Source organism: Gossypium raimondii, chromosome 3, assembly GCF_025698545.1.
Source record: "Gossypium raimondii isolate GPD5lz chromosome 3, ASM2569854v1, whole genome shotgun sequence".
In the NCBI taxonomy this organism is placed as follows: Eukaryota; Viridiplantae; Streptophyta; class Magnoliopsida; order Malvales; family Malvaceae; genus Gossypium; species Gossypium raimondii.
This window is the reverse complement of record NC_068567.1, coordinates 44,913,389-44,985,477: the sequence shown is the minus strand read 5'-3', so window position 1 is coordinate 44,985,477 and position 72,089 is coordinate 44,913,389. Positions and strand designations below refer to the sequence as shown.

The 72,089-nt window shown below is 34.6% G+C and overlaps 3 protein-coding genes across 3 annotated transcripts; all 3 read right to left on the bottom strand.

Moving 5' to 3' along the window:
- Positions 1 to 28,136: 28,136 nt before the first annotated feature.
- Positions 28,137 to 30,144, bottom strand: LOC105795909 (uncharacterized). The gene is made up of 3 exons (XM_052628909.1): positions 29,269 to 30,144; positions 28,537 to 29,219; positions 28,137 to 28,293 (listed from the first exon to the last, which is right to left on the bottom strand). Exons 1-3 carry the CDS (start codon positions 30,142 to 30,144, stop codon positions 28,137 to 28,139), a joined length of 1,716 nt encoding a protein of 571 aa, XP_052484869.1.
- Positions 30,145 to 32,453: 2,309 nt separating this feature from the next.
- Positions 32,454 to 34,082, bottom strand: LOC128039964 (uncharacterized). The gene has a single exon (XM_052628908.1). The coding sequence runs from the start codon at positions 34,080 to 34,082 to the stop codon at positions 32,454 to 32,456; it is 1,629 nt and encodes a 542-aa protein (XP_052484868.1).
- Positions 34,083 to 38,168: 4,086 nt separating this feature from the next.
- LOC105795908 (protein RGF1 INDUCIBLE TRANSCRIPTION FACTOR 1) lies at positions 38,169 to 40,249 on the bottom strand. The gene is made up of 5 exons (XM_012625556.2): positions 40,128 to 40,249; positions 39,868 to 40,047; positions 39,671 to 39,745; positions 38,516 to 38,665; positions 38,169 to 38,433 (listed from the first exon to the last, which is right to left on the bottom strand). The coding sequence occupies exons 1-5, from the start codon at positions 40,176 to 40,178 to the stop codon at positions 38,323 to 38,325; spliced, it is 567 nt and encodes a 188-aa protein (XP_012481010.2). The 5' UTR covers positions 40,179 to 40,249; the 3' UTR covers positions 38,169 to 38,322.
- Between the last annotated feature and the right edge of the window lie 31,840 nt (positions 40,250 to 72,089).

Below are 72,089 nucleotides of genomic sequence, written 5' to 3'. Positions count from 1 at the left end.
AAGTTAGAGCTCTGAGCATTAGGGCAAATCGATATCTGTAATCCATTTTATGTAAAGAATTTTGTTTATCAATAAAGTTTTCTAAAAAGAAATTGAATCAGAATTGACGCTCCTTTTTGCATTCATTTCATGCATCTGCATTACATCATATGCATTTAAGATTATTAAAAGGGGTTTTAATTGGTTAAAATTGTGCTTCAGTTAATCTGGAAACCGGTAAAAACTCATCAACCAAACACCACTACGGTACCCGTGCAAAATCAAAGATTATGGATCAACGATTGGAAAAGTTGGAGTGACTTCAAAAGGAAATGCAAGATCAATTACAGATAGAAATGAAGGAACAATTTGAAAAAATTCAACAGGACGTGACAGAAAAGATGCTGGAGTCTCAAAAGGACATGATGACTGAGCTGACGCAATTATTAAAAGGATTAAATTAGGGGAAAGGCCCTATGATCAATAATGAAGAAGAAGACAAGACTGGACCCACCTATCCTCCAAGCTTCATGCCTCCGCATGCGCAGGTTCAGACTGAGGTGCTGCCGCGTAGATCCTCTGTTTCAATAAAGCCTCAACGGTTTCAGGCCGATACTCCAATACCGATGAACTCTCAAGCTGGATCAGGTTTTAACCCTGGTGAAAACCTAGTTAATCTTGCTGTCCCAGACTTCGATGAAGTAGCTGAGAAGGATAAAGAAAAAGAAGAATTACCAAAACAGTTTGAGGAGAAATGAAAATGGATTGAAGAGAAGTTTAAGGCGATAGAAAACACTGAAAGTTATCATGGAATAGATGCAAAAGATCTAAATCTGGTCTCGGACTTGGTGCTTCCTTACAAATTTAAGATGCCGGAATTCGAAAAATATAGTGGGACCAGTTGCCCCGAAGCCCACATCACAATGTTCTGTAGAAGAATGACGGGGTATATTAATAATGATCAATTATTAATACATTGCTTTCAAGAAAGTCTTACAGGAGCGACGTCTAAATGGTATAACCAGTTGAGCCGAGCCAAAATCAACACTTGGAGAGATTTGGTGCAGGCTTTTATGAGACAATACAGTCATGTATCTGAAATAATGCCTGACAGAATTACTTTGCAGAACTTGGAAAATAAATCAAATGACAGTATGCACAGAGGTGGAGAGAGATTGCAGTTCAAGTTCAGCCACCACTTTTGGAAAAAGAAATAACGATACTTTTCATCAACATGTTAAAGGCGCCGTTTATCAAGCACATGTTAGGAAGTGCCTCAAAGAGTTTCGCGGATATAATCATGAATGGTGAAATGATTGAACGTGCTATTAAAAGTGGAAAAATAGATTGTGGGGAGAATAATCGAAGGTCAGCTTCAAAGAAAAGAGAAGGTGAAGTAAACAATATGAACGCATACAACAAATCAATTACGGTGAATCAATCAGGGAAGATGGTTGCTCATCAACAAGGCTCATTGAAACAAGAATCAGGAATGAGGCAAAATACTGAGGAGCCCCAGTTCACTCCCATTCCAATGACATATAAAGAGCTGTATCAGAAGTAATTTAATGCACATGTTGTTGCCCCTCATTACCTTAGTCCTCTACAACCCCCGTATCCAAAATGGTATGACACGAACACTCAAAGTGACTACCATGCGGGGATTTCAGGACACTCAATAGAAAATTGTACCGCTTTCAAAAAGGTTGTAGAAGGAGTTATAAAATTGGGTGTTGTCAAATTTGTTGACTCACCCAGCACAGAAGGTCCATTGCCCAATCATGATGATAAGAGAGTGAATATGTTGAGCGAAGGTACGGGGGAAGGAGTCAAGACAGACATCGCTGAAGTAAGAACTCCATTGAAACGGGTATGGAAAGATATGGCAAAAAAGGGGTTAGTTATTTCAGATTTGGAGGAAGGGTATGAGATGGGAAATTACTGTCAATTCCACCATAAAATAGGGCACAAAATCCAAGAATGCGAAGGATTCAGGGCTTTGGTTCAAAGCATGATGGATAACAAAGAGATGAGGTTTTATGAAGATGCGGAAGAAAGAAGGAGCATATGCGCGATAGGGTCGGGAATGGAGACCCCGAAAATAAATCATCCTGTAGTTATTATCTCACGCCCTTAGAGTAATGAGGCTAGGGCTCAGGTAATACCAAAAATTGTAATCATAAAACCGTCAAGTTTCACATATAAGGATGATAAAATAGTCCTGTGGAATTACGGATGCAATGTGGCAATCTCAGGAAAAGAAGTTGAGGGCAATATGGTAAAAGAATACCAGGAAAGGGGTTCCTATACACATAATGGGAAACGTTATGACACTCGAGTAGAACTGCCAAGAGAAAGGACTCCGATGGTAGAATAGAGGAAAGGAAAGGCGGTGGAGTTTGAGCCATTGGTAAATGAACCAATAAAAGAAGAGGAAGCAAATGAGTTTTTAAAGTTTTTAAAACACAGTGAATACAGTGTTATGGAGCAACTGCACACACAACTGGCCCATATTTCGGAAGTACCTGAGCACACACTTCTAAGTTCGGAAGTACATCGAAATGCACTGATGAAGGTACTAAACGAAACATACGTGGCAGAGGACATCTTAGTCAATAAATTGGATTGTTTGATCAACAATAAAAGTGCTGACAATTTTATCTTCTTCAACAATGATGAAATACCGTCTGGAGGTAGGGGTTCTACTAAGGCTCTACACATTACCACCCGATGTCAGGGGGACACATTACCGAGGGTTTTGATTGATAATGGATTCGCATTAAACGTATTGCCTTTGTCCGCTCTTAATCGATTACCTGTGGACAGTTCACATATAAAACCCTGCCAGAATATAGTAAGGGCATTTGATGGAACATAAAGAAGAGTTGTAGGAAGAATTGAAATACCGTTAAGAATTGACCTAATTACTTATGAAGTGGACTTTTTAGTAATGGATATTAAGCCTTCCTACAAGTGTTTATTGGGGAGACCGTGGATACACTCGGCAGGGGCAGTGCCTTCATCGTTACATCAGAAGGTGAAGCTAATATCAGATGATCGATTGGTGACAATAAGTGCGGAGGAGGATATTATCGCAATGGTAACGGGTGATGCACCTTATGTAGAGACCAATGATGAGGCAGTCGAATGTTCTTTCTGGTCCTTGGAATTTGTGAACGCAACGTTTATCACTCAAGGAAATAGGATCCCAGTACCAAAGATATCCAAGACTACTGAGATGGGTCTGCAGTTGATGGTTGGAAGAGGAGTTTCGCCAGGAAAAGGGTTAGGTAAGTACCTTCAGGGAAGGGTTGAGGCACCCATGCTGAAGGGAAAGTTTGATCGTTTTGGCTTAGGCTACAAGCCAAATATGAAACAAAGGAGAAAAGAAGTGGAGAAAAGGCAGGAGAGAAGAAGGGCACGTCTAAGCGGAGAGGAAGTCAAGTGGGAGCCTTTGACCTTCCCTCACATATCTAAATCCTTTGTGTCAGGTGGGTTTATTTACCCTGAGCGAGGGGTGTCCAGAAGGGAAGGCATTGAAGAGATGTTGGAGAAAGTTCATATCAATGCTATAGAGACAGCTGAAAGAAGGTCCTTGCTGGAGATCAGCCCATACGAACCTGGGAGTGAGCTAAACAATTAGACTGCGGAAGAAATACCTGTAGTCTTTAGAGCTTATGCAGAGTAATGTTCAAAACATTATTGTTGTTTTTAGCCTAAGAATGACAAGAAATCCTTTGTGAAGTAGGCTTAAGTCTGAATATCTTTATCCTAATAAAATACATCTTGGCATTCATTTCGAGCAATTATTCTTTTATTCTTTCCAAGCAAGTAAATATTTTCCGTTTGATTAATTGTTTTCTAAATATTTTTTCATTTATAACCTAATCGTGCAAATAATTATTAATAAATTTATACTTTGTATATTCTTTGGTGTATCCCCATAGGTCCTCAGATAACAATGACATGAGTGATGTTGTTTCAAACACGGAGTCTCTTTTTGAGCAAGATATGTGTTTGGAAGGATCTCATGACTTTGAAAATGACAAAGACTGTGGTGTATCTCCAGACTTGTTGAGAATGGTGGAGCAAGAGGATAAACAGATCCTACCTCTCAAGGAATTATTAGAAATTGTGAGCTTGGTAAAGATTAGAATTGACCTGACCTCAAAGATGAGGCAAGACCTTGTTCAAAGATGTCTTTGTAAGATTATACCAGGATATGCCTAGGATAAACGCTGATGAAGAAATTTGCACAATAGCACGATGTTAGAAATTTGTAGTAAGAACGATACAATTTTTTACCGGGGCAATGCCTTTCTCGTTGAGTCAGCATAGCTTTGCCCATTTGAAGTCGAGTTTCCATCCCTTCAAGATATTTTCTGTCGTAGTTGCGCCCCAAAAGGCTCTATGAAAGAAAAGAGGGTTTTTCGCATACAAGATGAAAGTGAAAAATCTTATCTATAAAAACATTGATTCTGATAAAAAATCAAAAATCAAAAATCAAAATCAAAATCAAAATCAAAAACAAAAAAGAAAAGAAAAATCAAAGTCAAAAGCAAAAAAGGGAAATCAATCAAAGTCAAAATAAAATATGAAAAGAGAAAAAGAAAAGAAAAGGAGAGGCCAAGGCGAAAACCCAACAAGGACGCTTTGTGACCAAAGGTGGTTTTGAGTTGAAAACCCGAAAAGGGCGACTCAAATTTCGAGCAAAATGGGGCATGGACATCACCATTATCGAAGACTTCTAATGGGCATTACTTAACTATTGAGATCATTAATTACTTCATCAAATGGATAGAGGCTACTGCATGCGTCAATGTCATCATATGCCGATATAGAATTCCAGAGAGGATGGTATTGGAGATTGCATTGAACTCGAATGACAGTAAGATAGCTGAGGGTTGTAATCAGTTCAAAATCAGACACCACGGTTTGTCACTGTATTACAAGACATTGGATTTAAAAAAATGAAAATAAAAAATGACGAAAAAGTAAAAATAGAGAGGCTAAGGGGGAAAACCCGCAAAGGGCGCCTTAGGCCAAAGGGGATTTGAGTTGAAAACCCGAAAAGGGCGGCTCAAATATTGATCAGAATGGGGCATGAGGTAATCAAAGCAACTCGAATCTTGACGAAATTGGGCATGTGGTGATCTTGCTATGCCTGAATCAACAGGAAAGGATAGGCGACATATTGGCGCATCGACAGAACACTGTAGATCTCCTAAACGCATGTCCAACACAAAATGGTCTTCAGAAAGTTTGTACAGAGAAGTTCAAGCTGCGATATCTGGGGCACCCAATTCTCATATTATTTGTTGTTCTTGGAATACTTTTTTTCCTTTCCAAGATATGCATTCCCAATTAATTTCTTTGTCATCCTTCTTTACTATTTTCGATAATTTGTTCTTTCGAGCTATGCTCAAAACCAACTTTATTCTTATCCATTGTTATGACTCTTTTTTGCAAGTATGTTGCATTGGAATAATGATTAATGGACTAATAAAACTTTCACAAAGGAAGTTTTGCATATTACTTTGAAAAGTTTATAAATAATATAGGAGCCTGAAACAAGACTATTGTTTAGAACACACCAAATTTAAAGGTTGGAAATTTGAGAAGGAATAGTCTAAATTTAGACTTTCTCTTTGGATTTTTGTTGTCAAATGCATTGATTGAACAAGATGATAAGATGACGAGTTAATGACATGATCACCAAGCAATAGGAAGAGGTTACCTCGGAGAAGAGAGCCTCCATTTGCGCATGAGTCTTTGGTACGACACCTTGGGAATGGTGTAAGGAACCAGAATGATGTAGATCCTATATCCTTGAATTGGATAAGAGAGGATTGAGGAAAAGCCGTATTTTCTACCCTTAGATTACAGTGGGAGAATGATGGTACAAATTTTACGTCCCAATGGATTAAACTTTGAGGTCTACAGTGGGGGCAACCTGGCTAAATGTTTTTTCAGAAGCCGGTCAAGCGAGAAGGCGTTGTAGCACGCCGGTGTTAAAGCCTTTATAAACTTCGAGTAATGACCTAAGCGGGATCATTCTTGGAAAAATAAAATTCTGCATTCATGCAAACACCATTCACACATGTCTAGTTAGGAGCATTTGGTTCATTTTGATCATGCCGTCCTAATCATTAGGCATAATTAGGTTCATTATACAGGTCATGTTCCCCAGAGAACAGATCAGTAAAGATAGCAGATCTTCCCTTCCTGCATTGACAGTGAAGCAGATCGAAAACAAAGCCTTGCCTCCATCAGTTACAGTGGAGCTAGTTAAAGATAGAAGATCTTGCCCTCCTGCGTCGACAGTAAAGCATATCGAAGATTACAAGTCCTATGTCCCTGACCAGCAGTGGAATAGGTTGGAAATTACAAGTCTTATCTCCCTAAGCAGTAGTGGAGCAGACAGAAGAAATCAATTATATCTGTCTGAAGTTGCAGCGGAGTAGACTGAGAAAACAAGTCTTATCCCCCTGAAGTCACAGTGGGACAGACTGAAGAAGAAATCTCATCTCCCTGAGATTATAGCGGAGAAGATTGAAGCTAGTAATCCTATCTCCCTGAGATTACAGTGGAGCGGATTAAAATAAAGGATCTTATCTCTCTGAAGTTACAGTAGAGTAGATCACATCAGATTGAAGCCAGAAATCTTATCTCCCTGAGATTACAGCGGAGCAGATTGAAGCCAAAAATCTTATCTCACTGAGATTACAGTGGAGCAGATTGAAGCTAGTAATCCTATCTCCCTTAGATTACAGTGGAGCGGATTAAAACAAAGGATCTTATCTCTCTGAAGTTACAGTAGAGTAGATCGCATCAGATTGAAGCCAGAAATCTTATCTCCCAGTGATTACAACGGAGCAGATTGAAGCTAGTAATCCTATCTCCCTGAGATTACAGTGGAGCGAATTAAAACAAAGGATCTTATCTCTTTGAAGTTACAGTAGAGTAGATCGCATCAGATTGAAGCCAGGAATCTTACTCCCTCAAGCGGTGCAGTGGAACAGATTGAAGCTACAACAGTAAATCTCACTGCCCCGACATCACAATTAAGCAGATTAAGGTTACGAGTCACGAATCCTATCTCCTTGATGTTACATTGGAGTGGATCAAAGCACCAATTCCCATACCTCTGAAGATGCAGTAGGTTGGAATAAGGCAACTTGAAGAAAAAGAGCACCAAGGGCCAGCACAACCGGGCAAATTTGGCCATTTTTAGTCTTTGCTTCATTTCTGTTACACGAAAATGAGTAAAGAGGGGCAGCTGTAATAACCCAAATTTGCCCGGCCCAAATTAGAAATAAATAAACAAAAATAAACCAAAATAAAATAAACCCAAAACCTTAAAATGTCCACAGTCCATTACAGCAGGCCTAATAGGGCCCAAATCAGAAATTAAACCCAAAACCCATTAGCCTAAATTACATCAAACCCGAGCCTAAAATACTCTAACCTAGTTTACATGGCCCAAACCACATAAGCCCTAAAGACCAAAATCAGAAAACCCTAACAGCTTGTAGCAAGCTTCAGTGCCGCAGCCACCAGGGTCTTCCCTCGCACGTGCGCCACTGCTACGTGCCATGCCGCTACGTGCCATGCCTCCATGCGCTGCGCCGAGCCACGCACACCTCCATACGACCACCTCCGTACTTCCAGGCTGGCCGAGTACCTGTAAAAAAGACACACGAAAACAACAGCAAATAGGAAAATAACAGATATAGGAAGATTTTGATTCATTTTTATTCTCTATTTTTTCTATTTTCTGTAAATCGGGCTATAAGAAGACCGATTCGAGCCCTGTAATTTTTTTACGCATTCAGAATCAAAGATCGAAATACTAAAGTGGTGATTTTCTGGGTTCTTCTTCTTTTTTTCTCTTATTCACAGTTTGTTTCGTTCTTCTTTTTTTTGTTTCAGTTTCACTGAGTGTTTGTTAAAAAGGGAAATAACAAAAAAGGGGTTAGAAGTTACCTGGTGGCGATTTGGGCCTTCTCTGTCGTCATCGGAGACCAGGCTTAAATCGGAGGACGCTTGAGCGCCCTTAGTGCGCAGAGCGGCGCATTTTTTTTCTTTTTCCATTTTAGCCTAAGTTTATTTTAGCGAAACTGATAGGCAATTTAGGGTTTATTCTGTTTAAAAGGGGGGCCATTAAAACGCCGTCGTTTAGAGTCGATCCAATGACTCCTAAACGGCACTGATCTGAATACCTGACCCAGCGGTGACCCGGTCCGGGAAGGATCCGCGTTTCATAGGTCGTTTAGTTTATTTATTCTAAGGGTCCCTCTACGTTTACTGTAATTGTGATTGAATTTCTTTAATTATTTGTAATCGGTATTGTGTATTTGTTTCTGTATTCATTTAGACCCAAGTGTAAACGGCGTTGTTTACTGACCCGATCCGAGCGGTGACCCGGTCCGGGAAGGATCCGCGCGTTTTGAAGCTTTTGGTTTACTTATTCGACGGGTCCCTCTATGTTTACTGCATTTGTAAATTGATTTCTTTATTTGTTTGTAATTTGCACCATACATTTAGTTCTGTGTTCATTTAGGTTTAGGTCCAGTTTTAAACGATACCGTTTTGTGGATAATTGAGATTATTTTGATACTTGTATTTAATTGTTGGATCGGTCCCTCAATTTTGGAATAAATTTCGATTTAATACAAATTCACTTTTATTTATTTCAACAATTTTTCTTTATATATATGACTAATCCTATTTTCATATATCATAGATTTTAACATTACTTAAAATATTTAGTTTTAATAATGTCTAAAATTTATTATTATGATAGTTTAAAATGTAGTAAATTATTATTTTAGTCCGTATTATATATTTTGGTTTAAGTCATGCATTAATGTTAAGCTATCGTATTTTATTTAATTTTGTTTCCCTCGTCGTTTTAATTTTATTTAAGCCTCGTTTTAAAATTGGTTGATTATTGTTTTCAAAAAATAAAAATAAAATACATTTTATATTCAATCTTGATTTAAAAGATTTCTTTAACAAATCAATTTTGTATATATATTTAATCATTTTATTTTTAATTTTGATTTTTTACAATAATATAATCTGATTACTAAATGCATAATTCATACGAAATTATTTTAATATATATCCATATTTATAAAATATGTTATAATTTGAAATTTTCTTTTATGTTTTAAAATTTACTCTTTTTGATTATTTCAATTGGTTTACTTGCTATTAAACTATTTTTATATTTATTTTGGTCATTTGTAAGATGGATTATTGGTTATTTGATTATTAATGTTGATGCATCATACGTTTAATTGCTCCAAATTGTAGAATTAATTTGTTGTTCATCATTTGATTTGTATATTGTTAATCAATCATGTCGTTTGTAAGAATTCCATTTCATTAAAATATTATAATCGTTTCATTTCGAAATTCAAAAAGGGGGTTTGGTGTTAAATAATTCTCGAGAGAATTGTGCCCTAACTTACTGGGCCTCAATTCTTCTCGATGAATTTATATCATCAATTATCCATTTCTTTTTAAGACTTATTTTTTAAAATAAAATTCTCTAGATTTCAAAATGTTGGGTCCTAACTTACTGGATGTGACATTTTGTTATCTCATTCTTAATAAAGGAAATATTTGGTGTTTAGGAATTTTAAGAAAATTGAACCCTAACTTACTGGGTTTCGATTTTCTCGATTGATCTAAACAACCAAATATCCTTCTCAAAATGTATGAATTTTTAAATTTTAAAAAAGGGGTCGAATCTAACTTCGAAGATTGAATCGTTGCGCTCTAACTCACTGAGTGTGACGATTTATTTCTTTAAAGTGGGTAAGTCATATTTTCCAATCCGATTATTAAAATTTTCCTTTCAAAGGATTGTTTTCTAAAATCTTTTTAAGTTTCGACACTAAGATATTAAATAATCGATTCGGTACCAATGCTGGGCGTTACGAGGGTGCTAACCCTTCCTCGTGCGTAACCGACTCCCAGACCTATTTTCTCAAATCTCGCAGACCTAAAATTTATTTTTAATGATGAACCGATCACACCTTAATAAAAGATCTGTGGCGACTCCTCATTCCCATTTTCAAAGTCGATTCCCATTTTTGTTTTTTTAAACTTAAAAATAGTTTCGACAATTAACATTTATAAATTATTTTCATCATTTAAATATAGTGCTAATAAAAAGTTCATATTTATTACTAAAGCATTTGCACAAATTATATAAAACAAAATTGATATGTTTTAAATTAAACTCTTCACTATTCAACTTTTGTAGTAGTCAATAAATTTATCATAATAATTCGTATATAATATATAATTATAATATATTAAATTATATAAAATTATTATTTATAAATTTTATATATAAAATACAAAATTACTCATTATATAAATAATTAAAATTTGTTATTTTAAAAATAGTATATTATTTTTACTTTTTTGGTTAATGATTTAAATATATAAAGTTTAAATTTTAAATTTTATTTATTATTTATTATTATTTAAATTCATTTAATAAAATTAAAATTATTATTTATATGTATGATGAAAAATTTTAACAAATAAATTTATTCAGCCAAATATTATAGTAAAACTAGTTCTTAATATCACATATGTATAATTAGTTTGGTTAAATAAATTTACTTGTTAATTTTTGTACTTATTTAACAATTCAAATATTATAATATGAATAATGTATTTAGGGTAAAATAATATCTGCTATTTCAATTATTGAACATAATTAAAATATATCAATTTATTTAACAAATTAAATATTAAATAATGAATATTTTTTAAAATCATAATTAAATCATTTTATCATGTTCCATGTAAAGCATAGTTTACTTCATATAATTAATATAAATAACATTAATCAAAATAATAACTACTAACCATAATTAATCTATATAAATTAATTTCATCGATTAAATATAGTGTTAATAAAACCTTTTCTAATTATTATTAAATCCTTTGTACATATTATAAAAATTGAGATATCTATACTATTATTTAACTCCTAATTGAGTTGGTGCCACGAGTCAATTGGGCACCAACTCTGTTATGAAATTATAGGAATGTGTTTCTATAACTAAAATAAATATTAACTTTGTTTACGATTTTCAAGTTTAGTTACTAATTAAATCTAAAAAAAATTTAGATATAAAGTAAGTACGAATAAATACCCCTCTATATATTAACCTTTGAAAAATGAATTGAAGAGTTCAGAAATCACATTGGTCGAATCTAACCATGATGGGCTTTGAGTTTTTGTTTTTCTACTTGTCCTCTTTTCTTGTTGTTTCATGATGGTTATTGTTTAGGTTATCATTTTACTTAATTTTGTGATTGTTTCTATCTTTGTATTTGATTATTTTAACAATATTCATATAATTAGGATTTTAAATAATAAAGTTTGAGTATTTGCTTTTGAGAATGTGTAAATCGTGGCTTAATTAGCATAATATACAGGGTTAAAATTTCGGTTAAAATTGAATTAACTGATTGAACCGATTTAATTCAGTTAACCAGTCGATTAATCGATCTAATACAGTCGGACACCGATTAATAATTTTTTAGAAGTTCGGTTAATGGTTAATTCAGTTCGAAATCGAATAATTAACCGAATTAATCGAACTTAATAATTAATATCATATATTAGCCCACTATCCATCCAAACCTAGACCACAAACACCGACCCACTCCTAAAATAAACTCTATCCAATATATATCTATAAACCCAACCCAACCCAATCCTAAAAATTAAAAATAATTTAATAATTTAATAAAAAATAAAATCCTAAAAACTAAAGTCTAAAAATATTGTACACTCGTTAAAAAATCCCTAACCCTAAATTGAAAATACCTAATCTAAAATCTTCAAAAATCCCTATTGCTAGTCACCATCGTCCAGTGTCCACCAGTCACACCGTCCGACGTCCACTAGGTCACCATCATCGTTCTACGTTTGTTCGCCATTGATTTCGACTTCACCTAAAATCCGAAAACTCCTAATTTGAAATCTCCCAAAATCCCTACCCCAACACAGTGACGCACCTTTGATTTCGACTTCACTCACCACCGTCTGACACTCATCTTGGATTTTTCAAGTGTTTTTTTGTCAAAGGTATCTTCTTCTTGTTTTCACTAAAAGGGACTTTTCTGCTATTAATCTTTAAGATTCAAGATATCTTCTTTTTTTATGACAAAATTTTCATTCTTCCCTTCCTCTTTCTTTATTTGAAATTATGAAATTGGGTATAACATGTGTGGTACCTGTTGAGAAATGTGCCCATATTGTAGTAAATATGTAACCATTTTCTATTTATTTGAACGATAAATAAAAAAATAAAGTTAATTTCACATTTCACTTGTAACACCCCAAACCCGACCTGGACGTTATGGCCGAATATGGCGATGCCGCATGATAGCGTGTTTGAAAACCGATGCTCGTGTTGAAAAACCATAACTTTGCTTAAAACATTTCCCGTTTAGATCTCGTCATTATCTTTTATTAATCCTAAAATAGTAATTTTTTATTCAATCTTTAGTTTGCAAAATATTATACGTTGCGGAAGCTTTTTAAAACAGTTTGTGTCCTTGTAGGTATTTTGCTAAAATACATGCATTTCTTTTAAAAACCCGTGTTTTATTCACCTCTAGCAGATATAAAATCCAAATTTTAATCAAAAACCCATAGCGGCCATTATTACAGAAAATACCCTAAATAAAGCTTTTAAAAAAATAAACCTAATTAAATACGAAACAGTAAAAAGGAATCGTGTGGCCACAGCTGAGTCATCCGCCGCTCCGATCCGCCTAAGTCTGGGGATTACCTGAACAGATGAATCAGAAGGGTGAGTTTACGAAAACTCAGTGTGTAATCGCCACATAAACAAACAGACAGTATGCAATCATAGTCTGAGCCTAAGCCCATTTTGGTAACAGTTTCAGTTAGGGCCTTAGCCCATTACAATACAGAAACAGTCATGTATTTGGGCCTTGGCCATTACAGTATCAATACTCAGTACAGTAACAAATATGTAGTATCAAATCCTACCCAGCCAGCCTCTACACTCTAACTCTGTCCAACCCTACACTTCAAAAAGTACCGATTGCAGCACTAGACAGTAGTTTACAGTTGAGCTGCCAGTAATTTAGGCTCGAGGCCTTTTAGTACACTTCCTCCGAAAATATAACCCCATCCCAATGCAATGCAATATACAAATATAACATGCTAAAACATAATATCATGCATAAAATCAGGGCATACAGTATCAAACGAGTGAGACATCATTATGCTTAATAACATGCATAATCGTATTAATCATATAGTCATTTCAGTCAATTAGGGGTCTAGGTAAGCTTATCGACCCTACAGTAGGTCCACAGTTGACTCGGGCGACTCGTGCAACCTTAGCAGTCAAACAGTGAAAATGGGCCCACGACCCATGTTGCATGCCCATGTGGGCCCACACGCTCGTGTGGCCCACACGGCCCAAAGTGGCCTTGGCCATGTGGATCTCACGGCTTGGCCCAATATTCTCACACGCCCGTGTGGTTCACTCATGTGGGGTTCACGCGTCCGTGTAGCCCACACGGCCTAATTCGGCCCGACCCATAAATCGCACATGGCCAGCCTCGTCGATCACACGCCCATGTATGATCACACGGCCTACCACATGGGCGGCCGCACACCCGTGTTGCTTCAACAATTACATTTTTTGGCTTTTCGCCAGTTTTCGTTTTCAGAGTTGTGTTTATACATCTGATTTTGTTTGAAGTTAACCCGCACTCCGAGTACTTCAAAACCTAGATTCAACCAAAACATCATTCAATCAACTACTTAACTTGTTATTCAATCAAAGCCTAACGAAGTTAAAAATTGATAAACAATCGAAACCCCCTTACCAAAGTCAACTGAAATTGCACCCTCAATTCCTTGAAAACGCACCAACTAACCCTTGGTCTCCACCTAAAACGAGAGTCACAAACCTTTTCGTTAAACTTTTAATTGAATTACACTGCAAACTTTAACTAAATCATACTTACCGATCAAACACAACCCTTCATTCAATATATTATAAAACGAGACAGCAAAACACCTAAATCACGTACCCAATTGACGAAAGAACGTAGTGCAATTTGGCAACGCAAGAGAGAATGAATCGAAGAGGAGGATCAAAGATTGAAAAAAGGTAAAATAGAGGGGGTGACGGTAAGAAGAGAAAAAGAAAATGATGAGAAAGGAAGTGCAAAGCCGAAAGAGAACAAAAGGCAAAGCAGAACTCACCTAGCAATATTCGGCCAGGAAGAGGAGCAAGTTGATGCATGGTCGGCTTGAGGGGAAGGGAAACTAGCCTAAAAAATTTAGGAACAGAAAAGGAGAACTGAATTTCTTTAAAAAAAGGCAGCAAGTGGGGATATTTTGGCTAAAAACAAAAAGGAGGAAGAAAAGATGGATAGTAGAAAATCGACAGAACACAAAAAGAAAAGAGGAAGAAAAACTTTTCAGCCAAAAATTCTAGTCTGGCCGAAATTCCTTAAGATAATGCCCATATCCCCCAAAACACTCATTTCAATCCACAATCCCTAAAATCTCTCCTTCTAAACCGTCCACTACTTCCTTACTACACCTCAAATTCTCAGCATTTGACTGCAATCCAAACTTCTTCACGGCACAAATAACAAAAATAATACTCCTACCTAGACTCGAACACAAGACCTTTAGCATACCAACTCACCACTTAACCACCAGACCAGTAGACCCATTCTGTCATATTTTACCAACATTTATTTATAAGCCTACTGATTAGAGATAGAGATTTATTCATTTAAAAACAAAAATTTGCTCAAGCTAAAGCTTGAACTTAACACATAATTAAAATGTAAGTCTTTAATATTCTCCATCTGCATCCATTTCTTCTCTCTAAATGATCTCCATTTGCATTATAACTACAAAAAATATGTGCAAAAAATGAGCATATAATAGAAAATGATCTCAATTTTCTCTACAAACTCTTTTTTTTAATTCTCTCAAAGTTCTTCCTGAAAATTTAGTTCTTGAATATTAACTTTGCAATCCAGTCCCAATTGAATCGTTTATCATCAATCGTTGAGTTTCACGCCATCAATTTCAAAATTTCTATCAAGATCAATAAGCTTTTCTCGTTTCCTAATAGCTAGATCTTATCAATTTTGGAAAATAATTATTTTCGTTAGATCTTTCATCTGTCATGAATCTTTTATGATATTATCGAAAAACCCCCTAAATCTTGAAATTCGTCATTAATTCTTGCGTTTTGTTAATAGAAAGACCCGTGTAGGTAATCCGAATCATACTTGGACGTGAGGACCATTGTACGAGACCCCAGAAGTCAGGTGTGTATTCTTTTACGAAAAATTGAGTCAAAATTTGAAACTGCCCAGTCGCACACGGCCTACCACAAGGGTGTGTGGCCAGCCCGTGTGGATAACACGTCCATGTCCCTTTGTAATCCCTCACATCTTCGCATCGTACACTGCCTTGGGCTTTGCACTCATTCGGGTCACACGGCCGTGTGGCCCCTGCACCTCACCTATTCGAATCATACACAGCTTGGGGCTTCGCACACGGTCTGGTTGCACGATCGTGTGGCCTTTGAAACTCCAAAATTACAATTTTGTCTTAATTTTTATTACTTTGTTCAAATCAATCCCTGATTAGGTTTTTAATGGCATTTAGAGAACTAGATTATGCAATTAGGTCCTGGATTAGGAATAGAACAACGAGATATATGGATGATTGAATTTATTGATTGAAATACTCTTGATTGATTGCCTAAATAGTGAATAATGTTACATGCATTTTATGAATATCTGATTGAACGATCCAAATGCCTAAATTGTTGACAAAATTGGATGCCTAATTTATTCATGATTTTCATTGATTGGTAACGAGATAAAAAGTAAGCGATATTTTGATTGAATGTCTCAGATTGTATTTGTATTGCATTTTCATGGGTTGGGTTGATATGATCGGAGGAAGGATCGGCAGTATAATTGCATTTAATTATTCATTGTGTACTCACAATTATAGCATATTCCAATTGCAACGGTCTTGTTCTGTACCCACAGTTACAGTAGATCCTAACTACAACATTTTCAATGTGCTCTCACGGTCCCTCTGATAGCTCTTATCTACAAGATGGTCGTGTTTCCGCAATTTCCAGTATCTTTTATGTACAATTACCCAAATCTGATTATGGTATTAAGTCCACAAATTGGAGTAATGGTGGAGGGAGTTTAGGGGAACTCCCAATTTTGGAGTGCTAGTGGTTGGGGGCAGGAAACCAAATTTTTAAACTAATTTTTGTATGGCATATTTGACAATTATGCATGACTGAATTTACTTGATGAAATGATTGATATAATTTATTTGCATATATCTTTCGTGAATAGAATGACTCTGAAATTGATTTAGCTGATTGACTATGTTTGAGAATATTATCATTGTTTGACTAAAGTAGCAACACCGAATTACCGTATTTGAAATTGACAAATAATTATAACTGATTGTTATTCCTGATAATGATGTATGATGTTATTTAGTGTTTAAAAATAACTGTATGATTTGGTTTATTGTAAAAGGACTCACATTGAGCTTCCATAGCTCACTCCCCCTAATTTCTATATTTACAGATAATCCTTTAGGCTAGGATGTAGACACGACACTCGGAGGGTCTCGGCTTTTGTTTCATCCTTATTTCCGTTAGTGTTATTATTTTTAATTCCTTAAAAGGTAGAGTTATTTTCCGTTTTCTTTTATTATGAACTGTGGTTTGGGATTTAGTTTTAATTTAATTATTAGATGCATCTCATTCAGTATAGATTATGAAATTTAGGTTATTATTTGTTAACATGTGATTAAACCGAATTGTTTTATTAAAAAGACTTATGTTTTAATTCCGTTGCTAATTCCAATAAGTTTAACTAGAATATAAATTGCAAATCACCTGAACAAACATGAGTTTTAAAAGGAAAATTGATTTGTATAAAGACCGAACTAGTTCGGTGGTTAATGTAATCTCCCGAATTCGGGTCTACCATCTAGACCTAGTTGGGGAGGTTAAAGAGAGATATGGAGGTTTTAAGGTATAAAGAAAATTTGTATTGGATTTCTTTGTCGAGAAATTGGTTATGCATTTGACCGTGTCTTTGAATTAATAAATTAGTTTGTTATGTCTATTTTTTTTATCTATAATAAGACTACTATGATTATGTTTCGAGTGAAAATTTGTAATATTTTGTTATTTTTTCATGTTGAATTCCAATTGTTAAGGTGCTTTTTTTGGGAGCTTAGAGAAGTTTTAACATGTTTATAGTTGAACAAGATTGAAATAACCAAGAGAGAATTGGAGATGGGCTGTCGACTCCCTGAATGAATTTTTTAAATAATTTTTAATATTATTTGAAAATTTAAAATTTCTTTATGAAATATATATTTAAAATTTTTATAGCTTTTCTAGGATTAAGATTAAATTACACAATGTGTAGATGTTGATAGCCACATTTTTAGAATTAGGACTAATACAATGTGTAAAATGTTGAGGGCTAAATTTGTTATCATGTCAATTTTATGACTGCCATATCATCTTTCTGTTATGTAATTAATAGAAATGAATAAAAAAGAAGAAGATAAATTTGAATAGTTAGATAATTACTAGTGTAGATTACCTTAAAATTTTATATTTCATCAAAGTTCAATTCGAGGCAACATACCAAACCATACACACTACATCCAAAGGGAGCTGTGCCGAAATAAAGGCCTATAGTTGCAGTATCCCTATAGTATCTAATATCACCACAACCGCTATTTTTACACTAACTGTAGATAAACGTACTGTACATCTAAACCCACCCTTAGAATGAGAAGTTATTCCGGCAAAAAGGAAAGGAAAAAAAAGAGGTGATAAGTTATAGTATATTGATATAAAAAAATAATGTTTTCATAACTAAACCAATGGTTGAATTGATTAGATTATTGATTTATGATTTAACTTGTTAAAATATTAGTTGAAATGCCAAAAACAATTTTAAAAAAACCAGAAAACTTTCTTAAAAAATTAAAACACAAATATATAAATAACAATAATGACATAAATATCAATTAAAATTAAAAATTCAATTAAAACAATAACATCACCATTTTAATCAAAATTGAAATATCAATTAACTTTTTTTTCTTTCTCTTAACATACCAAATACATAAAAATATATATATTGTGAGCTGAGTAAAACAACTTTACAAGCAGATTTGAGTTCACGTAACTTATTTTTAGGATATATTTTCTTAAACATGCTTGTTACCCAAATATAAAATGCTTCATGGTTTAATGCATCACAATTTAGGTATTATTTTTTAGACTGGGTTTCTATTTATTAGGGTTGGGCTGATAAACCAGTTTATTAATTTGTTTTAATGATAATTTGAGTCTATCATTCTGTGCCAATTTTCGATTTAACTACTTAAACTAACTATTCATACAAAAAATTGGAATCGAATTTTGCTATTCATAATAATAAACAATAATGTTGACACCATTTTTTTGATAAAACGGGGTCGACTTAGATTTTAAAAATGAAAACGAAAATGGGAGTCGCCACCAATCCTTTTTTGATGAGATGTGATCGGGTCACCGAAGAAAATGGCTATTTTTAATAAACGGTTTGGTTTATTAAAATAACGCTTTTTGGGTCTACGAAATTCAGAAAGATGGGTTCGGGGGTCGGTTACGTACGAAGAAGGATTAGCACACTCGTAACGCCCAAAATTGGTACCTAGTTGATTGATTAGTGTCTTTGTGTCGAAAATCAAAAACTCGAAAAGAATTTAAAAATATGATCCTTCTTTATATTGTGTTATTTTAAAATTACTCGAATAAATTAAAATGGAAAATGCCTCATTACCTCGAAGTAACAAGATGTCACATCCAGTAAGTTAGGACACGATACCTCGTATTTTGGGAGTAAGCTTGCCTTTTTAATTTTATTTTTATTTAAACCTCATTTATTTCAATTTAAAAGGATATTCGGCTATTTAGAATTAACGAGAAAAATCGAAGCCCAGTAAGTTAGGGCACGATTTCTCGAATTTTCTAAATATAGAATATTACCTTTATTTTTTTGAAATTTTATGTATTTGGAAATTTAAAAGGATATTTTGCTATTTGGGTTTAACGAGAAAATCGAGACCTAGTAAGTTAGGGTACAATTTCTCAAATTTCCAAAATGCAAAATATTGCCTTATTTAGCAAAATTCCATTTCGAATAATAGCGTGTAATCTATTTGAAGGTAAGCATTTATTTTGTTTGGAATAAAATAAAGTAATCTAAGTTGGATAACCATGTCGGAGTTTAATTTACAATATGATGACGTGAAATAACAATATAATAATAAACATGGAATAATGGTGCATGGATAATTACACAAATGTATGACAATAATATGAAAATACGAGTAAACTAATTATAGTACACACGATAGCAAAAATCACACCATATTCATCATTCAAATACAAACATTAATAAATAAAGACCCATTAATTAGACAAACAATTAAGAAATGCAAAAGTAAAGTAAAATCAAATAAAATGTTAAAACGATAGTGATGAGTTTAAAATAAGTAATGCGAAACAAGAAATTTAGGGTTAATAATATGTAAGTCAATCTTTTAAAATGTATATAAGTATAAGATACGTAAGGTAAGAAAAGAAAAATCTTTGAAAAGAAAAAACAAATGAAGCATTTTAAAAAATAAGTTGCGTTTAAAAGGTATATAAAACAATTTTAAAATAATAAAACGATTTCAACGAAATGATGCGTAAAATGAATTCAAAATAAAAGCAGTTTAGCTAATATAACACATCTTAACATAAAATAAAATAAACAATAAAAGCAAACCAATATATCATATATAAAAATTTGGAATGTTATATAGAAAAGGATATGTATAAACAAAATGTTTAATATAAATAAAACGTAAAAGTGAAATGAAATAAAACTATTTAAATGTAATAATATATATATAAAAAAATTACACAGTTAAAAAGCAAATAAAAATGAAATCAAAACAAACAAAACTAATAATAATAAACAAGAGCAATTTAAAAGAAAAATAAAAAATTAAAGAAATTAAAGAACTAAGGACGAAACTGGAAATGGACAAAAATCTGGGGGTCAAAACTGTAAATAAATGAAACAATTGGCTAGGGGGCTAAAATAAAAGGCGCTGAGGACATGGGGATCGATTGTGCAATATTCCCTGTCCTGCACATGCAACGTTTTGCGCAGGACCCGATTGGAGCAGGTGCAAAATTATGTGGCCGAAATTAAATAAAACAAAAGGTTGCATTGAATATGCCGCGGAATCGGAGGGACCAAAGGCGAAATTACCCATTAGGGCAATAATGTGCAGATCTTCCTCCCTTAAGTGGCGCAGTTTAGTTTATGTTATTTAAACTATATTTTTTTGAAATTTCATTCTTCCTTCTTCAGAGGAGAAAAAAATGGGAGGCTCTTTGAAACCCCCCCAATGCCTATCGACGGTTGGGTTTCTCACCGCCGTTCACCTTGTCGAAACCGTTTTTTGAAAACAAAAATTTAAGTTGTCGATTTTAAAAAAAAATAAAACTGGAGTCGCCACCGATCCTTTATTAAGGTGTGACCGGCCCACCTCAAAAATCATTTTGGTCTGCGAATTTTGAAAACAGGTTCGGGAGTCAGTTACGCATGAGGAAGGGTTAGCACCCTCGTAACGCCCAAAAATCGGTACCAAATTGACTATTTAATGTCTTTGTGTCGAAAGTTAAAAAAGATTTTAAAATAAGCTTGAATGATGAAATTTGCAAAAGAATATCCAATTGTTCAAGTCATGTACAGAAATCGAGTCCCAATACGTTAGGGTACAATTCCTCATAATTCCCCAAACTTGAATATCACTTTTATTTTATACGAAAATCTTCATTTCGAGAAAGTAACATGCCACACCCAATACGTTAGGGCACAACAAGTTAAGTTCCCAAAAATGATTTTTATGCATTTTGAATAAAAAATGTTCTCAGTCATTTAAGATTGACAAAGAAAATCAGAACCCAATACGTTAGGGCTCAATTTTCCTCGAAAATCCCAAACTTCCAAGAACACTTTCATTCAAAAAAACCTTTAAATTAAGAAAATAATTTTGATGAATGGTAAAAACCAAAATATTTTCAAAAAAGGGTATGTTTTAAAATGTAATGTACAATATGATACAAATACTTTAACTTAAAGCATATATAAATATATATTTACAAAATAAGAAAATAAACGTATATGTATATGTAAGTCATGAAAATACGCTTATGTATATATCCAAATATTTACATATATGTACAATATATAAAATAATAAAAATATTTATAATGATTTAAAAATATGAAAATGTATGCATAAATATATCATGGAAAATGTATGTGTATTTTAAATTGTAAAATATGGGAAACATGTAAGTATTCTAAAATGTATATGTATACATATATATATATGTTTGTAAAAACTTTATGAAGAATAATATATAAAATGCGTATGTACATATTTACAAACGTAAAATATATTTGAAACTAAAAATATAAAAGTATATATATATATATAGAAGTTGAAAAAAATATAAGCACATGTATAAAATATATAGGTAGGCGTGTAAAACATGCATATATATATTACATAAAAACAATATGTGAATACTATATAAGAAAACGCATATATGAACATAGAGATGATGATAGTAATAATGATAATATATATAAAAATAATTAAATAAAAAATAGTTCAAAAAGAAAAAGTGGATTAAATTGAACAAAAGACGAAAAATCGGGATAAATTGAAATAAATAAAAGGACCCAATTGAATGCGCAGAAACAATGGAGGACCAAAGGAAAATATCCTCCTTCCAAAACGCTGCGCAGAAAGGGACTAAATCGAAACAGACATCGAGTATGCGGCCCAATTTAAAACAAAATAAAACTGGTTTAATTGAAGCACGTTGCAAAAGGAGAGGGGCCAGTAGCGCAATTATCCCATTTGACGTCAGAGCGCGCGGATCCTCCCCTCTGGGTCGGGTCACTGCGCGGGTCAAGGCCTGGGCTAAACGGTGCCGTTATAAAAATAATTTTCCCCTTTAAAAAACATTTAACAGAATAAAAGAGGAAAAAAAACTACAAGCCCCTTTTTGCTCTGCTAGGGTTCCGCCCCTGGCGTCCTCGCGCCGCCGCCGCCCTCAACCCCTTGGCCAGTTTAAATCTTGGCCGTTCAAGGCGAAGCGATCCTCGGGTTTCATCGGCAAGACCACGCAAGTATGCCTCTTCCCCTTATTCTTTTATTTTCGTACACAAAAGCACAATAAAAAACAAAGAAACTCCGAATAATCACCTTTAAAAAAATAGACTGATATTTGCTCTGTTTTCTCTTGATTTTTCGATCTTCTATTTTACAAAATCAAACGACTTTATATAGCCTAAAACTTATTTGTTTTACACTATATTTTCGCTAATGGACTCTCTGAGTCCGTGTTTGCAGTGCGTGGAGAGTTTGGCATGCGTGGAGGCCGAAACTTACTGCGTCCGGATCTTCTTGGAGGGCTGAAAGCGGGGAGCTGCGGCTGACTCTTGGCAAATCTTGCTAGGGTTTGGGTGTTTTGGGGTCTGGTTTAGGATAAATTGATTTGGGCTGGGTTATTGGGCTTGTTTATTTCTTTAGGGTTTATTTTTTTAACAGGCCGGATAAAATTGGGCCCTACAGCTGCCCCTCTTTGCTTGTTGTCGTGTAACGGGAACAGAGCAAAGACTACAAGGCCCAATTGTGCCTGGTCTTATTGATTCTCAACTTCTTCAATGCTTCTCTTCTTCAGGTAGCCTTGTTCCTTCCTACTGCATCTTCAGAGGTATAGGAACTGGTGCTTCAATCCACTCCACTGCAATGTCGGGGAGATAGGATTCGTATGTTGTAGCTTCTCAAAAGAACAAAATATGCTATCTTTAATCTGCTCCACTGCAACTTCAGGGAGATAAGTCTTATAGCTTCAACTTGTTCATTACAATTTAAGGGTAAATCGATGTGATCGCGCTCTCGCAACTTGGAGAGATGAGATCTGCGGTTTTAATCCACTCCGTTGCAACTTCAAGGAGATTGGATTGGTTACTTCAGTCTGCTCCACTGCAACTTCAGGGAGATAGGACTTGTATATTCAATCTACTTCACCACCAGTATGGGAAGACAAGATCTGCTTTCTTCGATCTACTTCACGCCAATACATGAAGACAAAATCTACTTTTTCAATCGATTCCACTGCCGACCGGGGAGGTAGAATTACTGACTTCAATATACTCCACTGCAACTTCAGGGAGGTAAAATCTGCCATCTTCGATCTGCTCCACTACTGCTTAGGGAGGCAAAATCTGTAATCTTCAATCTATTTCACCGCCGGTATGGGAAAATAAAATATGTATATTCGATCCACTTCGCTATCAATATAGGAAGACAGGACCTACTATCTTTGATCTACTTCACGCCAGTACATGAAGACACGATCTGTTTTCTTCGACCTACTCCACCACCAGTATGGGGAGACAAGATCTGTTTCTTTGATCTACTTCACTTGAGACATGAAGACACGATCTGTTTTCTTCGACCTACTCCACCACCAGTATGGGGAGACAAGATCTGTTTCTTTGATCTACTTCACGCCAGTACATGAAGACATGATCTGTTTTCTTCGACCTACTCCACCACCAGTATGGGGAGACAAGATCTGTTTCTTTGATCTACTTCACGCCAGTACATGAAGACAAGATCTACTTTCTTTGATTTGCTTCGCCACCAGTATGGGAAGGCAAGATCAACTTTTTTCTGATATTTGATCTACTTCACGCCAGTACATGAAGACAAGATCTGTTATCTTTCACCCTGCTCCACTGCAACTTCGGGAGATAAGGTTTTATGATTCCACCGACACATTCTCGTGGAACATGACCGTATGATGAACCTAATTATGCCTAGTGATTAGGATGTCATGATCAAATGAATCAAATGCTCCTAACTAGACGTGTGTGAATGACATTTGAATGTTATGTCATGAAAAATGAATATTGAATGTTTAAAGTCATTATTGCTCATTAAGGCTTCCTTTGTGACAACAACGCTTCGTCAAAACTTGGAAATCTTAATCTTGACTCTTGACCCCTAGATATCTTCGACCTTTTAACTCGGTGAAGTCTAAACAACAGTCCTGTTTCAGGTTCCTGAGCTATTTAAAGATTCCTAGAGTAATATGAAAAACTTCCCTCGTGAAAGTTTTACTAGTCCATTAATCGTCATTCTAATGCAACATACTTGCGAAAAGATCATAACGATGGATAAAACAAAATTAGTCTGGGAGGATAGCTCGCAATGGATTGTCAATGATAGAGGAATTGTTTGGGGACATTTATATTGAAAAAGAATGACATAATTTAACAACGAATTCAATACAAATACTATTAACATGTGCCCCAGATATCTCTGCTTGAATTTCTCTATACAGCTTTCAAAGACCCTTTTGAATTCAACACGTGTTTAGGAAATTCACAGTATTTTGTTGATGCCCCGAGATGTCGTCTATTCCTTTCTGCCGATTTAGGTACCACAAGACTACCACGCGACAATCAAAATTTGAGCTGCCCTTTTCGGGTTTTCAACTCAAATCCCCTTTGGTCTCAAGGTGCCCTTTGCGGGTTTTCACCCTAGCCTCTCCTTTTTTTTTTTGAAATCAAAGCGCCCTTTGCGGGTTTTCACCTTGGTTCCCCCTTCTTCAAGTAAAGTACCTCTTCACCGAATCTGAATTTACCGGATTAGGCAAGTTTTTCCCATCCATTTCAGCCAGGATCAGGGCTCCTCCAGAAAAGGCCTTTTTTACAACATAAGGACCCTCCCAATTCGGTATCCACTTCCCCCTAAAATCCTTTTGTAGAGGAAGAATTTTTCTCAACACCAGGTCCCCTTCGTGAAATTCTCTGGGTCGGACTTTCTTGTTGTGGGCTCGCATCATTCTTTTCTGGTACATCTGATCGTGCTGAATAGCCTTTAGCCTCCTTCCCTCTATCAAGTTCAACTGATCGTACCGAGATTGAACCCATTCCGCTTCATCCAATTATAGCTCAGACAAAACCCGGAGAGAAGGGATTTCAACTTCGATGGACAAGACTGCCTCCATGCCATAAACTAAGGAGAAAGGCGTTGCCCCGGTAGAGGTCCGAGTTGACGTTCGATAAGCAAGGAGGGCAAACGGTAATTTCTCGTGCCAGTCCCTGTAAGTCTCAGTCATCTTCCCTACAATCTTCTTTATATTTTTATTGGCGCTTCTCTCGCACCATTCATTTTTAAGCGTCTGGCTGACAATTGTGATGTCTGATCTTGAATTGACTGCAGACCTCTGCTATTGAGCTGTTGTTCAAATTCAACGCATTGTCGGATATGATTCTTTCAGGCATTCCATACCGACATATGATCTCTCTCTTCAAGAACTTGCTGACTGATGACTTTGTAACATTAGCATACGAAGCAGCTTCTACCCATTTGGTGAAGTAGTCAATAACCACGAATATGAAATGATGCCCATTTGAAGCCTTCGGCGATATTGGCCCGATAACATCCATACCCCACATGGAGAAAGGCCATGGAGAAGTCATGACATGAAGAGGTGAAGAAGGTGCATGCATTTTATCACCATAGATTTGACATTTATGGCACTTCTTGGAATAATCGATGCAATCCCCTTCCATGGTAGACCAGTAGTACCCGAATCTCATAATCTGCCTAGCCATTGTGAACCCGCTGGCATGCGTTCCGCAGATGCCCTCATGGACTTCCTCCAGAATTTTCTTTGCTTCTACGGCGTCCACACATCTTAACAATACTTGATCTTTTCCCCTCTTGTACAAGATCTCCCCATCTAAGACGTAATCAATGGCTAGTCTTCTCAGAGTTCTCTTTTCATTCTCCGTCGCCTGGCCAGGATATTCACGATTTTTTACATACCGTAGCATATCTTGGTACCAAGGACTATCATCGATTTCCCCTTCTTTAATATTGTAACAATGAGCCGGGTCTTCATAGATACTCATTTGGATTGGTTTCATATCCCCATGTCTGCTCAGCTTGATCATGGAAGCTAAGGTAGCCAGTGCATCAGCCATCTGGTTCTCATCTCGTGGGAGATAGCAAAAAGTGATGTCCTCAAACTCCTTAATCAATTCGAGGACCAACTTTCGATAACTGATTAATTTGGGATCTCTCGTTTCTCATTCACCCCTGAGCTGATATATCACCAATGCTGAATCTCCATAGACCTCTAGCACTTTGATTCCTCGCTCTATAGCTGCACGAATACCCATGACGCATGCTTCATATTCTGCCATGTTATTTGTACAATCAAAATCCAATTTGCAAGTGAAAGGATAATGATCACCATTTGGGGACACCAGGACTGCCCCAATTCCATTGCCTACAGCGTTCGAGGCTCCATCAAAGTTTAGCTTCCAAGCTGTGACCTTCTTGGGGACTTTCTTGATGGCGGCTACACACATCGGTCCTCATTTGGGAAATCAAAACTCAAGCGGCTCGTAGTCCTCCAGAGCTCTACTTGCTAGAAAGTCAGCAATTGCACTCCCTTTCACAGCCTTTTGGTTCACATAGACAATATCAAATTCAGACAATAAAATCTGCCATCGGGCTATTCTCCCATTCAAAGCAGTTGACTCCATCATATACTTTAACGGGTCTAACTTTGAGATCAACCAAGTCGTATGGTATAACATGTACTGCCTTAATCTTCGGGTTGTCCAAATCAAGGCACAGCATAATTTCTCAATAGGCGAATATCTCCTTTCACAGTCAGTGAATTTCTTGCTGAGATAATATATCGCCCTTTCTTTTCTCCCCGTTTCATCATGTTGGCCTAGCACACACCCCATGGAATTATCAAATACTGTCAAATACAATATCAGCGGCCTGTCCGGGCTAGGTGGTGACAGCACTGGAGTGTTAGACAAATACTGCTTCACCTTGTTAAAAGCTTCTTTGCATTCTTCATCCCAAGTACCAGGATTATGTTTCTTCAGAAGACGAAATATAGGATCGCATTTCTCAGTCAGTTGTGAAATGAACCTAGCGATATAATTCAGTCTTCCGAGGAAACCCCAAACTTCTTTCTGAGTGCGAGGTAGAGGTAAATCTCGTATTGCTTTGACTTTGTCTGGGTCAACCTCGATCCCCTTTTCACTGACTATGAAGTCTAGCAACTTTCCTGACCTGGCCCCAAAAGTGTACTTCGCTGGATTAAGCTTGAGCTGGAACTTTCTCAATCTTAAGAATAACTTTCTCAAGACCCGCACATGTTCGCCCTCCGTTCTAGATTTCGCGATCATATCATCAACGCAAACCTCGATTTCCTTGTGCATCATGCCATGGAACAAGGCTACCATGGCTCTTTGGTATGTCGCTCCTGCATTCTTTAATCCGAACGGCATTATTTTATAACAAAACGTCCCCCATAATGTAATGAACGTAGTCTTTCTCATGTCTTCAGGATGCATCTTTATCTGATTATACCCAGAAAAACCGTCCATGAAGGAAAATAATGAAAAGCCCGCAGTATTGTCTACCAATGTGTCGATGTGGGGCAATGGAAAGTTATCCTTTGGACTAGCCCCGTTTAAATCCCGGTAATCCACACACATTCGTACTTTTCCATCTTTCTTTGGAACTGGTACGATGTTAGCCACCCACTCAGAATACTTGACCTCTTGCAGAAATCCGGCATCAAACTGCTTTTGGACCTCCTCCTTTATCTTCAACACGATATCAGGTCTCATCCTTCTGAGCTTTTGCTGCACTGGCTTGCAATCTTCTCTTATAGGAAGACAATGGACTATGATGTCGGTACTCAACCCCGGCATATCCTGGTATGACCATGCAAACACGTCCTTGAACTCTCGGAGTAATTCGATGAGGTCTTGTTTTGTCTTTGCAGAGATATCCGACCCGATCTTCACCTCTTTACCTTCCTCCAATCTCACAATTTCTATTGATTCCCTGTGGGGTAGGATTTACTTCTCGGCCCTTTCTACCATCTTCAACAGGTCAGGAAACAAATCACAGTCTTCGTCATCCTCAAAATCATGCGATCCCTCTAAACACATATTTCGTTCAAAAAGAGACTCTGAATTTGCAAGAGTGACATTCGTATCATTGATATCGTAGGACCTGTTATAAAGACAATATGGATTCAGGATTTTGTTCGGTGCAATATGGTCATGCATGAAATGTAAGTGTGGTTTGGGAAAAAAAAATCAAAGTAACTGCTCTTGTAGAAAGAAAGATTTGCTCCAAAAATGACTGCAAACAAGAACTTTATTAAAATAATAATTTTTTGGACATGAGCCTATTTCACAAAGGAATCCTTATCACTTCTAGGCTAAAAAGCAATAAGGGTGTTCTGGACATTACTCTGAGGAAATCCTAAAAGCTACAGGTATTTCTTCTGCAGTCCAGTTGTTTAGTGCCCTTCCCGACTCGTAAGGACGAATATCCCGCAAGGTTCTTCCTCCCGTCGCTTCTTCATACACGGCATGAATACTCTCCAACTCCGTGTTAATACCTCTGACCCCTTGATAGAGGAATCCTCCCGATACAAAAGTCTTGGATAGGTGAGGAAAGGTCATGGGTTCCAATTCGACTTCATCCCCTGTCAAACGAGCCCTTCTTCTCTCACGCTTCTTTTCTTGCTCCATCTTTCTCTGCCTAGCATCTGGCTTGTATCCTAAGCCAAAACGGTCCTGCTTGTCCTTCAATACCGGAGCCTCAACTCGGCCCTGAAGATACTTCCCCAATCTTTTTCTCGGCAAAGCTCTCTTTCCTACTGTCAGTTGCAGACCCATCCTTGTGGTCTTTGATATTCTCGGCATCGGGATCTTGCTTCCCTCAAGGATGAATGTTGCATTTACAAACTCCAAGGAACAGAAAGAGCATTCGATTGCATCATCGCTTGTTTCTAGATAAGGCGCATCGTTGGTCGCAGATGCAATGATATCCTCTTCAGCGTCTATCGTCACAACCCTGCCTTCTGACACCGGCTTGCTTTTTGATGTAACGATGACGGTATCAAGACCTTGAATGAATCCATGGCCTTCCTAATAGGCAACTGTAAGAAGGCTTGATGTCCATAACTAAAAAGTCCACCTCATAAACAGTTGGGCCAATTAACAAGGGAATGTCAATTCTTCCCATGACCCCCCTCTCAGTACCATCGAATGCTTGAACCACGTTCTGACACGACTTCATATGCGAACTATCCACAGGTAGCCTGTTGAGCGTGGATAGGGGCAATACATTGAATGCCGATCCATTGTCTACCAGAACCCCCGGCAATATGCACCCTTTACACCTTGCAGTGATGTGTAAAGCTCTAGTAGATCCCATACCCTCGGATGGTATTTCGTCATCGCTGAAAGAGATGAAGTTATCAGCGCTTATATTACCGACCAGTCGATCCAACTTGTTAATAGAGATATCATCGGCCACATAAGTTTCATTTAGCACCTTCAGTAGTGCATTCCGATGTCCCTCCGAGTTCAGGAGTAAAGCTAGCACAGATATGCGAGCTGGTTGTTTGTGCAGCTGTTCCACAACGCTATACTCGCTATGTTTTATGAACTTCAAGAACTCTCTAGCTTCCTCCTCCTTGATTGGTTCATTGACCACCACTTCAGGTTCGACCGCCCTCTTCTTCTTTCCAATCGGAGTTTCTTCTCTTACTGGCTCTACTCGAGCCTTCACCTGTTCGTCATGCCCTCCTTCATCATGGTCCTCCTTCCCTGGGATTGTCACATTACAATTGTAATTCCACGGAACCCTCCTGTTATCCTTGTAAGTAAACACGGTCGGTTTTTGAATGATAACCTTTGGTGCTACTCGCGCTCCAACCTCACTATTCTTAGGTCGTGAGATGATGACCACAGGATGGTTAGCCTTTGGAACTCCCAATGCCAACTCTGACGTACATACATGACTCTCCTTCTGAATTCCTTCACAAAATTCCATCTCCTTATTATCCATCATACCCTGTACCACGGCTCTGAACTCTGTACACTCTTGGATTCATGCCCCATTTCACAGTGGAACTCATAGTAATTCCTCCTCTTCTCGTAGCTTTCTTCTGAAACAATTAGCCCCCTTTTCACCATCACTTTCCAGACCCATCTCAAAGGAGTCTTCACGTCCGCAATGTCTGCCCTGATTTTTCTGTCGCCCATCATATTTATTCCGCTGTCAGTATGGTTTGGTAATAGATTTTCCGCTTTGGTGGCTTCATCAAATTTAACGACACCCATACCAATGAGCCTTTCAACCACCCTCTTGAAGGCAGTACAGTTTTCTATGGAATGCCCCTTGATTCCCGCATGATAGTCGCACTGTGCATTTACGTCATACCACTTGGGGTACGGGGGCTGTAAGGGCTTCAGATAGAAAGGGAAAACTACATGTGCGTCGAATAAGTTTCGGTATAATTCCCTGTACGACATAGGAATTGGCGTGAATTGGGGCCTCTCCGTATTTCGCATTGTACCGACCTCTTGTCTCGACAAGCTTTGCTGATTGGTAGCCATCTTTCCTGGCTGACTCACTGTTACTAACTTCGAGTAACCCTTGTTGTACGTGCTCACATTGTTCACCTCGTTTTCCTTCCTCTTCGAAGTTGATCTTCTGTTACTTTCTCCAGCATCGATCTTGCCACTCCTGATGGCGTTCTCAATCATCTCGCCATTCATGACTATGTCAGGAAAGCTTTTTGTGGCGCTTCCTAACATATATGTAATGAACGGTGCCTTCAGGGTGTTAATGAACAACATGGTCATTTCCTTTTCCAGGAGCGGTGGCTGAACTTGGACTGCGACCTCCCTCCATCTCATGCATGCATCGCTGAAGCTTTCACTCGGCTTTTTCTCCATGTTCTGAAGGGTGATTCTGTCAGGAGCCATGTCAGTCACATGACTATATTGTTTCATGAACGATTGTGCCAAGTCCCTCCATGATCCAATCGTGGCACGACTCAACTGATTGTACCACTTGGATGCTGCCCCAGTAAGGCTGTCTTGGAAACAGTGTATCAGGAGTTGGTCGTTGTTAACATAACCCGTCATTCGCCTGCAGAACATGGTGATGTGAGCTGCTGGGCAGCTTGTCCCATTGTACTTTTCAAACTCAGGCATCTTAAATTTATGAGGGAGTACTAAATCTGGCACTAAACTCAGCTTTTTTGCGTCAATGCCTCTATAACTTTCAGTGACTTCCATCGCTTTGAACTTCTCCTCGAGCCACTTGCATCGATCCTCTAACTGTTTCAGTAATTCCACATTTATTCATTCTTTCTCAGCCACTTCGTCAAAGTCCGGAATGGCAGGGTTCACGGGGTTATTTTCGGGATTAAAACCCGGTCTAGTTTGGAGGTTCGAAATACCAGCTCGAAATTGCTGAGGCATGATGGTGACAGTAGATTTGCGCGGGTATTCAGCTTGAGTTCGCTCATGTGGAGGGGTGAAACCTGGAGGATAGAAAAGTTCATCATCATTTCCCTCATCGACATCTGCCATTGGGCCCTTTCCTTTATCACCTCCCTTAGTTATCAATCGGGTTAACTTTGCCACTATGTCCTCTTGAGATTCTCGCATCTTCTCAGACATCTCCTGTTTCATCTTGTCTAACCGTTCCTGCATTTGTAGCTGAAGCCGGTCTTGCATCTCCTTCGTAATCTGCTTCGAGCTTCTAATCTCTCGATCCATATCTTTTGTCTTTGCTCGAGTCTTTGATCGGTGTCGGGTTGGTTGGTTGGTTTCGAGTTAAGCGAGCAATAATTTTGACTTATTAGGATTTAATAAAGGTCTTTAATGCATATGATGTGATGCTAATGCATATGATGCGATGCATGAGGTGAATGCAAAAGGCATTAATTATAATTCAATTCCACTCGAAAACTTTACTAGAGAAAAATTTCTTTACATAAATGACTATAAATCTGGCTTTGCCCTAACACTTAGAACTTTAATCTCCTAAGTAATGATGCCAACTTCGCCTCGATCTGATTCCGATTCATACTTCACACTTAGTACATCAGCTTGTACTGCCAAAGTCTGCAAGTGCTCAGCTACCCCTTGAATCTGAACCACAGCTTCTCCCATGATGTGATCCCTGCTTGCAACTTGATCCTGAAGATAGTGAAGCTGTTCATTTTGATGATCTTCATTTACTTCCAGATGTTCAATTCTAGCTTCATAGTCTTGTAACATTGCCTCCAGTTCGGCCACCCTAGCTTTTAATTCATCCTTTTCGCTCTGGCTTTCGGACAAACTCCTCTCAAAGGACTTATTTTACTTTTGAGCCTCTTGAAATCTGTTTTCCCACCTATCAGCCTTAACCTTTTCTTCTTGAACTTCTTGACGCCACTGCTCTGAGGTTTTTTCCAATCCAGCAGTTTTCATTGACATACGTAGCCTCTTATAATCCGTCTTCAAGCTATTCAAATCCTCCTCAGCTTTGCATTTTTCTTTCCTCAGGCCTTTTGTTTCCAGCCTCTGAACATCCACATCCAGCTTCAGACTCATCTTTTCCTCTTCCATTTGCCCTATCCTCTTCTCAAGCTCAGAATTTCTTCTTTCAAAATCTTGTTTCATGATTTCTAGCTCAGAAGGGACCATATGTACATGCTTTCCTACAAGTTGACTGTCTCCTCGACCTGGTATAGGTATGTTGTCATTGACCCTCCTACCTATCCAACTGATATATTCAGGAGTCACTAATGGACCTACTGCCAATCTCTTCAATCGACGAGTCTGCCTCCAAGCATTAGTCATTTCTCGTACCCTCTTCTTGTAGCCATCACACTTATACGAGAATTCACTTTGAGCTAATCCTTGGGTTGTAGGTACGAACTGCCTCGATCTATACTGCCTCAATGCTAGTAACGGTGCATAACCAATAGCTTCCCAAATACCAAGTAGGGGAACCCAATCAAAATCTCCACACCTATATAAGATCTCATTCGACAGCATCCAAGGAGCTCTCCACTCAATATCCCCTTCTTGAAGATTCTGAAAAGTTGCCATCCATTTTTCCTCTGAGATATCATCCTGCCTCGGTAATGCCACTATTTCCTTCAAGAGCGAATAATTTTCAGAAAAAACCCGATAAGAAACCTTATCCACCTTCCAAAAGTGACTGTGAAACCATGCTAAAAGAAGCTGCGTGCATCCAATGAATCTACCCTCACCTACTCTTCGACATTCATTCAGAGATCTGAAGGTTTTTGCTAAAATTACTGGAACCGGTGTAACCCCCTTGTCAAAACGGTCAAAAAGGTTAATGACTGCTTCATCTATATGTCCCAAGGCTTTAGGAAAGACAACTAAGCCGTAAATACCCAAGGCAAAGACATCAACCTTCTTCCTCATATCCGGGTGTGCAAGAATTAAATCTTTTAGGTTCCTCCAAGGAATGCATTTACTATCTCCCTTCTGTTTGATTCGTGCTGCGACCCATTGCTCACTCATCCCCGTAATATTCATTAGTTTCTTCGAAAAGGCTAGAGCATTAGCAGCTCTCGAGTAGGCTTTATCTATTTGGATCTTCGAACAACGAAGCAATGCCGTATATTCCTCCACTGTAGGCACTAAATCAACACTTTCAAAGGTGAAACAGCTATAAGCAGGGTTCCAAAATTGGGCTAAGGCACGGAACAGGTGCTTATCCACCTTTACGTCGAGCAAGTAAGGTAGGTCTCCATAGCTAGAAAAGAAGAGCTGCTTAATCTCATCATTCCACCGGTCCCAAATTTCCTTTAGTTCCTGTAGGTTATTCTGAGCCACACTAACACGAGTGAAGTCCCACAACTCTGACACATATCCTTCGGCCAAACTATCACCTTTCTCCTGCTGTGTTGTCTCAGACCAAGTTTGGACAGCCGCATTATCTTCCACCTTATCAAGAAACCCTTTTTTCATGATAAGCTTTCTGTCTAGCAACCGAATTTGAACTAACGCCCTTTTAGGATAAAATGTTATGCTATCATGATGTCATGCAAATAAAACAAAAGAAACCCAAGTCAGTATCACATATAAAGATATAAACAAACATAAAATAGCAAGAAACACCTAAGCAGGAATCCCCTAAGGTTTTGGGATAGTTCTACCTAGGTCAAGTTCCTAAAGCTCACTATATGAAGTTTAGTTTCTAGAGTAAGGGTACCCAAATCAGCAGATTCCTCGATCCTCACCCATTATAGGCTCATGTGGATCGAGTTCGGTTCAGGGGGACACATTTCCCTATGGCTGCACGGAGATGAAAATCTCACGAAGACATAGGTATAGATGTATCCCGGAAGCGGTCCACTACCCTGCACGGAGGTGAAAACCTCACGAAGGACTAGTTTCTCGCTCCCACTTAAGGGTAAAATGCAAAATGCAAATGCAAGGTTACCAACACGCCAAAATGAAAAATCAATGAATGAGAAGGGCACTCATGAATTATTTAAAAACTTTTGATTTTCGACACAAAGACAAGCATAATCAATTTTGTGGCTCGACTCTCTAATGTCCCCAGCGGAGTCGCCAACCTGTCGAAACCGTTTTTTGAAAACAAAAATTTAAGTTGTCGATTTTTAAAAAAATAAAACTGGAGTCGCCACCGATCCTTTATTAAGGTGTGATCGGCCCACCTCAAAAATCATTTTGGTCTACGAATTTTAAAAACAGGTTCGGGAGTCAGTTACGCACGAGGAAGGGTTAGCACCCTCGTAACGCCCAAAAATCGGTACCAAATTGACTATTTAATGTCTTTGTGTCGAAAGTTAAAAAAGATTTTAAAATAAGCTTGAATGATGAAATTTGCAAAAGGATATCCAATTGTTCAAGTCATGTACAGAAATCGAGTCCCAATACGTTAGGGTACAATTCCTCATAGTTCCCCAAACTTGAATATCACTTTTATTTTATACGAAAATCTTCATTTCGAGAAAGTAACATGCCACACCCAATACGTTAGGGCACAACAAGTTAAGTTCCCAAAAATGATTTTTATGCATTTTGAATAAAAAATGTTCTCAGTCATTTAAGATTGACAAAGAAAATCAGAACCCAATACGTTAGGGCTCAATTTTCCTCGAAAATCCCAAACTTCCAAGAACATTTTCATTCAAAAAAACCTTTAAATTAAGAAAATAATTTTGATGAATGGTAAAAACCAAAATATTTTCAAAAAAAGGGTATGTTTTAAAAGGTAATGTACAATATGATACAAATACTTTAACTTAAAGCATATATAAATATATATTTACAAAATAAGAAAATAAACGTATATGTATATGTAAGTCATGAAAATACGCTTATGTATATATCCAAATATTTACATATATGTACAATATATAAAATAATAAAATATTTATAATGATTTAAAAATATGAAAATGTATGCATAAATATATCATGGAAAATGTATGTGTATTTTAAATTGTAAAATATGGGGAAACATGTAAGTATTCTAAAATGTATATGTATACATATATATATATGTTTGTAAAAAACTTTATGAAGAATAATATATAAAATGCGTATGTACATATTTACAAACGTAAAATATATTTGAAACTAAAATATAAAAGTATATATATATATATATAGAAGTTGAAAAAATATAAGCACATGTATAAAATATATAGGTAGACGTGTAAAAACATGCATATATATATTACATAAAAACAATATGTGAATACTATATAAGAAAACTGCATATATGAACATAGAGATGATGATAGTAATAATGATAATATATATAAAAAATAATTAAATAAAAAAATAGTTCAAAAAGAAAAAGTGGATTAAATTGAACAAAAGATGAAAAATCGGGGATAAATTCGAAATAAATAAAAGGACCCAATTGAATGCGCAGGAAACAATGGAGGACCAAAAGGGAAAATATCCCCTCCTTCCAAAACGCTGCGCAGAAAGGGACTAAATCGAAACAGACATCGAGTATGCGGCCCAATTTAAAACAAAATAAAACTAGTTTAATTGAAGCACGTTGCAAAAGGAGAGGGGCCAGTAGCGCAATTATCCCATCTGACGTCAGAGCGCGCGGATCCTCCCCTCCGGGTCGGGTCACCGCGCGGGTCAAGGCCTGGGCTAAACGGTGCCGTTTTTGTGCCGTTATAAAAATAATTTTCCCCTTTAAAAAACATTTAACAGAATAAAAGAGGAAAAAAAAAACTACAAGCCCCTTTTTGCTCTGCTAGGGTTCCGCCCCTAGCGTCCTCGCGCCGCCGCCGCCCTCAACCCCTTGGCCAGTTTAAATCTTGGCCGTTCAAGGCGAAGCGATCCTCGGGTTTCATCGGCAAGACCACGCAGGTATGCCTCTTCCCCTTATTCTTTTATTTTCATACACAAAAGCACAATAAAAAACAAAGAAACTCCGAATAATCACCTTTAAAAAAATAGACTGATATTTGCTCTGTTTTCTCTTGATTTTTCGATCTTTTATTTTACAAAATCAAACGGCTTTATATAGCCTAAAACTTATTTGTTTTACACTATATTTTCGCTAATGGACTCTCTGAGTCCGTGTTTGCAGTGCGTGGAGAGTTTGGCATGCGTGGAGGCCAAACTTGCGGCGTCCGGATGTCTTGGAGGCGCTGAAAGGGGAGCTGCATGGCACATGGCAAATCTTGCTAGGGTTTGGGTGTTTTGGGGTCTAGTTTAGGATAAATTGATTTGGGTGGGTTATTGGGCTTGTTTATTTCTTTAGGTTTTATTTTTTAACAGTAGGATAAAATTGGGCCCTACACACTGCTTGCGCAGACCGCCACTAAATCCGACTACCGACGAAGCGCAATAGCGAGCTTTTAAAGCCCGCTTCCGGTTTAGTCGAAAGTTAAGTCTTTGAGCCCGTAAGCAACGAAATAGAAGCTCTCGACCCTCCTCTCCGAATCCAGATCCGATGTCGACGAGAGGCCACCGACGGCACAAACCGATTCAGTAACCTCTCTTATACCTTTTATTTATTAATAGTTTTCTTTAAAACAATTTGAAAGAAATAAACAAATAAATAAATCAGTAAATAAATCGACAAAGAAAAAAAAAACTAAGAATAGAAACAACAACCCTTTTTTATTGATTTCTGATTTTTTTGTCTAAAAAGTCCCGAAGAACCATACAAAGGAATCGGAGTGGCTTTTTATAGCCGAGATTACAACTGTTTGCTTCTATTTTTTTTTGTTTTTTTGCGATTTGTTTTCTTCTCTCTGCTGCGTGTTTATTGCTTTTTGCAGTTGTGTCGAGATCGTTAGTGCAAAGTGACGGCAGAGGCGTCTGAGTGGCGGTGGTCGAGGCGTGCATGCTGTGAGGAGGCAGACGAAGAGGCCACGCATAAGCGGTGGCTAGCTAGGGTTTATTTTTTGAAAAGTTTTGTTCTTTGTGGGCTAGGGTTGGTTGGGGTATTGGGTTAAAAAACGGGTTTGGGCTAAAATTAATGGTTCGTTTGGGTTAATTGTAAATGGATTTTTTTAATTCTGGATTTTGGGTTTCTATTTTAGGCCCGGGCAAAAATGGGCTCTTACAAATAATATTCAGATTTTTCAATCATATGAAAAACTATTCCGAATCTGGCGAGTTTAGCCTATTCATAATTTAGGAACCAATAATTTGTACTTAAATAAGTTGAGATTAGTTCGATGCAAGTTTTAGAAGAAACCATATCTAAGTATATATGAAGTATAATATCAATTTGGTCCTTATTCTTTTTTTGAGCTAAATTTATCTCTCAAGTTTTTCAAAATAAAAGTGAAATTGCTTTTTAACAAAAATGATAACTAAAATATTGTTTTTAATAATATTGGCGCGGCAATCCACGTGACAATTCTTGTGTATTTTATGCTAGTATGAAACTGTTTATTTTATGTGACAACAACAAATAATTGAAAAGTTCATAATTTTTTTTAAAAGTAGCATGAAGTACATGTATATTTTCATGCAAGTTGCCATGTTTAAAATTTAAATTTTTAGCCCGTATTTCTATTAAAAACAACAATGATCAACTCTGTTTGGAAGGTTAATGGTCAAAGTTAACTAAAAAAAAGAATAAAGACAAAACTAATAAAAAGATGTAAATGTTAAGGACTAAACTACACAAGGAATTTTCTTAAAAGCCTCCATTTTTAAAATTAAAAATAATAAATAAGGAGATAAATAATGTATTAGAACATGGGGGATCGTAGGGGGACGCCTTTTCTAGTTTGCCTTAACCTTGGTTTCTTTGTTAATGGCAATCCGACGAATATTTCTTCATCTCTGTATATATTTAACACCTGTCCATAAATAAATAGTTAATAATAGTTAATCCCATGATTCGCTGAAAAAAGAAAAAAAAGGCTGGGGGAAATAAAGAACCTTGCATGCGATACTGCAATAAAGAGAAGTATTATCTTGTAAAGTTTTGCCACAAATGGAACATTTATAGTCCCTTGAACTACTTTGTTGTTGATGAGATTGAGTCCTTTGCTTCAAGAATAGCACCTTGGCTTTATTTGTATGATATGTCTGCACCCAAGGATTGTGAATTCCCTTTTTTTATTTCTCTCAGTACGTAAGATAATATTGGTATGAATGTTGTGTTATAATGTATTTGGAGGGTAGGTGTGTCTCATTAAGTATACTACTCTACTTTTTGTTGAAAATTATTATCATACATAAATGAGACTAGCATATGTCATTTATTAACATTATAATTCTTTTTACGTCTTATTAGATTAACAATAATACCTATATTAATCGAGTGATACTCAATGAATAATATATATATTACGTTACTACTATATATTTTTTATTTTAGCAATAGAATAAAAGCTTCTATAACTGCACTCTAGGTCATTGAACTATTAATAAGTTTATGTTTTGGTAATTCAACTTCAAAACTTACAAAATGATTATTGAACTATTTGAAAGTTTTCATTTAAATCACTAAACTATTTGAATTTTTTTTTGAGTCACTAGTTGTTAATTTTTTTTAAAATATATGATTAGCGAGCTCCAAGTGATGAGTCGATGATATGTATGGTGGATCAATATACATCTACAAGTAGAGCATACTTTAGATCCAATTCAATCTGACAGTTAGTATCGGAGATAAGAGAAGAAAGTTGTTTGGATTTTAGTTTGCAAATTTGTAATGTTCAAAGTAGTTTCATGAAAAAAATGAATTGTAAAAGAGAAAGAGAATGGGAGCTTTCAATTAGTGTAGGCAATACAAATAAAGAAATACATACAACAACAATTTTAATAGCTCAATGACTTAAATGAAAACTTTTAAATAATTCAGGTGACCATTTTATAACTTTTTAAAATTAAGTGCTGAAAACATAAAATTACTAAATTATTTGTAAACACAAAGTATAAAAAAAAAAATTGAAAAGAGAATCAATGTTTTCATGATAAGAGTATTCCATGAAATTAAAATATCATAAAAGAGAATTAATTAACATAAAAGAAAATGATTGATAAAATTAGTAGGAAAAAAAGAAAGAAAAACTATAGAGATGATCTGACCTGGATGCCAGAACAATTGAAGAGCTTACACAAATCTTGTCGGTTGATCACGTCACTGTAGATGTATCTTCGAATCTCGATTTCGATATTAGATAATAACAATAATTAGTCCGGAATTCAACTTGTTATTCCATTATTGATGCAATTATAAATAAAGGATTAAAAATGGTGGGAGATTTTTGGAGAAGAAAGGCAACCTTGATGTGCTTGTGAAAAGCATGAGAAGGAAGGCAATGAGAGCAAAAAGATTGAAGACAGTCGATGCAGAACTTGTCGACTTCCTTCTTCTTCTCGTTTGGGTGGTGAACACAGTTGTTAAAGAAGACGGAGTTATACATAACAATCACCCATGGCGGCACCACTCCAAATTTACTCCTCTGCAACAATGGAAACTACATAATTTATGAAAATGAAACCTCTAACTAACAACACTTTCTTTTTTGTTGATGGTACTTACTTGTTGGGTTTTGGGTGCATGCAATCTATGTAAGGCTAAGCTGTTTCTCATGCTGTTCTTTTGTTTTTGGACAAGATTCTGAAGTTTTTGGTTACCGTCTTTGTCATCCACATACCTTACCTTCTAATATAATATAATATAATACAATATAATAGGTTAAAATATGATATAAGTCTCCTACTCTTAACAAATTTGGAATTTAGTCCTTATACTTTTATTTCCACAATTTAGTTCTTTTATTTTCATATTTTAAAATTTAGGTCCAACTGTTAACACTTTTAAATTTATTTTGTTAAATTCAAAATCATTACAACGTCATTTTTTTACTTTCATGACTACCAAATGAGCATGTTTAATTTCAAAATGTCATATTAACAAATTTAACAAAAAAAATTATGTTAGCAATTGGACTTGAATTTTAAAATTTGAAAAGTAAAGAAACTAAATTCAAACTTGTGAAGAGGATGGTGACTTATGACATATTTTAACCTATATAATATAACAATTTTTTTTTTCCTTTTGGTGGGTAATATCTATACTGTTATTTAAGTATGTGACTAATTAGTTGATGTCACGAGTCAACTTAACACCAACTCATTCAAGTAAAATTACTAAAATAATCTTATATAATTTAAATAAATTATATATTACGAGGATATTTTGTCTTTTCTTATTTTGAGGAAACCAATGAAAAATTTACAACAGTAGAGATTTAAACCCACCAACTCAATCAAGTAAAATTACTAAAATATCCTTACATATTTCAAATAAATTATATTATTTCAAGGGTCCTTATGTGTTTTTTTCTTATTTTCTAAAACCAATAAATTTTTATAAATGTTAGAGATTTGAAATCATACCACTAGCATCTTTAAAATTTTTCTTTACCACTCCAACCAAATCTTTATTTAGACTTATTATTATTATTATTATAAATTTTAGTGTTATTACACAGATTGTTTCGCCCACGTTGTTTGTCTATCCATACTATACTATACTATTATTTAAGCCCTTAATTGATTTGGTGACACGAGTTAACCAGTCACCAACTTGGTAAGAGAAATTGCGAAAATATCTTTCCATATTTAAAATAAGTTATATTATTCAAGGGTACTTTAGTCTTTTTATTTTTTTAAAAAAACCAATAAAAAATTTACATACTGTGGGATTCAAACCCATCCATTTGAGTTGATAAAACCTTAATTTTACCACTCAATTAAAACTTTATTTAATTTAATTCATATATTTTAATTTTATTATGCATATTTTATTACTTCCGTCAATTATACATATTGATAATATTGTTGATTGAGTTGATGCTACAAATTAATTTGACACTAATTAAAGATTGCTTCTAATATCACATATGTAAAACATAGTTTACTTCATAGAATTAATTTGGTTAAATAAATTTACTTGCTAAAATTTTAAACTTATTTAACAATTGAAATGTTATAATATATTAAATAATATATATTTAATTACAGTAATTAGGATAAAATAATATCCTCTATTTTAATTGTTGAACATAATTAAAATATATTAATTTATTTAGCAATTCAAATATCATAATAATGAACAATTTTGAAATTATAATTAAAACATTTTATCATATTCAATGTAAAACATAGTTTACTTCATATAATTAATATAAAACGACATTAATCAAAATAATAATTAATAATCATAATTGTATGTACTCATGGGCCGACAAATTTTAGGCTCGGGCTTGACCTGACCCGAAAAATGGGCCTAGGATAAAAATGTTAAAACATGGGCATGCCCGTATTAATTTTTTTATATTATTTGTTATATAAATTTTTTAAAAAATATAATACACCAAAAATACTAAAAACATTAAAATAAATATTTCCCAACAAATTGAAAATACATTTTAAAAAATATGTATGCTTAAATAACACTAAGGGTCTGTTTGATTGAAGGAATTGATTTTCCGGAAAATCATTTCCAACTTTTCCAGCGTTTGATTGGCGGAAAACATTTTTCATTTGGAAAATGAACTCCAAAACAAGGGAAAATGGGTTACATTTTAGGGAAAATGTCTTACCCTTTCAATTTCCGTAAGACATTTTCCGTGCTCTCCTCTCTATCGCCTCCTTCATTCCTTCCTTCATTTCCGTAGAAAATTGCTTCATTTATCGATTTTCCAAGAACTTGTTTTTTAATTATTCAATACTTGCTTTTTAACACAATTACAAATAATTTATTTGATATTAATTTTTCAATTTATAACGATTAATATTGTAGCTTAATAATTGAGTATTATTATAAATAAATCATTGCAATATATGTAAAATAATTTAAAATATAAAATTTATTAATATATATCAATATATGTAAAATAATTTTTCAAAAATATTTCGAAATCGCCAAAGCAAAGTAGAAAATATTTTACAGATTCAATCAAACACCGTAAAATATTTTCCATAAATCATTTTACGAAAAGTAGAACATTTTCCGAAATCATTTTACGGAAAATATTTTACTGGCAATCAAACAGACCCTAAGATAGATGCAACTTAACAAGCAAATACATCTAAAATAGTAACAAAAATAACAATAAAACAAGAGTTATACAATAACAACAAAATAGTAGCAACATAATAGTGAGATGGTAGCAAAATAGTGAAAAAAAATAAGAAAATAACACAAAAAAGAGAGTAAAAAACAACAAAAAAATTTGTGGTTTTTTTTTTTTTGCATATTTGGGTCAAGTCAGGCCTGGACCAAAAAAGCCTTACCCGAGGCCTGACCCATTCTCTAAACAGGCATTTTTTTTGCCCAAGCCCATTTTTCAGGCCTATATTTTTACCCAAACCCTCTCACTTTTCGGGCGGGCCTTTGGGTCATGCCGAGTGGCCGGGCCCATGAGAAGGTCTAATCATAATTAATCTATATAAATTGATTTGATCAATTAAATACAGTGTTAATAAATTTTTTAATTATTATTAAAACATTTGTACATATTATAAAAAAATGATATATCTATAATATTATTTAATTTCCTAATTGAGTTAGTGCCATTAGTCAACTGGACACCAATTCAGTTAGGAAATTAAGGGAATGCGCTTTATAATTAAAATAAGTAATATCATTCGAGGGTATTTTAATCTTTTCACTAAAAAAAACCAATAAAAATATGCATGTGGTGAGACTTGAAGTCATGCCAATTAGATTAGTAAAACTTTTAATTTACCATCAACTAAAACTTTATTTTTATATTTTTATACATTTTAAGTTTATTATACGTACTTTATCACCTACATTAGTAAAACTAGTTTTAGTAGCAAAAACATAAAACATAGTTTAGTTAATATAATTAATTTGGTTAAATAAATTTACTTGTTAATTTTTACTTATTTAACAATTCAAATATTATAATATAAATAATGTATTTTTAATTACAATAATTAAAGTAAAATAATATCTGCTATTTCAATTGTTGAACATAATTAAAATATATTAAATAATGAACATTTTTAAATCATAATTAAATCATTTTATCATGTTCCATGTAAAACATAGTTTACTCCATATAATTAATATAAAGCAACATTAATTAAAATAATAACTAATAATCATAATTAATCTATATAAATTAATTTTTCAATTAAATATAGTGTTAACAAAGACTTTTTTAAGTATTATTAAATCCTTTGTACATATTATAAAAAATTGATACATTTATATTATTATTTAAATTTCTAACCGAGTTAGTGTCATGAGTCAGCCGCACACCAACTCTATTATGAAATTACGAGAATGCGCTTCTGTAATTAAAATAAGTAATATTAGTCGAAGGTATTTTAGTCTTTTCACTTTAAAAAAAATTAATAAAAATATGCACATGGTGAGATTCAATCCCATGCCAATTGCATTAGTAAAGCATTTAATTTATCACTAAACTAAAGTTATGTTTTTATATTTTTATACATTTTAATTTTATTATGCACACTCTGTTACCTCCTTTAGTTAACTCGACACCGACTTAAGATTGATGACAACGTCATGATAAACTATTTAATCTATTTTTTCATTTTAATAACGTGCATATTTCATGTGTTGTTATTAATTAGTTTTAAATCATAAGTTTCATTAATTATTATATTTTATTTTTGAATACACATTTATGTTTTAAATTTGTGGTTTCCACACACATATGCGTGTGATAGGATTTCTAGTTTGTAAATTAAACTCTTCACTCTTCACTATTCAATTTTTACCTTTTCTTTTTTAATTGACAATAAATTGACCATAGTTTGTAGATAGGGGCGAAGCCAGAACTATTTTTTAAGGGGGCCGAATGAAATTTTAATTTTTTATAGTTTATATCTTTATAATTTTTAAAGGATTAAATCAAATTTTTATAATTTTAGGAGGGACCAAAGTGCAATTTTACCTTTACTAATTTAAAATTTTTAAAAAAATTTAAGGGCCTAAATAACAATTTTTCATTTTAAGGGGGTCGGGCTAGGGACCCCTGCCATCCCCCTAGATTCGCCTCTATTTGTAGATAATATATAACTAAAGTAAGTATAATACATTTGATTGGATTATATAAATGTATTATTTCTAAAATTTTAAATATTCAATAATACAATATAAAGTTGCTTATTATATAAATAATTAAAGTTTACTATTTAAATTTAAATTAATATATACTTTTTTTATTTTTTGTTAATGAAAACATAATAATTTAAATATAATTCAATATAAAATCTAACTTTTTATTTACAATTATGTAAATTTATTGAATAAAAGTCTTTTAATGAAATTAGAATTCTTATTTATAAGTATAATAAATTTTCTTATCGAGTAAAATTTTTAAATAAATAATTTAAAGGTGTAGTTTTCACATGTATGAATGTGTTATAAAATTTCTAGTACCATATATAAAGTTTTTGACTGAGTTAATGCCACCCATGACTAGGTCTCAACTCGGTTGTTAAATTATCAAAAGGCCCTTATTTTAATAAAGTACTAAATATTAATCTAAGGATTTTTTTGTCTTTTTATATAAAATCCAAAAAAATACTTTCTTTTTGATACATGTACGGATGGGGTGAAATTTATTAAATTCAATTCACCAAAGCTACCAATTTTCAAGTTTGGAAAATCAATCCACTTGCAACAACTTTTTGAATGGGATCTAAGGATATCTGGGTTAAAATATCTTCATAGCGTTCGAAAAGCTATTTCTTAGCTTCGAAACGCACTTTGAATCACTTAATTTCAAGTCTGGGATCTCAAATTATGACAGTTTTAATGGATATTCTGTGAGTTGAATTTCTAGATGAAATTATTACAAGAAATTACGAGTTTTGAGCTTTAATTCGAGTTTAAATCATATTGGGTTCGATTTTTATGCTTAATTTTAATTATATATGAGCTCAATATTGTATTTATTAGGTTTTATTATTTATTCCAAATTTTAGGATATTTTAAGTATTTTAAGTGGTATAGAAGTTTTATGGTTCTTAGTCAATAAGAAAATTTAGTTTCACTAAAACTACGCTTGTTTAAATTAATTAGAGTTTCATTCTAGTTAAGAGTTTTATTTTTACGTAATTAGCTAGCCTATATAAACACCTCTTCATTATTCATTCACATACACATTGATTAATAAATTCAAACACTTTGAGTTATTTCTCTTTGTGAGATTTTTTGAAAATTGTATTTTAGAAGTAGTTTTTCTTCTTGGTTTACTCTTTGAAGCTGTGGGAGAACTTTTCACCCTCCAATTTACTAGGGTTTGGCCTTATGAGGTTGGTTAGAGTCATTGGTTGAGCTTGTTAAGAAATCTTCCTCGAAGGGTTTAATCGAACATTTATCCTTCTATCCATATCTATCAGTTTATTTGATCCATGTTTTGCTTTTTTATTTTTATTTATTTATTTTTTAAATCTTTATTTTTTTCTTAATTTTTTTAGTTGGTTTATTGTTGTCGATTTCATCTAACTTTTCTTAGCTTCCTTGTTGCATTTCAGGTTGCTTATTTGCCAAGTTAGGGTTTTCACTTGTCCAAACAACTTGAATACGATCTTGGTCTGTTGCCCCTATCATTTGGTGTTAGTTTTTGGGAATTTTTGGGTTGTTTCCTTGTTCTAAATAAACTATTTTCATCGATTTTGTTCAAATAACCTGGTAAGTTTGATTAAGCGAACCTATTTATACTTTCCTCAAAAATTGTAGGCCAATAAGAAGGTAAGTTCTGATATGTATGACACTTGTTAAATTCCACTAAGTAAGATGAGTCATATTATACGTGAGAATGTGTTCTAAAAAGGAGTTCTTCTTTCTTCTTCTTTATTTTCCTTAAGTGGTATTTACTGAAACCTTCCTACAATCTGAATGTATCCTACCTTGATGATCTAGAAGCTAAGGTTATTTTATGATTAGTAGTTACTTCACATCAGGGTAAGTATTTTAGCTCTGCATGTTAAGTTCTGAATGAGTAAATCTGCATTTGGTAACTGGATAGTGAAACTGTAAGAATAAGGTTTCTGCATGGAATTGGCAGTGATTGAATTGATAAGCAATTTGTATGTGTAAGAGTAGTAATGGTGTTCCTATGTTTTGTAAGCAGTGGTTGTTGCGGTTTAATGGTGGAAGTTTGAATTTGGAGTTCTAGCTATTGTACGTAGGTGCCAGGTGAATTCTACACTAACTCTTGCATGAGTATTGTTCATATTGTGAGTCATCTATAGAAAATTGATTGAGTTATAAATCTGAAGTCATGAAGAGCATAGCATGTGATAATTGGTGTATGAGTATTGAAACATTGAAGTATGGTAGAGTACGTATATTTATGAAATGTATGTTATGAGATGTGTGTATTCTATTTGGGTGTATGTCAGTGAAGTAAAATGTTGAAGTTAGATTGTGTGAATGCATGAAGAGTTTGTCAAGTGAGTTTGTGTCTGCTTATCGCGGTGGTGTCTAATGGAGTCCGTCGGAATTGAAAACACAAATTTTGATATGAACTCTAAAGGAAAAGTCCATGGCCATGACATCATCTGAAAAGAACTAAGGAATGGTGACTACCTAATGGGGTTTTCTGCGTGTCCCAGGATGATGATAGGAAAACCTCACGTAACGTGAATTTAGGCAAATCCATACCGTAAACACAACAGAAAAGAATAATCTTTGTGGCGAACTCTGAAAAGAATAGCCTTTGTGGCGAACTCTGAAAAGAATAGCCTGTGTTGAATTTTAGGATATTTTGAAATATTTTAAGTTGTTAAGGAGTTTTATGTTTTTTAGTCAACAAGAAAGTTTAGTTCTATTAAAACTACTTGTTTAGATTAATTAGAGTTTCATTATACTTAATAGTTTTATTTTGATGTAATTATCTAGCCTATATAAAGACCTCTTCATTATCCATTCACATACACCTTGATTAATAAATTTAACTCTTTAGGTTATTTCTCTTTGTCAGATTTCTTTTTTTTACAAGTAGATTTTTTCCTTGGTTTTATCTTTGAAGCCGTGAGAGAACTCTTCACCTTCCAATTTACTAGGGTTCAACCTTAAGGGGTCGGTTAGAGACATTGGTTGAGCTTGTCGGGAAATTTTCCTCAAAGGGTTCAATCAAACATTTATTGTTCTATCCATATCCATTGGTTTATTTGATCCATCCTCCACCTTTTAATTTCCGTTTTCTTTATTTATTGTTTTTAATATTTATTCTTTGATCTTGAATTTCTTTTCTTTTAGTTGTTTAATTGTTGCTAATTTCATCTAACTCTTATCGGCTTCCTTGTTATGTTTCAGGTTGCTTATTTGCCAAGTTAGGGTTTACCCTCTTCAATTCAGTGTTTTCTTTGTCCAAACAATTTGAATACTATCTTGGTCTGTGATGGGATTTGAATCCAAGCCACAAAAAGTACATTCTCTCAACTTTACCATTTGAACTAAAGTAATATTTGGTTTTTATGTTAATTCTTAATAAATTTTATTACATTATTATTTTCACTCACATTGAGGTGTGTCGTAATCTAGTATTGATAATGTCATTGATTAAGTTGGTGTCATAAATTAACTAGATATCAGTTCTATAAAATGATAATAACATAATAAATAATTTGAGTGCATTTAATATTCTCAATCTCATAAATTATCTATTAAATTAATTTTATTTTAATTTACATATTATTATGTGTTAGTATTACTAGTTTCAAACTTTACGTTCTATTATTTTATTATATGTTATTTTTAAACATGGTATCATCTATTATACTATAATGGAAGTAGCTGCTTTAATTTCACTGTGATTTGCTATGCCCTGACCATGTTTGCCTTTAATGTTGTAATAAAAATTAAAATAAATAAAAACTACTCACGCCTTCCCTACTTGAATAAAAAATTATATGGATTAATTTGTGACAAATAAGATCAGTTTGATAGGGTTGGTATGTTTTAGTTAAATTTATTTACTTATGCATCTACATTATCTATATTATAATAAAGTTTTATTGAATCATTAAAATTATTTATCAGTCCTCTATACCTGTCCATTATTTTTAATTTCTTTCAGAAAAGAATAAACCACCCACTATTATTTATGTTACTTTTCATTACTTGAAAACAAATTATCCCTTCGTCTTTTTGTTTAAAGTTATTATTATTTTCAAAATGTAAATTTATATATAAAATACTGTTTTTAAAAGCAAATTACAAAGTTACCTGCCTTTATAGTCATCATGAAGACATCTTAAAATAAAATTCGGTGCAGGGGCGAAGATTTTTTTTGAAGGTTGAAATTGAGTTATAAAATATTTGAGAAGTTAAAATGTAATTTTATTATGTATTAATTTGTAATTTGAGAATAAATATAATTTTTTTAAAAATTTTGAGGTGGTCAAAATGTAATTTCACTATAGATTAATTATATCTAAATAAGTTAAATTGAAATCTTTCATTTTTAAGGAGGTCAAGAACCCTACTACCTCATGAAGTCGGCTATGATGTTGTGAGAACATGCAATCCCAAAGGAAGAGTGGTAGCCAAGCTTGGCATCTTGTCTTCTACCTGTAAAATCTCAACTTCCCCATTTCGTTGCAGCAACTCTCATATAGTGCGGTTGGAGTTTTTAGAAGGTCGTTGTATTAACAAAACTAGATTAAATTAGTTAATCTATTATCAATTTAGTCTCTATATTGTTAAAAGAATCAAATAAATCTAAATTATAAAAAATTAATATTTATTGTATAAAAATATCTTGAAAATCATTTTTTAATTGCATTTCAATTTCAAGCAAAAGATTTCATTTATAAAACCATAAAAACTTTAAAAATATTAACTTTGTTAAACAATAAATAATATTTTAAAAATAAATGTCAACTCTATTTCAAATTTTCATTATTCGATTTTTTAATAGTAAATGGACTAAATTTATCCATTTAATAAAAGGAGACTAATTTAATCAAGTCACTATATTTACCTATTAAATAGTGTTGAAGAAATTTGAAAGTTTAATTTTAAATTTTTTTTTTTTGAAATAAGCAATATTTATTAAAGAAAAGTAACGCGAAAAGAATAAGGATTGGAGTAAGTACTCACCCAATGCACATTAATTTCGATCAAATTTATTAATATATTAAATAAGAAAGGTTGGGTTGAATTAGGTGTTGACACCATTTTTTTGATAAAACGGGGTCGACTTGAATTTGGAAAACGAAAACGAAAACGGGAGTTGCCACCAATCCTTTTTGATGAGGTGTGATCGGGTCACCTCGAAAAATGATTGTTTTTAATAAACGATTTGATTTTATTAAAACAACGATTTTGATCAACGAAATTCAAAAAAATGGGTTCGGGAGTCGGTTACGTACGAGGAAGGATTAGCATCTTCGCAATGCCCAAAATTGGTACCTAGTTGATTAATTAATCTCTTAGTGTCAAAGATTGAAAACTTTGAAGAGTTTTAAAAAAATACGATCCTTGTATTAGAAACTTGTATAAATCAAATTACCCGTTAAGACCCTCTCATTTCGGAGAGAGAAAATGTCACACCCTATGAGTTAGGGCATGATATTTTACCTCCTCAAAAATGAGTTTGTCCTAAAAAAACATGTGCAATAAAATTTAAAAGGATATTTAATTGTTTAAGTCAGATGAAGAAATCACAGCCCAATACGTTAGGGCACAATTTCTCAAAATTCTAAACATTGAATATTGCCTTTATTATTTTTTAGAAAAATCCTCATCTCGAGAAAACAACGTATCATATCCAATGCGTTAGGACATAACGTATTGAATTCCCAATAATGAGTTTTTTATTTATGTTTTTTGATTAAAGAGCATTCTCGATTATTTAGATTCAACGAAGAAAATTGGAACCCAATACATTAGGGCTCAATCCTCTCGAAGATCCCAAATACTGAGTATTGCCTTTATTTTCAAAATTTTTCTCTTTGAATTTGGATAAAAGAAATTATATACGATGGAATAACAATTATGATAATGTAAGTAAAAATAATACGAGCAAAAAATAAAATAAATAAATAAATAAATAAAAGACGAATCAATTATATATACAATAACGGTAAATAAACGAATAGAACTAAAACGTTCTTTTAAAATAATAACGAACACGTAAATAAATAAATAAATAAATAATAACGATAAAGAAAATGAATAAAATTATATAAAAAACAAAAGATATGTATGTATGTATATATATATATATAAATATGTATATGAAAATTATAAAATATAAAAAATAAGTATGTATATATTTATATAGATAAATTATAAAAATATGTACGTGTATATATATTTATAAAAGGATACATGTAAGTATGTATATATATAAAATTTAAAATGCATATAAATACATACATGTATATAAATGATAAAATATAAAAAATATAAACGTATATATGTATGTAAATATTAAATATGTATATATGTGTATATATATATATAGAAGCAATTATATAATAATAATAATATAATAAGATACATATATTTAAAATTTACATAGTAAGTATAAACATAAATATGATGATAATAACAATAATATTAATAATAATATTAATCCTACTACTACTACTAATAATAATAATTTATTATTTTTAATAATAAAATAACCAAAATACAAACAGTGGGCTAAATTGAATTTAAAAGATAAAATTTGGGATCAAATCGTAAATAAATTAAAGGAGAAGGACTACATTGAATGCGCAAATAACAAGGAGGGACCAAATGGGCAATAATCCCGCCCCTCCAAAACGCACAGCTTCAAGGTGGATCAAATTGAGAGCCAAAATAAATTGTAAGGCAAATTTAAAAATAAAAATAAAACTTAAATGCAAAACAATTTAAAAGCGGAAGGGCTAAAGGTGCAATTATCCCTTCAGCTTAAAAACGTGCGGACCCTGGCCTGGAGTAGGTCGGGTAATCGGGCAACGTTAAAACGACGTCGTTTTGGCGCCTGAAACTTAGGCTGAAAATGATGTCGTATGGCCTACACTATAAATAGAAATTTTTTTAACCCAAAAAACATTTCAGCCCTATTTAAAAAAAAATCTGCCAAACTCTCTCAACCTCTCTCAACTCTCCCCCTGCCCCATTTGCTCCGGCCGTCGGACCACCGTGACCGGTAAAAAATGAAAAAGGAGCCTTTTGACCACCTTAACGTCCTCTACCCCGATTTAAGGCAAAATAAACCAAAAAAAGGAGAATCCTTCAGATATGCCTCCCCTTTGCTGCGATCGTTCGTCTAACCCTAAGGGTTAATTGGCCTTGCAAAACAGAGAATGGGACACCGGCAAACAAGTAAAAGATTTTGTTTTATTTTCTCTTTTAAGAATCAAAACGAATGGAAAATATCACCATTTTTTGTTTAAACCGGATCTTTAGACCCTTTTGTATTCGATCCTCTTTTTCTTTTTATATTCTCGTATGTAAAAGAAAAAAAAAGATAAAAGGTAGAGTAAAAAAACAAAATAAAAAATGAATTAAAACGCGAAATAAAAAGTAAACCTTCTGAAGACTTCTCTGTTTTTATTGATATTTTTGTTTTTCTTTCTTCCCATTTTTTATTTCGAAAAAACCCCTCCTTTTCATTACATTTCATTTGGCTCTTATAGCCGATTTCATTACTATTTTCTACTGTCTTGCTTCTGTATCTTTCTTATTTTTTCCCTGTTTGCAGGTTTTGGCAAAGTCAACGAGCGTTGGAGGAATAACCCTGGCCGTTTTGGTGCAAGGCTGACAAGCGATGGCAGATGAGACGTACGGCAGCACATGGGAGCGACGAATGAGCATTAGGGTTAGGGTTTTAGTTGTGTTTTACTGAAACTTAGTTAATGTTTTGGGCCGTCGGGCTTTGGGCTTGTAACTTGGGTTTTAAATTTTAATTTGGGCTAGTATTGTAATTTGAACTGGACTATTATTTGGGTTTGTTTTTTTGTTTTTGATTTGGTTTGGGTTCATTTGGTGTTGGCCCGGACTAAAATTGGGCTGTATAGTTGCCCCTCTTTGCTCGTTTTCGTGTAACGAGAACAGATCAAATACTAAGAAAGACCAATTTTTCCCGGTCTCGCCAAATCTTGACTGCTTCGATGCTTCTTTTTTTCTAGTAGCTTCATTCCAGTCCATTGTGTCTTTTTGCTTTGATCCACTCTGCTGCAACTTTAGGGGGACGAGATTTGTGGTTTTAGTTTACTCTACTATATCTTCAAAGAGATAAGATTGGATGCGATTTGCTCTACTGCAACCTCAGGGAGATAAGGTTTGATATGATAAGATTTAATCCGACCTTCTACAACTTCAAAGGTATAGGATTCATCGTTTTAATCTGCTCCACTGCAACTTCAGGGAGATAGGATTAGTAGCTTCAGTCTGCTCCACTGTAACTTCAGGGAGATAAGACTGGATGCGATCTGCTCTACTGTAACTTCAGAGAAATAAGATCTGTGGTTTTAATCCGCTCCACTGTAACTTCAGGGAGATAGGATTTGTTTCTTCTGTCTGCTCCGCTGCAACTTCAGGGAGATAAGAATGGATGCGATCTGCTCTACTACAACTTCAGAGAGATAAGATCTGTGGTTTTAATCTGCTCCACTGCAACTTCAGGGAGATAGGATTGGTTTCTTTTGTCTGCTCCACTGCAACTTTAGGGAGATAAGACTGGATGCGATCTGTTCTACTACAACTTCAGAGAGATGAGATCTGTGGTTTTAATCCGCTCCACTGTAACTTCAGGAAGATAGGATTGATTTCTTCTGTCTGTTCTGCTGCAACTTCAGAGAGATAAGACTGGATGCGATATGCTCTACTGCAACTTCAGAGAGATAAGATCTATGGTTTTAATCCGCTCCACTGTAATTTTAGGGAGATAAGATTGGTTTCTTTTGTCTGCTCTACTGTAACTTCAGAGAGATGAGACTGGACGCGATCTGCTCTACTGTAACTTCAAAGAGATAAGATCTGTGGTTTTAATCCGCTCTACTGCAACTTCAGGGAGATAGGATTGGTTTCTTTTTTCTGCTCCACTGCAACTTCAGGGAGATAAGACTGGATGCGATCTGCTTTACTGTAACTTCAGAGAGATAAGATTTGTGGTTTTAATCCGCTTCACTGCAACTTCAGGGAGATAGGATTAGTTTCTTCTGTCTGTTCCGCTGCAACTTTAGGGAGATAAGACTGGATGCGATCTGCTCTACTGTAACTTCAGAGAGATAAGATCTGTGGTTTTAATCTGCTCCACTGCAACTTCAGGGAGATAGGATTGGTTTTTTTTTTTACTCCACTACAACTTCAGGGAGATAAGATTGGATGCGATCTGCTCTACTACAACTTCAGAGAGATAAGATCTGTGGTTTTAATCCGCTCCACTGTAACTTCAGGGAGATAGGATTGTAGCTTTACTGATCTGTCCTCTGGGGAACATGACCTATAGAATCTATTTCATGGACCTATTTATGCCTAGTAACAGTCATCTCTTACTTAATCGGATTGTCCCCACTGTAATCTACAAGGTTCAGTCCACTATAATTTTGGGACATAAAATTTGAACCATCTTCCTCCCACTATAATTTAGGAGTATAAGGTTTGGCTCTTTCTCAATCCTCTCCCACTACAATTCAGGGATATAGGATCTGAATCTCTTTGGTCTCCTACACCATTCTCAGGGTGTCGTACCAAATGTTTATGCACAATTGTAGTACTTTCTCTTCCTAGAAACCTCTTCTTATCACTCGGTGATCATTGCTTGTTTGTTCATTGAAGCTTTGTCACGAACATGATATTTTGTCGTTTTGTTCAATCCATGTTTGGACAACAAAATCTGAAAGGATGGTCTTAATTTAGACTTTTCCTCCCTAGACATTTCGACCTTTAAACTTGGCGTGTTCTAAATAATAGTCCTGTTTCAGGTTCCTATATTATTTAAAAGCTTTCAGAGTAATATGTAAAACTCCTTTTACTTGAATATTCAGTCCATTAATCGTTATTTCAATGAAAAATGCTTGAAAAAGATTATCACAATGGACAAAATGAAATTTTATTAAGAACAAAGATCGAAATGAATTAATTAAGATAGCAAATTTTGTTAAGATAAGATGAAAAAGATTACCACAATGGATAAGATGAAATTTTGTTGATAGCAAAGCTCGAAATGAATAAATTAATCAAGATAGCAAATTTTGCCAAGATTCAAAATGAATAAGATAAAAACAGGTGCTCCAGATATCGCAGCATGAGCTTCTCTGCATGAGCTTCTTGAGGACCCTTTTGAACTTGATGTGTGTTTTGAGGATTCAGAATGCTTTGTCGATGCCCCAAGATGTAACATCACTCTTTCTTACTAATTCAGGCATAGTAAGACTACCACATGCCCCACCTTCGATCAAAATTTGAATTACCCTTTTTCTGGGTTTTTAATTCAAAACCCCTTTGGTCTCAAGGCGCCCTTTGCGGGTTTTCACCTTGGTCTCTCCTTTTTCTTTTCTTTTTTCATTTTTTTTAAATGAAGTATTTCTTGCTTGAATCAGAATTCTCAAGATCAGGCAGATTTTTGTCATCCATCTTGGTCAATATTGACGCCTTTTCAGATAACGCCTTCTACATAAGGTCCTTTCCCTTTTGGCCTCCACTTTCTTCTAAAGTCCTTTTGTATGGGAAGGATCTTCTTTGATACCAGGTCCTCCTCACGGAATTCTCTGGGGCGAACCTTTTTTGGTCAGCTGGCATCATTCGCTTTTGGTACATTTGACCGTGACGGATAACTTTCAACCATTTCTCTTCAATCAAATTTAACTGATCATATCAGGCTTGGATCTATTCTGCTTCATCCAACTTCAGCTCTGACAAGACTCGAAGGGAAGGAATATCAACTTTGATGGGTAAAACTGCCTCTATTCCATATACCAATGAAAAATAAGTTGCCCCGGTAGAGGTTTTTTGTTTTTTGTTTTTTATTTTCTTGTTTTTTTTGTTTTTTTTTTGTTTTTTTGCCTCCACTACATTGTTTACTTTGAGGCGACATGATGTTAATCTTGAACAGACTGTAAACTTTTGATATCGTACTATTGTTCCAAATTAGTGCATTGTCAGATATGATCCTTTTTAGCATTCCATATTGACATATGATTTTTCAAGAATTTGCAGACTGTCGACTTTGTGACATCAGCATATGAAGCAGCTTCTGCCCACTTAGCGAGGTAATCGACGACCATAAAGATGAATTGATAATTGCCAAAAACCTTAGGCGAGATTGGCCTAATGACATCTGTGCCCCACATAGAGAAAGGCCCTAGCTTCCATTGATTCTTTGTAAGGTAGGATATTGTCCTCCCATCCTTAACAAATCAGGAGAAAAGCTACAGTCTCAGTTATCTCCAAAGTCCTGAGGTTTCTCTAGACATATATCTTGCTCAAAAGGAGGTTCTGAGTCAATGGCAGTGTCGCTCATATCATTGATATCTAGAGACCTGTTATAGGGACGAAAGTAGATCCAATAAAGAAAAGAATCTAAGAATATTTATCTGTATAGTATGATTATGAATGAAATGGAAACAATAAAAGAATATTTGCTTGAAGTGAGAAACAAAGATGCATTTTATTGAAATAAAGATATTGGACATAAGCCTATCTCACAAAAGGATTCTTATTGCCCCTAGGCTTAGAGTAATAAGCGTGTTTTGGATATTACTCCGAATTAGCTCTAAAAGGTATAGGGATCTCTTCCACAGTCCCATTGTTCAAAACACTCCCAAGTGTGTAAGGGCAAGTGCTTGATAAATTCTTTTCCCCAGCCCTCTCTTCAGATATGGCATTAGCATTCAAATTCCCTGACATTCTCTTCGGGCCTTTGACTTCTTCCAAGAATTCCAACTCTTTATTATCCATTAGGCTTTGCACCAATGCTTTGAATTTAACGCACTCCTAGATTTCATGGCCTTCTTCAGCGTGGAACTTACAGTAGATCCTCATCCCTTTTGGTCTCTTCCCTAAATCTTGAATGATTAATCCCACGTCTATCATTTGTTTCAAAACTCATTTCAGTGGTGTTTTTACTTCTGTAACATTGGTTTTGGTTCTCTTTCCTCCATTCTCAATTATCGCGTTTACCCTTGGGTCTGAATGAGTAAGTAACGAATTTCCTACCACATTAGGTCCAGATGGATCATCAAATTTTACGATGCCCATCTTGATGAACCTTTCAACTAACTTTTTAAATGTAGTGCAGTTTTCAATTGAGTGTCCTGTTGCTCCCGCGTGGTATTCGCATTGGGCGTTTGCATCGTACCATTTCGGGAACGGAGGTTGCATGGGTTCTGAGTAGAATGGAGCTACTACATACGCATCAAATAGATTCTAATACAACTCTTTATACGTCATTGGGATGAGTGTGAACTGGAGTCTTTCTGTGTTTGGCCTCGAGTTGGATTCTTACTTTGAGGGGCCTTGATAACTAGCAGTTACCGTCTTTGGCTAGCCTACAGTGACCAATTTTGAATACCCTTTATTATAAAAGCTCAGGTTGCTCACTTTATTTTCTTTATTCTTTAGGGTTGATCTTTTGACGTTTTCCCCTATATCTATCTTCCCACTTCTTATGGCATTTTCAATCATCTCGCTAGACGTTACCATATCTGAGAAGCTCATGGTAGCGCTTCCTAACATGTGGTTAATGAATGGGGCTTTCAGAGTTTTGATGAAAAGCACCGTGGTTTCTTTCTCCAGAAGAGGTGGCTGGACTTGTGTCGCTACCTCTCTCCATCTTTGGGCATATTGCATGAAGCTCTCACTTTACTTCTTTTTCATGTTTTATAGTGTAATTCTGTCAGGTGTCATGTCTGTCACGTGGCCATATTGCTTCATGAAATCCTATGTCAAGTCCTTCCATGAGTAGATATTGGCACGGCTCAACTGGTTGTACCATTTGGTAGCCGACCCGATCAGACTATCTTAGAAGCAATGAATTAACAGTTGATCATTATCAACGTATCCTATCATTCTTCGACAGAACATCGTGATATGAGCTTCATGACAACTAGTCCCATTATATTTTTTGAATTCTGGAGCCTTGAATTTCGGTGGGAGTACTAGATCTGGGACCAAACTTAGATCCTTGGCATCAACCCTGCAATAGTAATCAACATTCTCCATTGCTTTGAGTTTTTCTTCCAACCACCTATACCGATCTTCGAGTTGCTTTGGGAGTTCTACCCTTGCTTTTTCTATTTCTGCCATTTCGTATAAATTATGAACTATAGGATTGGTTGGATCGTTCCTTGGATTGGAACCTGAGCCTGTCGGGTAGTTCATTAGCGCCAAGGTACCAGTCCGATATCATTGGAGTTTGTTAGTAGTGGGCGCCCCTTGTAGATGCGCATCGGGTTGAGCCTGGACGCTTATTGGGGTAAAACTTGGGGGATGGGTAGGGTTTTCATATTCATCCCTAGAATTGAATACAAGGTTTTTCCTTTTATCTCCAGCTAATAGCTGCGCTAACTGGCTCATCAAGGTCATTTGGGATTATTGCATGTCTTGTTGAATTTTATCCAGTTGTTCCTGCATATGATCTTGCATATCTTTTTGCAATTGTTCTAATCTTTCTAATCTCTGATCCATTGCTTTCGTCTTGAGACGAGTACTATAGCGATGTTCGATTGGTTGACTCTTGTTGTTTCCATGTTAATTGAAATAATTTTACCTAATTAGGGTCCTTTTGTGAAAATCTAATGCATATGATGTAATGTAATGCAAATGCATGGAATGAATGCAAAAAGAAAGAGAGGCATTGATTCTGAATTCAATTTCATCAAAACAACTTTTCTAAAAAACAAATTTCTTTACATAAAACGGATTACATATGCGGCTTTGCCTTCATATTCCAGGCGAAGACATCGATCTTTTTCTTCATATACGGATGCTAGGATCAAATCTTATGAATTTTCCAAAATCTGTCTCTACTATCTCCTTTTTGTTTGATCCGAACCACGACCCATTGATCACCCCGCGATGCTCTCTAGTTTCTTTGAGACGGGACAGCTCTCGAATAATCTTTGTCAGTTTGAATCCTCAGGCAGTGAAGCATAGTCATATTATTCCTCCACGAACTTTCAGCCTCCTGTTGTTGTGTTTAATCAGACCATATTCGGGCAGTCGCATTATATTTTATTTTATCAAGAAATTCATTTTCTATGACAAGCTTTTCTATTTAGCAATCAAATTTGAATCAACACCTCTTTTTTATGATGAGAATGCAAAGCAATTATAACCAAAATAAAAGAAAATAGGTTAGTACAAAACAAAGGCAAGCAAGAAAGAAACAAATAAAGCACCTATTCGGGTGACCACTAGGGGTTTGACGTAGTTCTACCTAGGGTAGGCTCCTAGGGCTCACTATATGTGGTTTGGCTCTAAAGTAAGGGTACCTGAACCGATAGATTCCTCGATCCTCACCCATTATAGGCTCATACGGACTGAGTTCAGTTTTGGGGAATACATTTCCCCATGGCTACACGGAGATGAAAATCTCACGAAGACATCGGTACGGATGTATCCCGAAAGCGATCCACTATCCTACACGGAGGTGAAGACCTCACGAAGGAAATAACTTCTCACTCCCACTTAAAAGGGTGTGACCCACGGTCATGCAATGCAATGTACAGGAATATCAAAAGGCTTGAACCAAAAAATTAAACATATTAAAGCCCACAAAAACGACAGACAAAATGCAACGAAAGAATCGTACATTTAAACCAAATTTTCAATTTTCGACAAAAAGACAAAAATTAATCAACTCGTGGCTTGACTCTATTGTTTTAGTCCCCAGCGGAGTCGCCAAGCTGTTGACACTATTTTTTTGGTAAAACGGGGTCGACTTGGATTTGTAAAACGAAAACAAAAACGGGAGTCGCCACCAATCTTTTTTTATGAGGTGTGATAGGGTCACCTTGAAAAGTGGTTGTTTTTAATAAATGATTTGATTTTATTAAAACAACGATTTTGATCCACGAAATTTAGAAAAATGGGTTCGGGAGTCGGTTACGTACGAGGAAGGATTAGCATCCTCGCAATGCCCAAAATTGATACCTAGTTGATTAATTAATCTCTTAGTGTCAAAGATTGAAAACTTTGAAGAGTTTTAAAAAAAATACGATCCTTGTATTAAAAACTTGTATAAATCAAATTACCTGTTAAGACCCTCTCATTTCGGAGAGAGAAAATGTCACACCCTATGAGTTAGGGCATGATATTTTACCTCCTCAAAAATGAGTTTGTCCTAAAAAAACTTGTGCAATAAAATTTAAAAGGATATTTAATTGTTTAAGTCAGATGAAGAAATCGCAGCCCAATACGTTAGGGCACAATTTCTCAAAATTCTAAAAATTGAATATTGCCTTTATTATTTTTTAGAAAAATCCTCATCTCGAGAAAACAACGTGTCATATCCAATGCGTTAGGACATAACGTATTGAATTACCGATAATGAGCTTTTTATTTATGTTTTTTGATTAAAGACCATTCTCGATTATTTAGATTCAACGAAGAAAATTGGAACCCAATACATTAGGGCTCAATCCTCTCGAAGATCCCAAATACCGAGTTTTGCCTTTATTTTCAAAATTTTTCTCTTTGAATTTGGATAAAAAAATTTATATGACGGAATAACAATTATGATAATGTAAGTAAAAATAACACGAGCAAAAAACAAAATAAATAAATAAATAAATAAAAGACGAATCAATTATATATACAATAACGGTAAATAAACGAATAGAACTAAAACGTTCTTTTAAAATAATAACGAACACGTAAATAAATAAATAAATAATAACGATAAAGAAAATGAATAAAATTATATAAAAAAGATATGTATGTATGTATATATATAAATATGTATATGAAAATTATAAAATATAAAAAATAAGTATGTATATATTTATATAGATAAATTATAAAATAAGTACGTGTATATATATTTATAAAAGGATACATGTAAGTATATATATATATATATATATATATATATATAAATTTAAAATGCACATATAAATACATACATGTATATAAATGATAAAATATAAAAAAATATAAACGTATATATGTATGTAAATATTAAATATGAATATATGTGTATATATATATATAGAAGCAATTATATAATAATAATTTAATAAGATACATATATTTAAAATTTACATAGTAAGTATAAACATAAATATGATGATAATAACAATAATATTAATAATATTATTAATACTACTACTACTAATAATAATAATTTATTAGTTTTAATAATAAAATAACCAAAATACAAACAGTGGGCTAAATTGAATTTAAAAGATAAAATCTGGGGTCAAATCGCAAATAAATTAAAGGAGAAGGACCACATTGAATGCGCAAATAACAAGGAGGGACCAAATGGGCAATAATCCCGTCCCTCCAAAACGCACAACTTCAAGGTGGATCGAATTGAGAGCCAAAATAAATTGTAGGGCAAATTTAAAAATAAAAATAAAAACTTAAATGCAAAACAATTTAAAAGCGGAAGGGCTAAAGGTGCAATTATCCCTTCAGCTTAAAAACTCATGGACCTTGGCCTGGAGCGGGTCGGGTAATACGGCAATGTTAAGATGACGCCGTTTTGGCGCCTGAAACTTAGGCCCAAAACGACGTCGTATGGCCTACACTATAAATAGAATTTTTTTAACCCAAAAAAACATTTCAGCCCTATTTAAAAAAAAATCTACCAAACTCTCTCAACCTCTCTCAACTCTCCCTCTGACCCATTAGCTCCGGCTGCTGGACCACCGTGACGGCCGTCGGTTGCCGGTGACGGCGCCGCCGTACACGGTGGCCGGTAAAAAATGAAAAATGAGCCTTTTGACCACCTTAACGTCCTCTACCCCAATTTAAGGCCAAGTAAACCAAAAAAAAGGAGAATCCTACAGATATGCCTCCCCTTTACTGCGACCGTTCGTCTAACCTCGAGGGTTAATCGGCCTTGCAAAACGGAGAATGATACACCATCAAACAAGTAAAAGATTTTGTTTTATTTTCTCTTTTAAGAATCAAAACGAATGGAAAATGTCACCCTTTTTTGTTTAAACCCGATCTTTAGACCCTTTTGTATTCGATCCTCTTTTTCTTTTTATATTCTCGTATGTAAAAGAAAAAAAGATAAAAGGTAGAGTAAAAAAACAAAATAAAAAATGAATTAAAATGCGAAATAAAAAGTAAACCTTCTGAAGACTTCTCTGTTTTTATTGATATTTTTGTTTTTCTTTCTTCCCCTTTTTTATTTCGAAAAACCTCCTCATTTTCATTACATTTCATTCGGCTCTTATAGCTGATTTCATTACTATTTTCTACTGTCTTGCTTCTGTGTCTTTCTTATTTTTTCCCTGTTTGCAGGTTTTGGCAAAGTCAACGAGCATTGGAGGGATAACCCTGGCCGTTTTGGTGCAAGGCTGACAAGCGATGGCAGAGGAGACGTATGGCAGCACATGAGAGCGGCGCATGAGCATTAGGGTTAGGGTTTCAGTTGTGTTTTACTGAAACTTAGTTAATGTTTTGGGCCGTCGGGCTTTGGGCTTGTAACTTGGGTTTTAAATTTTAATTTGGGCTTGTATTGTAATGTGAACTGGACTATTATTTGGGTTTCGTTTTTTTTGTTTGATTTGGTTTGGGTTCATTTGGTGTTGGCCCGGGCTAAAATTGGGTTGTACATTAGGTTTTCAATAAAAAGATGGGTAAATTACACCCATTGTCACTTTTGTTTACTTCAGATTACGTTTTAGTCACTTATGTTTGACATGTTACGTTTTAGTCATTTACGTTATCGTGTTGTAACATTTTAGTCATTGAGCCATTAATTGTCGTTAACGGTATAACGGTAAGCTAATGTGGCGCATTAAATAATCATTTCAAATAAAAAAATTAGGTTAAATTATACAATTGGTCCCCATATTTTTTTCATTTTGAGCAATTTAATTTTTTCTTTTATGTTCTTTTAACTTTCTTTTTTCTTTCATTATTTTCCATTCTCTTCTGCTTCTCCCTCTATTTTTCTACCTTCTCCATTTCTTTCAACATATCAAGAAGTCGAATTGGCAGTGAAGAAAAAATCATGGTATGGGTTTATGGGTTTTGGTTATAGGCAATGATGGTTTTCGACTTTCTACTTATTTCTTCACTGTCAATTCGTCTTCTTGATATGTTAAAAGAAATGGAGAAGGTAAGAAAATAGAGGGAGAAACATAAGATAATGGAAAATAAAGAAAAAAAATTAAAGAACATAAAAAAATTTAAATTACTCAAAATGAAAAAATATGGGGATCGATTGTATAATTTACCCTAAAATTTTTGTTTGAAATGATGATTTAACGTGCCACGTCAACTTACCGTTATACTGTTAGTGGCAATTAATAGCTCAGTGACTAAAATGTTACAACACGATAACATAAGTGACAAAAACGTAACATTTCAAACATAAGTGACTAAAATGTAACCTAAGGTAAACAAAAATGACCATGGGTGTAGTTTACCCTAAAAAGATATAAAATTTAAGATATTAAAGAAAATCAACTGACTTGACCATTTATGACCTAACTTAAATGCACTAATTAAATTACTTTACTTACAAAAGCCATTAATTTAGCATGGTTAAGAGAAAAAGAGATTTAATTTTATCTTCATTGGAGTAGAACGTTTATCCTTGAATAGCATGTTGTTTTTTTTTTTGCTTTTAGTTCAATTGTTCTTCAATAAATAAAATGTTACGATAAGATGAGAATTTGGTAGTAGCTGTTATATCAAATTAATGAATAACTCCACATACATTCAATTTTACTGTCACCTCACTATTTTTATATTATTTTACTAAAGCAGCAACTACTGAAATTTGCCCCACAAAGTTCAGAATTAGCAAATAAAGAATGGGATTCAATTCTGAAATTTGAACCCATCCCTAAAAATAAGTTTATTTTGAACATGTTAGAATTCCTGAAAATTTTACGAACTTTCTAGCATTGAAAAGTTTTAGTTCCACTTGTAGAATTTTTTTTAAATATAATTTTATGTCAAATATACATTGAAATTCAAAATTTTAGGCTAATAGCCTAATTTCATACCAAAATCCTACCCTAAACCCATCCCACAACCACCAAGCGCCAGCAACGTCGATCATCTCTCCCGCTCACCGCCACTGCACGTTGATCTTTCACACATCAATCCAGCCTAGGTTTGCCACTGCACTGTTTTTTTATATATATATATATATAATAGTACATAAAAAGACTAATCCAACACTAATAATCATTTAATAGTAAAAATAAAAATGGTAGAAAACTCGCAACTTCACTAGTGTCCATGAGATATGGTTGGTAGGGTATACCTAAATAGAAAGTGGGAGGGTTTCCTGAATTATCCGTTAAAAAGCAGTAAAGATTCTACAAAATTTCGTACTCATAGGTTTAAAACATTAATAGCAGCAACCTGCAGACATTTACTCTCTACACCTACCTCACATAACTCATCTTGGCCACATGTGTTTTTTTCTTCGTTTTCAAAGCTGCGAAATCAATTTCTCCGTGTATCTCCAATTTTTATTATTTTAGTTCCTTCTACTAATTGCAATTCAACATGCAACCTTCAAAATTATAAGAAACAAAATATTTCTTTTATCTAACATCTTTTTATATTTGGTATCCATATTTGGCCTTCACCAAGTATTTGTGTTAATGTTGTTGAGAAATGTGTTTATATTGTAATAAACATGTAACTGTTTTCTATTTATTTGAATGATGAATAAATAAATAAAATTAATTTCATATTTCATTATTATGACTTTTGTAACGCCCCAAAATTTGAATGTTTAATTGTGAAATTTTGTAGTAATTAAGTCTCTACATCTATGGGTATGTGCTTTGTTTATGTGTTCGACGTTAGGAGTTTGAGTCGTGTTTTAAGAAAGTTTTTGCTATTTTATTTTAAACTAACCTCTATCCTTGACTTGTTGGCTTAAGTTCAATTCTGTGTAAATTTGTGTAAAAAATGAGCTTGCTAGTTTAAGGGTTAAGTATCGATTCCCTTATTGGTCTTGTGTTTGAGTCGTGATGCACACTGTACGGAAATATTTTTGTTAATTGTCAGAATTCTGATCGGTAGTTTTAAAACAAGAATTATTCTTCTTTCCTTCCTCTTTTCATTTTTTCTTTCTTTTTCCTTTTTTCTCTTTTTCGTTTTATCCTTCTTTTCTTCTTTTCTTTTTCATCTTTACGTCGGTTTAGATTCGTACTTCTTATTTGCTACTATTATCAAGTAAGTTCATTTTGTTAATTTTGTAAGTTCGATTGTTCAATTTCTGAAATCGTTGTTGATTGTTGGCACTGTGGCAAAAATTGACTTCTTGCTTAAACTATGCAAATCCTTTGTTTATAAGTTCAATTGTTGTTCTTTAGGAGAGGGTCTCGAAGATAATGATCCCTCTAACGTCCTGGATTCATGATTGCGGTGGTGTGGAGGTAACTATTACGTGATTTAGAATTTTCTCGTGTCGAAACGTTTCGACGGGGTTGGTTGTGTGATAATCTTAGTGTTGTTTCGAATTATTGCTTAATTGGTTATGGATTGTTCATTTTAGGTCTTGGGAATCTTTTACGTTGTTCCGGCTTTGAAACTACTTCAAATGCATACTGAAAACCTGAGTTTTTACTAATTTTAGATGCCAAAAAACATGGCTGTTGACGCCACACGGCTATGTGCCTAGCCGTGTGAGCTGTACGGTCGTGTGCCAGGGCATATGGTAGGCCGTGTAACTCATTGTCCACCAGGTAAAAGCCACACGGGCAAGGGACACAGACGTGTGTCTAGACCGTGTATGGCCTTGATAGTGCAGGGTTTACACGGGACAGGACACGGGCATGTGCCCAGACTTGTAGCTCACTCTTTACAAACTAAGGATCACATGGGCGTGTGCAGGCCATGTGGGGCCGTATTGGCCAGCTACCTAGGTCGTGTGAGACTACACGGGCGTGTGAGCTAGTTTACAAAATTTTGTCATATCTCGAGCATCGCTCGAACCGAATATAAGCCTTCTGTGAGGCCGTTTGAACTGAATTAAACTATATAAACTGATATTCTGTGATCTAAAACTTGAGTATTGATTATCAGCGTATATTGTGTTTGACTAATGTTAATGGAATTGATTTACCAAATTCGAGTATGAGTGGTATTTGAGTATTCGAATAAAACTTTGTATTAATTGTTATGTGAAGTCTGCATATGCATGGGGTGAGAATTGAATCAGGAGGAACTATTCTGTTCTGAAATAGTGGATAACTCACTGGTATCTGTATTTTGATCTGACAGCTAGACTATATTCTCTAAAATGTGTCAAACCGACACTATGTGGTTTGTAGGGCTGGAAAGGTAATAAATACCCTATTTGGTGTGTTGGGTTGATCAAAGATTGTGTGTAGCGGCTGTTATTAAGTAATTGCATATGTTCTATTCGTTCGCAATCGACTACGCTTTGAATTATTATCATCGTATGATTTCGATCAGAATCGAATGAACTATTTCCTGATTCTGAATCAACATTTGCATTTGGATATCTTAGCTTTACCGTTACCCTATTGAATATGTAAATAGTTGATTCCTTTTAATATATATTAATTCCATTATTATTGAATGGATTTTAGGTAAATCACAAGCTTGAACGGGTTGACAGATGGGGAGCTCAGTTATGCGGTTACACCGTTTAGTATTTTTAATAATGTTAGTTGTTTCGTAGTTTCAGTTAGTTGGATGATAGTCACGAAGTGCCGGTTTGTCTTTATTAAAACTTTATATGACCTTAAGGGAGTTTTAATATAAATTGTATAGTGTGTTTTGATTGTCATTCATTGTAACTCTCCAGGCTTAGCCTTATACAACTTTTTTATTTATGTCTTTTATATTTTGCATGCATAGTGAAATTTTGACAAGCAAATATTAACTCATTGATTGTCTAAAGTTCAAACTGAAGATAAGTGACATTGTAAAGAACGTTTACATTGCGAGAAAGACACTTTACTTCAGTAGATAATCTAAATGAGTCTGTAATCCCATAAAAGAATCAAAGTGAGTATTTGATTCAAATACTGAGAAGGATTATTATTATGTCATCTGAAATTCCAATTGGGAAGATGACTAGTTTTGACTATCGGGGTAGTTGACTCAACGAGTAGAGACATAGATGTATTCATTGGTAGAATGATACATTGAACTGGACATAAGATGAATTAATTATGAATCCGTTTGTGTATTAATTTACTTGTTTTAGCGACCAAAAAATTCGCACGGACGTGTCGAGGCGATTATTGAAAATTTAAAAATAGAGTCTCAATTTTTTTTTAAAAAAAGGGGAGACACCACTGATCTTCTTTCTAGGTCTGATCGGACACCTATTAAATTTTCTTTTTAAAAGAAAAATATTTAAAATTTTCTAAAAAAAAGAATCAATTTTAGGTCCACGTTAAAAATTCAGAGAAAATTAGGGTTCGGGAGTCGATTACGCGCGAGGAAGGTATTAGCACCCTCGCGATGCCCAAAATTGATATATCGTTAAACTTGAGTTGTCTTAATTTTCAAAAATACGAGTTCAATTTAATTTTTAATCGTGATCCGATTTAAAAAAATGAGAATTTTGATAAATTACATATTATCGTATTATATACATTTTAAAAATAAAATTTTGATAATTTAAAAATAACCACAAAAATAAACTTTTTATTTTAAAACCCGAGAATTTTTGAATTTTTTTGATTTTTAAAAGGGTGTTTCGTATTTAACACAAACCAATGATTTTCACCCAACATAGCGATGAAATCAGCGACTTAGAGTCAAATCGATTCGTTCCTTTAGTTATTAAAATTAATTAAATTAATAAAATAAAATAACATTAAAAATATAAATACAAAATAAAAAAATGCTTAAAAAATGCTTAAAAAAATGCCAGTAATATTAAAAATGAAATGTCATAAAAATACATAAACTAAATTTAAAGTGGGTTGAAAAATTACCAAAAAGCCCCAAAATTACATACTTGAAGAACGGGATACGCGACTCGGGATTTTTTTTCTTATTTTTTTCCTTTTTTCTTTGTTGAGCTCATTTCTTTGAATTTGGGCGCTTCTTGGCTTTCTTGTTGCCTGCTGCTAGGCTCTGCAGGATTGGGCTTGGCTTTATTGCGTTGAAATTTCTTTCTGGCTTGGCCGCAGGTCAGCTGGGTGGCCTATTGTCAAGGCCTGCTTTTTTAATTTTTTTTAAATTTTTTTCTTCTTCTTCTTCCTTTTTTTTTGCTGGTAGGCCTGCTGCTTGGGCTTGGGGGCCTGCTGGCGCTAAAACGGACCTAGAGTGCTATCTGCGGGCTTGTTGCTGGTTGTTGGGCTGCTGCAGGGACTGGGCCTGCTATTGATGGCCTATTGCTGGTGGCCTGCTTGGGTCGGATCTGGGTTGCGCGGGTCGGGTCGGTTTGACTCGACTGTTTATATTTTTTATTATTTTTTCTTTCCTTTTTTTCTTTTTTTCTTTTTTCTTTCCCCTTTTTCTTTCTTTTTTCTTCTTCTTCTTCCTTCCTTTCTTCTTCTTCACTTTAGGGCTCTTCTTTCGCCACCTACGCCGCTGCTGCCTCCATCCGGTGGGGTTGTCGGCGCTTTCCTTTTCTTCCTCTCCTCTTGTCTATTTTTTTCTCTTTTCTCTCTTTTCTTTCTTCTCTTCTTTCTCTCTGTTTTTTCTCTTCTATTTTCGAAAACCCCAATGTTGAAGGCATCACCCCCTCGGTTCTCCGCCACCACTCATCACTCGACTCTCCTTCGCCCTCCAGTGGCTGTGGCTCCTCATCCTTTTTCTATTTTATTTTTTTTTTCTATTCTTTGCTTGATTTTTTGCTTGATTTTTTTTTTGTTTCTTTTGTTTTCTTCTTTGATTCTTCTGGCTACCAATTTTTGGTGAAAAAGTCCCCTTTTATGTTGATTTTTTTTGCAGGGAGTAGGTGGCTAGGGAGGCCATGATGAGTCTAGGCCGGCCGTCGGATTGTAGGTGTGCAACTTACGCTGGCGGCTGCTAGAAGGACCAAATTGCAAACGTAGCAAAACTTTTGGGGCCAAAGTGTAATTTTGGGAAAATTTGATGTCAAAATATAATTTTAGGAATGTTTAGGGGTTAAAATGTAATTTCAAGAAAGTTTGTGGGTTAAAATATAATTTTAGGAAAATTTAAGGGTTAAAATGTAATTTTAAGAAAATTTAAGGGTCAAAATGTAATTTTTTTTAAAAATACGAAATTTGAACCGGACAAAATTCAGTGATTACAACTGCCCCTCTTTGCTCATCGTTGTGAAACAGGGATAGAGTAAAGACTTAAAAACACTGAATTTTGTTCGATTGTCCATTTCTTTTTTTATCTTTTTTTTAAAAAGCATAAATCGAAAATAGCTCGGCCGACGATCCGAAGCTCAACTCACCTATCGGATTATGAGTTGATATTTGAAAAACAGAAATTGAAAATACCTCAGCGTGCGACCTGTGGCTCAACTCACCTCTCGCATTATGAGTTGATTTTTTTGAAAAAGAATTTGAAAAATACCTGGGCGTGTGACCTAAGGCTCAACTCACCTCTTGCATTATGAGTTGATTTTTGAAAAAACAGAAATTGAAAAATACCTCGACATGTGCCCGAGGCTCAACTCACCTCTCGCATTATGAGTTGATTTTTGAAAAACAGAAATTAAAAAAAATACCTCAGCATGTGCCCGAAGCTCAACTCACCTTTCACATTATGAGTTGAATTTTGAAAAAACAGAAATTGAAAAATACCTTGGCATGTGCTCGAGGCTCAACTAACCTCTCGTATTATGAGTTGATTTTTGAAAAAACAGAAATTGAAAAATACCTCGGCATGTGCCCGAGGCTCAACTCACCTCTCGTATTATGAGTTGATTTTTGAAAAATAGAGATTAAAAAAATACCTCGTCATGTGCCCGAGGCTCAACTCACCTCTCCTCTCGTATTATGAGTTGATTTTTAAAAAATAGAGATTAAAAAAATACCTCGTCATGTGCCCGAGGCTCAACTCACCTCTCGCATTATGAGTTGATTTTTGAAAAAACAAAAATTGAAAAGTACCTCAGCATGTGCCCGAGGCTTAACTCACCTCTCGTATTATGAGTTAATTTTAAAAAAAACAGAAATTGAAAAGTACCTCGGCATGTGCCCAAGGCTCAACTCACCTCTGGCATTATGAGTTGATTATAAAAAAAATAAATTAAAAAATACCTCGGCACGTGCCCGAGGCTCAACTCACCTATTGCATTATGAGTTGATTTTTGAAAAATCAGAAATTGAAAAATACCTCAGCGTGCGACCTGGGGCTCAACTCACCTCTCGTATTATGAGTTGATTTTTAAAAAAAATAGAAATTGAAAAATGCCTCGGCATGTGACCCGAGACTCAACTCACCTCTCAGACTATGAGTTGATTTTTGAAAAAAACAGAAATTGAAAAATACATCGGCGTGTGCCCGAGGCTCAACTCACCTCTCACATTATGAGTTGATTTTTGAAAACCAGAAACTGAAAAATACCTCAGCGTACGACCCGAGGCTCAACTCACCTCTCGCATTATGAGTTGATTTTTGAAAAAAACAGAAATTGAAAATACCTCGGCATGCGACCCGAGGCTCAACTCACCTCTCGGATTATAAGTTGACTTTTGAAAAAATAGAAATTGAAAAATACATCGGCGTGTGCCCGAGTGTAACACCCCTTACCCGAAACCATTACCGAAGTCGAGCACGAGGCATTATCTGAGTTAACATACTAATCCGGAGCATAAAAATTTGCTATTAAAAATTAATTCACTCACGTTCAATCAATATGTCCCTAAAAAGGACCCTCGAGACCCTAAAACATGCAACGGAAATGGTTCGGGACCAAACCGGGAACATTAAAAATTTTCCGAATACTTAAACAAATCAAAATAATTTATTTTACTGTTCACAATAAAACTGTCCACTCGCGTAACATTCACTAATTTAATTATAACTCGAGTTACAAAACTCAAAATTTAGATCCGTAAATTTTCCTTAAAACTAGACTTATATATATTCTTAGCATAAAATTTCCAGAATTTTTGGTTTAGCCAAATAGTACAGTTTATTCGTTAAAGTCTCCCCTGTTTCACTGCTCGACTATTCTGATCCCTCTTCACTAAAAATCAATTATCTCATTGTTTCTTTTGAAAATATACTCACTAAGGAATCTAGTTTATATAATGTTCTCGTTTGTTTCTTTTGAAAATATACTCACTAAGGAATCTAGAAATATAAATTATGACTCATAATTCTTTCTGTACAATTTTTAATGATTTTCTAAAATTCAAATATCTCAAAATATAAAATTCTTTTGCCTACATCGTTTCTTCCATGTGAAAATAGACTCGATAATCTTTAATTATATATCTCATTCACTTTCTAATTCCATTTCTACTATTTTTGGTGATTTTTCAAAATCACGTCAATGCTACTGTCCAAAAACTGTTCCATTGCAATTTTTTACTCTTTTATAATTTCTTTATATTAACTATCATTTAGGCATACATAACACCAAAACATGTTCTTAAATAGCCATTTCAATAGCTATTCATTAGCCATATGATAAAAACACACACAAAATGGCTAAGTCCCTATACATGCCATAACTTAAAACGTTTCAACTCACAAAATACCGAGATGATTTGTTGATACTGTGAAATGATCTCCGACGTCCTTACAATCCCCGAATTGACTTGGCGATACTATAAAAACAAAGAAGGAAAAATAACGGGAGTAAGCATTAAAGCTTAATAAGTTTAGAAGCAAATAAATAACAACATTTATCATAAATAATTATACTCATAAATTATCATCAAGTATCATGGTCTTTGGTTACTTCTTTACTTACTCCCTTACTTGTTTACTTACTTGCTTACTTAAAAAACTCATGATTATAACTTACTCCTGCCTTGCTGAAATTTCTTTCTCAACTGATAACTGAGATATCCTTAACCCTTATAACTCACCTGAATCTATTTATTATGCTTTTACCTGAACTTTCATGTAATATAGTCTGTTTACTAGCCCGTTGAACCACTTGAAATACTAAGGATACTCAGGTCTCCTGTCTGATAATAACATGCCAAACCCATGTCCTAGACATGGTCTTACATGGGATGTTTCCTGTACTGCCAATGCGATATCCCAGATATGGTCTTACGTGGGAGTTCTTATATCGGTGCCCATGTCATGTCCCAGACATGGTCTTACGGGGGACCTCTCATCTCGGTGCCAACGCCATGTCCCAGACATGATCTTACATGAGACCTCTCATAACCTCAATAATGCCAATGTCATGTCTCAAATATGGTCTTACATGGGATCTCATCCTCTTAATGTCAT

Coding starts and splice junctions, on each gene's coding strand:
- LOC105795908 (XM_012625556.2), bottom strand. CDS start 40,178: ATGAGAAACAGCTTAGCCTTACATAGATTGCATGCACCCAAAACCCAA. Junction 40,048..40,127: donor ATGCACCCAAAACCCAACAA/GTAAGTACCATC, acceptor CCATTGTTGCAG/AGGAGTAAATTTGGAGTGGT. Junction 38,434..38,515: donor ATTGCAGTATCGCATGCAAG/GTTCTTTATTTC, acceptor ATTTATGGACAG/GTGTTAAATATATACAGAGA.
- LOC105795909 (XM_052628909.1), bottom strand. CDS start 30,144: ATGGATAATAAGGAGATGGAATTTTGTGAAGGAATTCAGAAGGAGAGT. Junction 29,220..29,268: donor TTGGCCCAACTGTTTATGAG/GTGGACTTTTTA, acceptor GTTGCCTATTAG/GAAGGCCATGGATTCATTCA. Junction 28,294..28,536: donor GCTTTTAGGATTTCCTCAGA/GTAATGTCCAGA, acceptor TCTTTATAACAG/GTCCTACGATATCAATGATA.
- LOC128039964 (XM_052628908.1), bottom strand. CDS start 34,082: ATGAAAAAAGGGTTTCTTGATAAGGTGGAAGATAATGCGGCTGTCCAA.